Raw genomic sequence first — 64,390 nt, 5'->3', positions numbered from 1 at the left:
AGTTTGTTACCCTAAGCGACCATCGGTTATCCTCTCTTCACACTACATGTCCTGCCCATGCCCATTTCTTAGAATGTCAGAACCTAGAATGTCAGGAACTTGAGTTATTTCTCTCACTCCCCCTGCACGCTTCTTATCTCTTAGTGTTACCCCTACCATTTTTCGTTCCATAGCCCTCTGCGTTGTCCTCAACTTAAGTAGAACCCTCTTGTTTAGCCTCCATGTTTCAGCCCAATAGGTGAGTACATGTAAGATGCAGCTGTTGTATACTTTCCTCTTGAGCGATACCGGTAAGCTACTAGTCATAAGCTGCGAGTGCTTGAGAAATGCGCTCCATCCCAATAATATTATTCTTGTTATTTCTTTTTCATGGTCCGGATCTGCTGTTACTACCTGTCCTAACTAGCCATGTTCGCCTACTGCTGTTCCTTCCCGAGGCTGTTTAACATTACCTTAGTCTTCTCCATATTGATTTTCCCATATCAAGCCTAGCTTTCTACGCTTCCTGTCTACGTCATGAACCATTATATGCAGTTCATGACCCGACTTACTTAGCCAGAGGAAATCGCAGATTACTGAGGTATTCTCCATCTACCCTTATCACTAACTGCTCCCATTCCGAGTCTCTGAATACTTCCTCTAAGCAAGCTGTGAATAGTACTGGGGAGATTCTGTCTCCTTACCTAACTCTTTTCTTTATGGAAATTTTGTGACTTTCTTTATGCAGAACTATGGTTGCGATGCAGCCACTATATATATCTTCCAGCACTTTCACGTAAGGCTCGTGTACCCCCTTGATTTCGCAATGCCTGCATCACCGCCGAGGTTTCTACTGAGTCACATGCTTTTGTAATCAACGAATACTATGTATAAGGGCTGGTTAAATTCCGAGCATTTTTCTATACCTCTTTGGTGGTATGGATATGATCAATAGTAGAGTACCGTTTCCGAAAACCTGCTTGATCCTTTGCTTGATTGCAGTCTAAGGTTGTCCTGATTCTATTACCGATTACCTTAGTAAATACCTTGAACGTATCAGACAGTAAGCTGATTGGTCTAATTTTTAAGGTCCTTGGCGTCCCCTTTCTTATGAATGAGGATAATGTTTGCATTCTTCCATGGCTCCGGTATCGTCGATGACACCAGGCACTGCATATACAGGGTGGCCAGTTTTTCTAGTATGATATCCCCTCCATCCTTCAACAAATCTATAGTTATCTCATCCTCTCCAGCTGTTTTCCCCCTTTTCATAGTGTCGATTGCTTTCTTAACCTTGTCCTTCGTCACTGGTGGAACGTCTGACTGTTTTTCCCTACCGCAAATCTCGTTATGGTCCTGACTACTTTGGCTACTGTAGAGATCAGTGTAGAACTCCTGGGCTACTTTGACTATTTTGTCCATATTCGTGATGACGTTGCCGCTTTGTCCCTTAGCGCATGCACCTGGCTTCTGCCTATGCCCAATTTCTTCTTCACCGCTTTAAGGCTTGCCCCGTTCATAACAGCCTTCTCATTTTCTCCATATTATGAACTTGGGCTTCAATACCTCGGCGCTCGGTTGCAGACACTCGATAGGGGCGCTGGAGCAGAGGGGCATGGGAACCGGTGTCGATGTTGTGGGCAACAGTTGATGTGCGGCTTAAAGAAAGCTGATGAGAGTCGAATGATAGCAGAACTGAAGAAGAAGAACTGAGGCCCAGGAAGACTGGCATCGATGAAGCGGAGAAAACCATCCGCAGAAGACTGGCCCAGCGCAAGAACAGGTGGTGTGAGTGCAGCCAAGTCAGAGGGCTGCGAAGAAGGAGTTTCGTCAGCGGTGATAATAGAATCCATGAGCTGGATGATGCCCAGGCATTCACCGCGACGGAGGGATACGGGAAATGAGAACGAATTAGAAATCCAGAGCGCGGTAAGGCCAGCTGATATAGAAAGTACGGCATAAGGCAGGCGAAAACTTTTGCGGTTAGGAAAATTGGCGATGGTGTGAAAAGGACATCGGTACCGCGAGAAAAAGCACAAGTGGAGGGCACAAGAACAAACAAGCACGCAGGGAGGTCAATATTGTTACGAAGCGGCTTGCCGTATCGTAACATTTCGTTGGAGGTGCTGGTACTTCACCATCACCCCCAATCCTGGTCCGGAGCATCAGCGCCCTGCGACTTCTTGCGCCATCGGCGAAAGGTGAGGAGGCACTGCATGGCGGTTCCCCAGCCTGCTGGACCCAGCAAGACCTTGTCGTTCCTCCGCCCCGTCCCCCCCGCCCCGACCACAAGACACGACGAAGGAGAGACTGACCCAAGACGCCACACATGACCACAAGACACAAGGAGAGACCCGAATGACCTAATGTGACCCCACTGACCTGATGTGCCGACCAAGGACCCTACGACCCAAGACACCACTACACTTCAAGACATTCTCCCCTGCCTATGCCATGCAGTGCGTGCCTTGGCCTCCGCCATCGAGTCGTGGCAACGTGTGGCCCGAGAGTGTCCTGCCAAGGTTCATCGCGAATCATCGTGCCGGCAAGCCATTCTATTCTTCCTTCTTCCTCTTCTTTTTCAAGCATCTAGACACGCCCATCATCATTCCATGGAATTATCAACATCGTGCATTGCCTTGTCCACGATCGGGACGATCGCCCGGTGGCCCCGGGTCATGTTACGGACGGCATCAAGGAAGAAGAAGCGGGCAGTGGCGCGGACAGGAGCGCTCGCGCTAGGCCCGGCAACATTTTTATTAAACGTCATCTACCATCGCCATCGGCCATGTTCGGTCTCCTGTCTTCATCGGCTTACCGCTTCGTAAGAATATCTTCGGCAACGACGATTTTGGGAAAAAAACGTCGGGCGATGGTTCGTCAAGCGCAAAAATCTCCAGTTCGGCACGTGCACAGTTTATCACCGCATTATGACGCGACAGAAAATCCCAGCCCAAGATAAGATCATACGAGCAGGAAGGCAGAACAACAAACTCGATTGTGTAAGCAACTTTCTCAATGACGACTCGTGCTGTGCACACTGCTATATTTGCAGTGCACAGCGAGAATCCTGAGATTGGTGTCGTCACTTTGCGCAATGAACGGCAAAGAGTTGCAGCCATGGCAGAAACAGCAGCGCCGGTGTCGACCAGAGCTAGTACGACAACGCCCTCCACATAAACTTCAAGATTTGCGGGAGATACGTGAGGCCTTTGACAGTTCACTCGTTGCGCAGATCTCGCCTCAGGAACTGCGGCATTCAGTTTTCCTCTTGCGCAAAATTGGAACGCCGCCGCAGAGGAGTTAGAGAACGGCGACGCGGCGAGGTTGAGCGGCGAGGAGAAAAGGTGGCACGGTCATCCGCGACGGAACTTGCAGATGGATCGCCAGCCGCGTACTGATTTCGCGGCTGCTGCCAGGAAGCTGACATTTGGCGCGGTAGGAAATCATCGTGAGTGCAATTTCGGCAGTACCGGGAAATATGGCCAGCAAACCCGCAGGAATAACAGATGGGATGGTTATCAGTGGTTCGCCATGGATTGCGGCGCTGCGGACGAGTAGGAATAAAAGGCTGCGGCGCTTGACAAAATTCCTGTACAGGCGCTGGAGGCGTAGCATTGACCAAAGGGTAACTAGATGGCCGTGGTCGGGCAGCGACGGCAGCGTACGTCAGCGGTGCGACAGGAGCGGGTGTCATTGGTGAAGCAATACAAACATCGCCTTATGCGAGGGGTTCTGCAGCTGGGGCAAGCTGAGGCATGGGCGCTGGCGGAGCGACAGACGGAAGGGCCTCCGCCACGCGGTCGGCGATCACCTGCCGAAGAGGCGCCACATTTTGGGACAGCTCGCAGTTTGTGGGCAGCAGTGATATCTGGCGAGCCACCTCCTCCCGGATGAAATCTTTAAGCTGCTGCAGCAGCGTGGAGCTCCCAGATGCAGAGGAGAGACCAGAAAGTGATTCGATCGGCGGGAGAGGTGGTCGAGTGATGAGGCGCTGCTTGCGCAACTCATCCTAACTCTGACAAAGGTTGACGACTTGGGCAACAGCTGTCAAATCGCGAGATGTTAACATTTTAAATGCCGCATGTTCGATGCCGTTCAGAATATGTTTTATCTTGTCTTTCTCGGACATCTGCGCATTGACGCGACTGCACAGATGGACTACATCTTCAATGTAGCATGTATGTTTCGCCAAGGCGCTGTTGTCGCTCTTGCAGGCGTTGTTCGGCGCGGAGCTTGCGAACAGCAGGACGACCGAAGATGGCTGTAAGATTGGCTTTGAATGAGTTGCAAGTTGTGATATCGGCTTTGCGGTTACGATACGACAGGTTGGCAACGCCGGTCAAATAAACTACGACGTTGTCAACTTTGTGGGGTCATCCCACTTGTATGAGCTCACTCGCTCGTACGAAGCGAGCCAGGCAGTGTCATCAGTCCCGCTGAAGAGCGCAGGGTCTCGCTGGCGTAAGGAGCCAGAGCAGACAACCGGCGGAGCCATCAGGGGGACCGGGGAGTGTTCGTCGTCTTCCATACTAGTTACCGGGAGCGTGCGGGTGCGTCGTGAGACAAGGATCTCAGGTCACACCTCCACTAAATGTAGAAGTACGCCGAGGACGGCGGGGAAACGGGGCGATCACGACCAACACAATCTGCGCGATGGCAATTCCACAACTGCTTCCTTTTCGTCAGCGTCCAGCGAAGAGTCCCATCTTCTTCACATACTTTCTTATATCGGCCACTTTGCGCTTATTGATTAGCTTTGGTATCTCGGCCAATTCGATCTGGTCTGTTGGATTGGAAGCCTTCATACGTTGGCGTTTCTTAATCAAATCTTTCGTGTTCTTAGACAGCTTCCCGCTATCCTCTCTAATCTTAATCAAATCTTTCGTCTCCTTAGACAGCTTACAGCTATCCCTACCGCCTACTTCCACAGCGGACTCAGTAATGATATCTCTGAAATTATTGTTCATTGCTTCTAGGGTAAGGTCGCCATCCTCGGTTAGAGCTCAATATCTATTCTGTAGCGAGATCCTGAACTCTTCTGCCCTCCCCCTCACCGTTAATTCTTTGAGGGATTTCGTTCTTACTAATATGTTGCGTTCCTCCTTCAGATTTAGGCTAATCCGCGACCTCACCATCCTGTGGTCACTGCATCGCACTTTCCCGATTACCTCTACATCTTACATAATGAATGGGGTTGAACACAGTATGAAGTCAATTTCATTTTTAGTCTCCCCGTTAGGACTTTTCCATGTCCATTTCCGGTTCTTCCGCTTGCTGAAGGAGGTATTCATGATTCTTAAGTTATTACGCTCTGCCAACTCAACTAGTAACTCCCCCCCCTCCCGCCCTGCTATTCCTAGAACCAATGCCATAGGCACCTACTACCTGGTCTCCTGCCTGCCTTTTCCCTACCTTGGCATTGACGTCGCCCATTAGTGCAGTATACGGCGTCTTTACATTTCGCATTGCCGATTCTACATCTTCGTAGAAGCTTTCAACTGCCTGGTCATCATAACTACATGTGGGTGCATAGGCCTGTACAACCTTCATTTTATACCGCTTAATAAGCCTAATTATGATGCCTGCCACCCTCTCATTATTACCATAAAATTGATCTATATTACCCGCTATATACTTATCGACAAGGAAACCTACGCCTAGTTCTCGCCTCTCCGGTAAACCCCGATAACACAGTACATACCCATCCTTCAGTACAGTATATGGCTCATTCGGCCTCCTAACCTCACTAAGCCCTATGACATCCCATTTCATGCCCTCTAGTTCCTCTAACAACACTGCTAAACTAGCTTCACTAGTTAGGGTTCTAGCGTTAAACGTTGCCAAGGTCAGTTTCTAATGGCGGCCTATCCAGCGAAGCCTGAAATTCTTAGCACTCCCTGCTGCGTCACAGGTCTGACCGCCGCCTTGGTCAGTTGTTCCGCAGCCGCTGGTGACTGAGAGCCGGGGTTTTATCCGACTAATCATGGGAGGTTGCGGCCAATTACTGCACCAGGGTGGCCAACTCCTGTTCTGGTGAGGGCGTCTGCTGCCGGAGGTGTTCACCTGCATCATGCCGCACCCCAAACCTGTGTATGCAATTCCATCGACACGCGGATTGCTTTTTTTTTATTCCGGTGTAGAGTTGCGCGGCACCTGAACTCGAACCCTGGTCCTCTTGCATGCGAGGCGGATGTTCTACCGCTACTCCTGCGCTGCACTGTTTGGGCATACGATGGTCCAATATTGGAAAATACTAGCATCAAAGTCGGACCTGCATTGGCTCGTCGGGTGTACTCTTGGAGTTGGAGTTTATTTCTTTATTTTGCAAGAAAGGGGAAGCCAAGGTAAAAGGCGACTAGCCTGACTGGGCCTTGGCTCCCAAAACAGACAACAGCACACACCTCTAGTGTATATAAAATAAAAAAAAAAACATTATGCAACACTTACATACGATATATAAAAGATATCAGTACATGCAGTATTCATTGGATATTCAAATCAACAGACTACGCACTCAATAACATAAATTTCATAGCAAACAATATTTGCACAAAAAGATTGCATATGAGGAAAATACAGTTACTACCACCATTCAAATTATAGAGGATACTCATTTAAATATTGTTTTAAGTTCTTTTTAATTACCCTAGGTACCAATGAAAATTCCAAATTTCGTGTGTTGTTGATAAGGGATGACACCTGAAAGGTTAATTTCTGTTTTCCTAGTTGGTTCGAGTAATGGGTACGATTTTTTCGTGTTCGCAGATCATACGTTACTGTAGATCTATCAGGTAGAGTAGTATACAGCCTATTATGGTGAATGCACTGCAGAACACAAAAGTAGTAAACCTGATTAGCGGCTAATATTGCATATTTTTTAAACAAGGGTTCTGTACGCAAGTCCCGCGGTATACCGTAATAACCTTCCATAGCTCGAAGGGCTTTTTTTGGAGAACAAGCAACTGATTAATATTTGTAGAAGTTGTGGTTTTCCATATAAGAATACAGTATGTAAGTTTGGAATAAAAAGGGCATAATGAATTGAAATTTTAACCAAACGGGTATTAAATTAGAAATTCTGTAAAGACATCCTACAATTCTGCTCAAGTATTTTACTAAATTTAAAATGTGCATATTCCATGAAAGGTTTTCATTGAACCAAACGCCTAGAAACTTGTGATTCGTAACTTGCTTTACAACGTTGCTGTTATATTTAATTACTATACTACATTGAAGAATAGTGTTGATTGGCCTAAATATGATGTAGGTAGTGTTATTAAGATTCAAACTGAGTTTATTTGCCGTCAACCAAATCTCTAAATTGTTTAAATATTCATTGATCGTAATTTCTATTCTAGACAAGGCACAGTCGGTAAAAAAAACATTGGTATAATCCGCTTACATGACAAAATCAGGTGATTTAGGAATATTGTAGTACCATTAATATACACTATAAATAACAGTGGTCTCAAAATTGATACCTGGGGAACACCTTGTCGTATAACCATGTTAGTAGAGCAGCAGTTATCAACTCGTACAAACTGTAGCCTGTTCCACAGATAACTTCTTAATAAATCTAGTGCACACCACGGACTCCATAATCAGTCAATATACTTAATAAGATATCATGTTGTACATAATCAAATGCTTTTCGAAAATCCAGGAATACACCAAGGGTATATATCCGACATTCAATGTTATCAATTATTTTTTATTTTATGGTTATCAATGCTTGTTCAGCGCACCTTCGCTTCACAAACCCATACTGAGAGCTGGTTATAATGCTGTATTGGACGATAATTAGAAATTTCATTCTTATTTCCACCTTATGTACCGGGCATACTCTAGCTATCTTTAACTAATTAGGGAACGTTCCAGTTTGAAGCATTAGGTTAATGATATACGTCAGGACATCACATATAAGCATTGACACGCATTTTAGTGGCGATGCTTTGATATGCCGCGCTGATGCGTTATATTTCAAGTTTTTAATTAAACCATTGACTTCTTTTGTAGTTGCAGCATAAAAGTTAACAGAGTTTGGTAATGTAATAATCAAATTTGAGTACGTTTTACATCAATCACGTCTTTATTTCCTTTGAAAAGGAGGAGTATGGGAAACAGCAAACAGCAAGATGACGGCCAGTCATACATCAAATTTACAAAAATAGACAAGTAGCAAAGAGCATGGAACAATACACACTGCAAGTGGCAAACACAAAAAAAAAACAAATAAACGAAAATGCCGGCACAAATAATTTTAACAATAAAATAGAAGCTGTCGATTATAATGCGAACAAAATGGAATCCATTATTTTAGTCCTGCAAAAAAACAAGTTGGCAAAAACATTTGATGATACCCTTTTGGTGACAGGTAGGATCAAACTCCTGCCGGTTTAATAAGTTTAGCAGCGAGGGTAGCGTGTAAGATAAAGATTGTAGCATAACATGTTCTAGGTGTGGGCATAAGCCACATTTCTTTATATCTGGTCTGACGATCGCTTGCGTTCACCTGTAATTTTGCAAGACGAATTGCATAATCCCTGTGAAACTAAACAAAATCTTTAAAACGTAGCATCAACCTATAATTGTGCAAGCAAAATACAGGAAGAATATCATATTGTTACGGACGACAAGGAAGAAGAAGCGGGCAGTGGCGCGGGCAGGAGCGCTCGCGCTAGGCCCGCGAACATTCATTAAACGTCATATACCATCGTCATCGGTCATGTTCTGTCTCCTGTCTTCATCGGCTTGCCGCTTCGTAACATTTGGTTGGAGGTGCGGCGTACGACATCCCCATCCTCGCCTTGGAGCATCGAGGCCATCTTCAAGCCGGGACCATCACCGAGGGCCCAGGGACATCGCCAAGCAGCTTCGCCTCAGCCCTTCAAGCCCAGACCTGAACAACTACCACCGCCCAGCCCCCAGCCCTGACCTGAAGACAAGGAGAACAGACATACCGATCAGAACCGAGACGAAGGACCCGAAAGACCCGAATGACCCGAAGTAACCGATGGACACGAACACGCAAGCCCCGCTCAAGCTTCCCGACGTGACCTCGAGCCATCGGTCCCATGGACTCTGGTGACGGATGGTTGACAGCTCCAAGGGAGGCGGATCACCGACGCATCAGACATCGTACCGGCAAGCCGTTCTATTCTTCCTTCTTCCTCTTCTTCTTCAAGCATCGAGACATGCCCATCATCATGCCATGAAATCATTAACATCGCTAAACTTCCTCGTCCACGATCGAGACGATCGCTCGGTGGCCCGGGTCATGTTACGGACGACAAGAAAGAAGAAGCGGGCAGTGGCGCGGCAGGTGCGCTCGCGCTAGGCCCGCGAACATTCATTAAACGTCATATACCATCGTCATCGGTCATGTTCTGTCTCCTGTCTTCATCGGCTTGCCGCTTCGTAACAATATTTTGGAAAAAGAGGTTTCGTGGAGAAAGTGTAATGAACATCAGCAATATAACGCACGGCTCTTTTCTGCAGAAAATATAGCCTGCGCAAATTTGCCACATCAGTTGTGCCCCACACCATTATGCAGTATTGGATAAGCGATAACACTAAAGCATTGTAAAGAATGATTTTCACTTTGGCAGGGAGAATGCGCCGCACACGAGCAATGGCACCGGTGGTAGATGACCACTTCGATTGGAGATAGTCAATGTGTTCATTCCAGGCAAGATGCTTTGAAGAATGTACTCCAAGACTATTTACAGAGTCCACCATCTCTAACGGTTGGGAGCCAAGAAACAGACTCACCTGTTTTGTCCTCACTTTACCTCTAGGCATGTACAGAATGGCCTTTGTTTTAATGGGGCTTATTTTCAAACAATATACCTCAGCCCAGGCCTTTACGTCAGCTAGTGTCTTGTTAGCCTTACTTTCAATATGTTTGTACAAACTGCCAGTAATAAAGACTGTGGTATCATCTGCGTACGAAATAACGGAAGAATTATCTGTGCAATGTACAATGTCATTTACATAGATCAAAAATAAAAGTGGCCCTAAAATGCTTCCTTGCGGTACACCCAGAATAACCGGCTTCATTGCTAAAGTAGAATTATTATCATCTACAAATTGCATTCGAAAAGAAAAGATAAGATTTAAAAAGCGTATGGGCTGTTCCACGCCCGCCATAATTTTCTAATTTGTTGAGAAGGATAGAATGATTGAGACTGGATTATTGAAAGCTGCGTTGCCAACGTTAACAAAGAACTTTCATAGCTGTGGCTAAGTCGGTGCCACTCATTATCCCGTTACTGTTACTTCTCAGTAATCGGAGCGCGTTTTTCTATTGAGCAAATTGTTTACTTGATTGCTGGAACAGCGTTATGCCAATATTAGCTCGTCGCATAGCAAGTTTGGCACTATCAGTAAGTAATGGTGCATTTTACTCGCTTATTTAAAATAATATGTTTGGGGCTCTTGCACTCACTTAAATAGTGCATAATTATTATATAACGCGCAGTACATCGTGTGATCCTTCACCTGTCCGGAACTAACAACCCACGACTCTCCGCACTTGGTGATGTTCGCAACGCACTCATGGCTTGTGTGCGGAACGCGTCCACTCTTCCACATATATTAGGTGTTCAAATAAACTTTTTTTAAATATCCACATGGCTGGGGTGCGCTTGGACCCGTGCTTGGAGCGTTGTAGGCTCCCAGTAGGTTGTCTACATTGCTCCTGGGTTCACAGAAGAATTTGTTGGGTTACCTCGTACATGGCTGCCATTTAAAAATAGTTCCTCATATAACTGCCGAGGTAAGTTACAACAGGAGCACTTGAGGTTGTGCAGCCCCTGCTGTAACCACGTTGACTCCCTGTGGTAACGTTTTGGGCAAGCCTCAATTGGAATCTACCTTTTAAAGCCAGCATCGGGCCTACGTAGTTAGTGGAGAGGTTAACGAAGAATAAAAATGCCATTCTTCTGCGGCTGCCCAGATGTCAAAAGTAGGACCGAAGGGGGAACTGGATTTGCTAGGCACATCAAGATAAGCACACTGAATGAGGGCAGCCCAATTTTGGCTGCCTACCTTCGTCCTTAATGTAACAAAGTTCGGCATATATGGACAACCCACTGGAGGACGACTGGGGCTGCTTTGCAAGCCACACATTGGTCCCTTTGGGGAGCTGGGTTTCTTTGAGAAAACAATGAATGCAGGCTGAATGAGGGCAGTCCTACTTGAGCTAGCTGCATCGGTCCCTGCTATGACCGATTCGGGTCAATGTGGACAGTCGACTGGGGACCCCTGAAGCCCACGTTGCAAACCTCACATTGGTGCCTCTAGGAATCGCACGGCTTGCCCCCATTGGCCCAACCGGGGGTCGTGCTTCAGAGTCCACTTAGTGCAACTTCGGCACATCTTTGGGAAGCCCGTTGAAGCCTAACCGAAAGATGGAAAAAATAGCACTATAGCAGATGCCTCCAAAAACGCATCCTTGAACTCACAACACAAACCGCTGATATGCCGCTCAGCAAGCAGACACTGACTGGCCAGACAGGTGAAACACGGTTGCGCGCCAGATGTCTGGCCGCAATACGTGATGCTTATTCTACGCTCTCATCGATCCAACGCAAACGCACACGGGCACTCCAGGCCGCTAATATAGGGTCATGCGAATCTTTACAGCAACGACAACACAGTTAGCGCACACGCTCAGGACCTATTTCAGCTGTTACCAGCTTTCCTATGAGATGGTGTGGCAGGACTCTGATAGGACAGGTCCTGGTGGTGATGACGTCTACATGTAAAAGAGGTGTATCTTGTGCAGCGTGTTGTGGCCTGCTACATGAAGCTCCTCCCTTTCGCAATAGGCCGCAAATGACGCCGCCTTTTTCTTTGTAATATTGATGTTGATGATCTTTGTATTCAGTTCCGCATTGACGTTGCTTTAGGGCAATCGAAGGCAAGTTGGATCCTGCGGGAACAATGCTCCTGAGATGTGGTGGGCCTGAGCTGCGACAATACCTCGCCCCTCTAAGCTTTTCCGTAATCGATGGTTATCAAGTGCAACGGTAACAATTACGTCCGAAGGGCTTCGATATACATCGGGTTATCCTTTGCACAAGTCTTACGCAAACTATACCTGGGCGTAATAGACAAATTAAAACAGGGCAAACTTCACCGGGAAAATGTAGGAAGGGAATGTCGGTATGTGGATGAATTTCTAGTAATTGTGGTGTGATCACCAGACATTCCGGCGATCTTGCACCTTCCAGCTGGTGGTGAGATTTCATTTTGATGTCAAATATGTCGCCTCCATTTTCTTAGTTGAATTTATTAGTAATATTGTAGCATATGCGCTCACGACGAAGACACGCTGAGGTTTGAGAGAATGAAGAAGAAAGGTGCGAACGCGAACGGTTGGTGCTGCGAGTGCTGACGTGCAGAAGATATCCTATCCTGTGGTTCACTCAAGGTGTTCGGTGCCTGGTGCTTCTTCGTGGTGAGGCCTTTCCACGTTCAGCGGGGTTTTGGTCAGGTTTCAGGCTAGCTTTCTAGGATTTGGTAATGTAATGGTTTCATTACCTTGCGCACAGGCATGCCTTTTACCTCCCCGGGAGGGGGCTCGGAAGATTGATTCGGCAGCCTGCCGATTGAAAGCTTGCCTCTGGATTCATTTGCTAAAAATGGTGTCGACGTGATTCCGGTCGCACTCATACCGATAGGCGATCGAATGCTGAAAATGAAAAATCCGAAAACTATTCAGCAGCATCTCAAGAGTCTCACGAACCACTATTTTGACATCTCTGAGGTGCGACCTTTCGGGAGACGAGGTATAGTTTGCAAATCTGCAAACATTATTTGTGTGTCAGATTTGCTAAGCAGAAGTTCTTTTACCGAGATTCCTGTCAAAGCCTTTATTCCTGAACAGCTGGCTTACACTAAGGGTATTGCGCGTAGAGTGGATCCTGCATCTACTGCTCAAGAAATTTTGGAGGAATTTCAGGACGCAGGAGCTGGTGTTCTTTCAGTGTATCGCTGCTCTCGCATGGTGGCCGGGGTGCGTGTTGCTACAGAGTCAGTTATAACAACTTTTGCCGGCCTCATGTGTCCATCTGAGTTGAAAATTTGGCCAATTGTCTGTCGCATTGACCCGCTATGTCCTAGCCCCTTCAATGTACCAGCTGTTGGCGATTTGGACACAGTGGAAGAGCGTATAAGTCTGCGACTACATGCAGGCTGTGTGGGGAAGGACGCTCTTCTGATAGCTGTACCGCTGAAAAACCTAGCTGTTGCCTATGTAGTAACGAGCCCTCGGCTGATGACGCCAGTTGTGTGAAACGTTCTTAGGAGCAGTCGTTGCTAGAATTAATTCAAGAGAATCGTTGCTCTCGAGCAGATGCTTATGCCCTTCTTGATTGGAAAAGGTACACTTATGCCAACTGTTTGCGCCCTTTTACTCCAGACTTTGAGGCCACGTTGTCTACCGGAATTGTAACAACGGTTGAAAAAGCACTTTCTGTCGTGGTTGACCGTATGCTTACCAGCTTTACTGAAGCCTTGTCTGGTATTGTTGGTAGCCAGTCATCTTGCTCATCTCAACCTGTGCTGACCAGCTTTACTGAAGCCTTGTCTGGTATTGTTGGTAGCCAGTCATCTTGCTCATCTCAACCTGTGCTGACTCCAGCATCTATTTCATCTGAAACCTGTGCTGAAAGTTTAAACGAAGCTTCTCCTAGTGCTGGCTCAAGTGCAGCCCATCGACAGTGTCCCTGTAAGCATTTCTCGCAAAGGTGTTTGCTCTAATGACGTTAAAATAGCATGCCCTACAAAGAACCTCCGCGCTTCTACCTAACCCTCTGAGTCATCAATTTCCCGGACCAAAACTAAAAAAGGGCTTTCCAAAGTTTTACCGCAATCCGATGTGTTAAAAGAGGCTGTTGCGGCCTCAATTTCAGGCACGTAATCATGGCATGTGTACAAGTTCTTCAGTGGAATTGTCGTTCTATTGTATCTTCACTTCCAGATTTATGTCTTCTCCTTTCAACACATAAGCCAGACATAGTGCTTTTGCAAGAAACTTGGCTCTCCCCCGCGAAGTCACTTACCTTAAAGAAATTTCGTGTTTTCCGCGCCGATCGTGTAAACGGTAGGGGCGGTGGCTTATTAACTTTGATATCGTCAAAATTATGTCACCAGGCAAAAATAAGCAAAACAAATGAATCCTGAGTCGCGGGATTGCCTGTCTCGTGCTCCTGTGCAACCAGCTTCAGACGCAAGTGGTGATGACGACGCATTTCTAAATGCAATCAGTTCTGCCAAATTTGCCGGTAGTCAACGCAACTATTCCGACTTTCTTCAAGATGCCGGCAGCATGATCCCTGAATCTTTTTGTTGCACTTTGTCCTTTCTGTGTTTACGTGACGGCGTTCTCGTCAAAAACAATTTACCGCCAAGAGTCACCAATACCTAATTTTTGTACCAGCAAGCTTACAGGACGAAATTTTTCAAGCCTGTCACGATGAACCCACATCCGGCCGCCTGGGAGTCACTCGGACGCTATTCAGAATCAAAGCACGGTATTATTGGCCTTGTTTGTCAAGCGATGTGACACATTATGTTCGAACTTACCGTGACTACCAGCGCCGAAAGGTTCCGCCTCTGAAGCCAGCCGGTATTTTAAATTTAAACCCCATTAAACCACCCCACAGACCATTCGAGCTAATAGGGATGGACTTGCTTGGACCGTTCCCTACTTCCACCTGTGGCAAAAGGTACATTATAGTAGTTACTGACTACCTGACCCGCTACGCGGAAACCACTACTCATCCTTGTGCAACCGCCTTTGAAGTTGCGAAATCTTTTTGTTCTTCAAACTATACTGAGACATGGCGCCCCAGAGGTCCTGATTACAGACATGAGCAGCAGTTTCTGGAGAGCTCATCCAGCCCATTCGTATTCTTAGTGGCACCAACCATCGCCGGACAACTGCATGCCATCCCCAAACAAACGGCCTGAACAAGACCATTGCCGACATGTCGATGTATGTGGACGTCCATCACAAGACGTGGGACGAAGTATAAGCTTACGTAACATTTTTATATAATACCGCCGTTCAAGAAACGACCAACATGACGCCGTTCAGCCTAGTTTACGGACGAAAAGTGACGACCAGGCTGGACGCTTTGCTGCCTCGTATAGATGAAATTCAAAATGACGATGTCGCTTCTTCTCTACTGCGTGCCGAAGAGGCCCGCCCACTTGCCCAAGTGCGAATCCAGCAGCAGCAAGACCGATATGCAGAACGCTATAACCTGCAGCGGCGCACTGAAGATTATCTTCCAGGTGACCCTGTCTTGGTTTGGTACCCTATACGACGACGCGGACTCAGTGAAAAACTCTTGCGCCGTTATTTCGGTCCCTACCGGGTTCTTCGACGCGTTGGTGATCTGGACTATGAAGTCATTCCTCATGAAGAACCAGAACTCCGACATCCCAAGCATTCTGAAGTGGCCCACGTGGTCCGGCTGAAGTCTTGTCATGCCAGACAACAGTGACTATACTATTCTGCCCCACTTCAATTTAGTATCGGGCTGATGCTTCTGAAACGGGGGGGGGGGATAATTTAGCATGCGCTGACGACGAAGACGCGCAGAGGTGTGAGAGAACGAAGACGTGCGCTAGCTCCAAGAGTGAGCTCTAACGCTGTTTCTGGACTCTGCGTCTGCCCCGAGGGCAACTGTGAGGGGCCTCGTTTACGCGACAATATATGTGCATTGTTACGGCGTGAAACCTTCACTCAGTACGGAGTCGCGCCAGACGAGCGAAGTCAGACCTTGATCACGTTCAGCAGCGCCACTTCCACTTCTTTCACCGTTAAGCCCCCATCCTTCCACTAGTTCGTCTTCGCTCCTGTTAGATTTTTCCCCTTGTGGAGCCGAAGCCCACTGGGTGAGTTGTGCTGTGTGCCGAGAGTGGATGACTTCAGGCGAGCGACGTACGACAGTTGTCTTCGCAGAAGGGCACCCAGTTGAAGTAGCACGGGCAATCTCGTACGTGATGTCACTAATTCTGGCCACGACCACATAAGGGCCATCGTAGTGGGCCAGTAGCTTTTGACGTAAGCCGCGGCACCGGACTGGACGCCAAAGCTAGACCATACCGCCCGGAGCGTAGATAACATGCCGGCGGTGGCCATCGTAGTAGTCCTTGAAACGCTCTTGTGATGCAATGTAACGCACGTGGACGATCCGGTGAGCTTCTTGAATCTATGGGTAGGATCTCGGCGGCATCAAAATTTGCACTGGTAAAAAAATGGATTGTATCGAGGGTGTAGCGCGGCGGACAAGCATGTAGGCGGTGGAATCGATGGTATACAGTAGTTTTACTGCTAAAGCACTACTACGTCAGCCAAAGCGAGGCCTCAGGTGGCCGCAGCTACGCCGTGAAGAGGAAGCTACGCCACGAAAAGGCGGTCTTCTCATAAAACATCAGCCTGCCAGATATTTAAATTGACGTTACCCTTATGTCACGGGCAGGAGCTGCCAATTTGAGTCGCTTCTTTTATATGGAAGGGTAATATCATGATCAGCCTGCCAGAACTGTTTGCAGTCTCGTGTACCTTACGATATGCAGGCACGTCCATATGGCTCGGTTGAAGCGTGAATTTATATGTGGGCTGTTAGCTTACGCTTTCCCGTCATACCCTTAAAGGATGAGCTTAAGTGTCTCCAATAATGTAGCACCTTACACTGATAGGGCGTGATCGGGGAATAAAGTTTCAGGCAAAACAAACTTCCGCCGTTGCTTTCGCAATTGAATTAGGGTTACCCAGAGCTATACGACAACTAATTTCATAAGTAGTGGCATTGAAAACTTAGGTGACGTAAGGCAGTATGGTGTCCTAGATATTATCAGAGTCCATATTCACGGCAAGCATCTTGTCAGTCTCGTGCTCAGGCGATCCTTCAGATGGTTTGTCTGTGATGATATTGTGTTGAGTGTCTGTAGGTGACTATCACTGATTACTACTCGCAGTGGTCCATAACAGGCTGCATCGGCGTGTCGGTGCCCGCTCTTGTATACAGCATTGAAGTTATACCCCTGTAGACTGAGGGTCTATCGCGAGGCGGCCGCGTGCATCTCGAAGATTGACGAGCCAACATAGGGAGTTGTGGTCAATCAAAATTTTGAATGGTTAACCGTACAAGTACGATCGAAACATCTGCCCAGCAAATATCACAGCAAGACACTCTTGTTTGTTGAAAGTGTTTTTGCGCTCTGGCTCGCTGACAAAGCGGCTCGCAAAAGAAATTAACAGCGCTGATGCAAATATCACTAGCATCGGTATGAACTTGTATTGGTGTGGATGATGATGAATCAACATTTATTGGGCCCGAAATAAATTTCCGGTGCACGCAGACACTAGACGAGGTGGTTCCATAGTTGCGGCACCCATACGCTCCCAGCAGCTCCTGGCCCCTGTCTGTAAATGCGAGCTGAAGCGACAGGGCGGGGCTGGATAACAAGGTCTTCCATCACTCAAAGGGTTGGGGATCCGGGGGATTGTCGGGAAAAGGAGGAGGGGAGCCTAGAGTTCTGTGCATTCTGCCAAAACGCGCAGCAGGGTGCCCTTTTTCTCTTTTGCAAAAAGGACAAGACATAACGTGTTCCGCAAGGTACACGCGATTCATCAGTACGGGATGCGCAAGCCATATACATGCGCTCGATGAAGGATCGTCTGTTGTTGCCTGGTGAATTTGCGGTGCGGTTCTAGAAGTCGGCACATTTCCTCTCGGTGCATCCAGTAATGTCCTGAAAGCTGGTAACCGGGTGCGGTAGCTATTCCGGCTCGTGCTCAGCCCGGATTGATATTTCTTGGGCATGGTAGTCGACAATGATGTTGCCTGCTACCTGCGAGTGAGCCGCGGCCCAAACGAGCTCTATGGCTCTTCCCGGAGGCTCGCACTGGGATGGAATAGCTCAGACCATGGAGGAGATGACCGCGCTACGGAAGCTTCCGTAGGCTCTCTTTGAGTCGGTGATCACAATGTCCACGCTCGGCTGTGAGAGTGCGAGGGCCACGGCCGCTTCTTCGGGGAACTGCGGGGCCTGTTGTCTTCATGGACGCGCTGGCGATCAGCGCGGAGGAGTAGAAATGCCATAGAACAGGATGTGAGCTCCATGGGATTTCAGCTAGCGGAATGAGGCACCACACTCGGCAGTCCATTCAAACGAAGGCACGTCAGCGTGTATGCGATGTCGGCAAAGCGTTGAATAAAATTCCCCAAATAGGAGCATAACCCCCAAAACTGTGCACCTCTGACTGCCAATGGTGCTTGAAATGACTCCACAGCTGCCATTTTTTGAGGTTCTCGTCTCACGCCCTGTTCATCAACGAGATGAATGGGCTCCGACGCTCGATGCTCCCCAAAGCGGCACTTCTTAGAATTTAGGACTAATCCAGCGTTATGAAAGCAGTTTAATATAGGCGCTAAAGCGGTCATTATGCTCGTCGAACGTTTTAGCAAAAATGACGTCATCAAGATAGCATATCTATATGTCCCTTTTCATGTCGCGCATTACAGTTTCCATAAATTTTTCAAACGTCTCAGGCACTTTCGAAGTCCAAACGGCATCACATTAAATTCAAAAAATCCATCCGACTTTACAAACGCCGTTTTTTTTTTTTTTTTCCGCTGGATGCACCAGGATTTTCCAGTAACCTGATCGCAGACCTACGCATGAAAAATAAGATGCGCCAGAGAGTCAGTCTATGCTGTCGTCAATGCGAGGCAAAGGGTATACATTTTTTTAGTTGTAGCATTTAACCGGCGGTAGTCGAAGCAAAACCGCCACTTTCTCATTTACTCCTGAAAGTAGGTTGTGCTTTGCGTCACATCTTCAGATGCTTTCGAGTAGAAGCAGGTGCTAGAGGTCCTTAATAAATATCTGCTTCTGAAAACCAATTTGACCACGACATAAATAAGTTGAATTTTCCCCTGCAGTATTTGTTCTTTTTTTAGGTTCCCTTATGCGATACTACTTAAACGTTTTAGGTTAGTGCATGTAACGTTGACGTATCGGAAACAGGTGATTCATAGGTAGTGTTGCCTATGGATAAAATTGTATTTTATTCTTTATATCACACAGTGGCAACAATAAGAAATAATAATAATAACAAAGCTGTGAATATGATGTCTTCGTTACACTGGTCGACACAAATACTTCCCAATGTAGTAAAATGTTTTGTTTTGCTTGTGCGTCAATAGTAATGAACTCGAGAATAACATGCAGCGCCAGCCAACGATCGTAAATGACCTCCTTGACTCCAACCTGGCGCTATTCTACACCACACTTGTTTCTTTCAAAATATGTCGAGGTGGCTGCAAACAAAATTGGCAATGGAAGCCTGAAACCAGCCGCCTGCCACCGACAGTGACCCCATTGTATCTACAAAGCTGACATCGTCAAAACAAGCTCCAAACCTCATAACATAAAAAAAAACACAAGCTGCTAATTCGCGCTACGGGGAGGTCGTCGATCACTGGTGGCAGCGCTGCTTCCTCTCGGTCGCGATTTCGTAGAAGCCAGGAGGAGGAAGAGGAGGAAAAAACTTTATTAAACGAGCGAGTTTGGACCCTTCAAGGGCCCAGGGCCACCGCACGGCCCTCACATTACGCGCATGTGTCCAGGTCACGTAGGGCCAGGGCAATGGCACCCCGGTCTACACAGTGAAGAGGTATGTCCAGGTCCTGCGACGTAAGGAGGGCCTCCCATTCCTCCCATGATCCGATGGCGGGCTGTCCCTGCGGGGGAGAATCGGCAGGGCAGCCGAAAAGAATGTGGTCCAAGGTGGCGTGCAACTCTCCACGGAGAGTGCACTCAGGGGAAACGGGTCGGTAGTAGGATAGGCGTTGAGGGGTGAGAAGCGTTCGGGTTTGAAGACGCCTCCAGAGGATTTTTTGGGAGTGAGACAACTGGGAGTGGGGAGGGGGGTAGAGTCGACAGGCAAGGCGTAGGAGTATCCTAGTTTTAAGAATAAGCGCGTCGTAGAAGCCAATTTTCAAAATCTGGGAGTTGGGTTATGCAAGTTTTTTGGAGCCTGTGGTCGTCACAAGGTCACCACCAGGCAGCTGTAGAAGTCGTCGCGGTATACAGAGTTTAGAATGATTATGTAATGTTTTATTTATTAGATATAAAAATATGCAATTATTAGTAGTAACGGCAATGTTGGTCAGCGTCAAAAGTCACGAAACTTTCTTCTAATGAAATGCCTCACTTGTCATTATCTAACGGAACACTAATAATGAAATTTACAACACAAGCTAACGCATCCTGTTTTCTTTTTTTTTTCAAGGGGGAGGGGGGGATAAGAAATGGTAAGGGTATAACTCTTTTTGCATATTTTATTTCACTGTCAATGAATAATCACCATAACTGTAGCACCTTCACCTTAACCTTTTTCTTTGTGTTGTGGGGCCCCACAGCCGCTTTTAGTGTTTCAAGCTGCGCGCGCTTTTTTCTGTTTGTGTTGGTGTCCGCCCGCGCCGCGCGAGTACGCACGAGCGAGCTGCCCGGAGCGGGGGCGGCATGTTATCGGCGCGAGACCAAAGGTAGATAAGCGCGTCGGAAGCATGGCTCGGGGCTTTTTTTAGGCTGGGCGGCCGGCCAGTGAAGGGCGGCGACGCAGCGTCCCAGGCCGGCGGGATGTACCGGCACAACCGAGATCTTGACGAGGCCTGCGCACCCCAGCAGTCTACGTCACGACAGGCGGATGGCGAAAAGTACCAGCAAATGAAGGTGCGAGCGCGAATCTGAGTCTAGTCACATGGTGTCATCTCGCCCCTTTACCCAAGCCTGTACGCGCAGATTCAGTGCCTGACACCTTATCGCTCATCCGCTTGTCGTGACGTTCGCTGATGGGAGAGAAGGTGATGCAAAAGCCTTGTTAGAAGCTCGGTGGTGACGGATGTACACAGACAACAGAGCGGAGTTCTGCGAGACGAAGACGGAAGCGGCGCCTACAAGAATGCCTTAGGAGTGTTAGCGTGAGTGCTGCCACGCGAGTAGCAATGCTTTTGTACCGTCATCAACGCTTTGGCCCTGTTACTCCCCTATCCGCGCCGCAGTGTGTTTTGTGTTGCCGCGGTCATGCCCTGACCCATGTTCCATTTTATTCTGCATAGTCCATTGTCGCGCACTTCGACGGCATGTTTCCAGTACAGTTTTGACCAATGCTGTTTCTTTTCTTTTCCATACTTTTCTGTTCATCCGGAATAAACCGGTGTTTTTAGGAAAGACTTGGTTTTTCACTCGTCGGGCGAGACCATCGCTCGCGGACCCGCATTCTAGAAGGCGGAGCCTTCAGCGTGCAGATAATGATGCACAGCCTTGGCACTGGCGAAGTAAGGATTGAAAAAAGACTTTCGTGACTTTATACCCATCGTCTTCCCTATTGCCACTCCACGACGCTCGCTGCTATTGCGTGATGTGCCTTCGGGCGGTACAGGTATACTGCTGCTGCTGTGATTTCACTTGATGAGAACTAAGCTCGTGATGATGATGAATGCAATGAGGCAAAGCTGAGAGCCAGTAGGTTTGAGAGGGTTCTAGGAGAAAACACGCTGGCAAATTCTTTACACAATTTCAGTGTAATGCACTCTATAAAACAGCTTTGCGTTATTTCAAAAACAATACCGCAGGGACGTCACCGTTGAATCAATCTTCGGTAAACCTTCAACGAATGAATTAATATTGCAAAGTTAATGACTTGGTACTCCATCCTGATGTCACCTTAGTGTCGCACAGTGCCACATTATTAAATCATAAATAAAGAGGCTTATAGAAGGGCCGAGCCTGGCATCATTCATTCAAATTCAGATACTTCCCTAAACCTTTCATTTAACAAATTTCCGATACCTGGGAAAGAATGCTGAATAAAGAGGACTACAACACTGTTTTTGTTAGTGCTGCAGCCTCCTAACATTCGCCTGCAAATACGTCAAAGTGTAATTTTCAACACTTTGTATGTGTCCAACGTGATTCTACCTTATAGTGTCTTCTGCTTTTAATTACTTCTTAGCACTAGAACACGTCGACAGCTCGAGCTAGATTTGACTCTTATCTCGAGCGTTTATCAATCATTCGTTAAATTGTTTAGAGAAGCTTAATTTGTTTCCAGGTACTTTATCGCCTATTGGCGTTAATAACAAAGAAAGAAACGCATATTACGGAAACATTGCCGAATGAACAATCTCAGAATCGATTCATAAGAAAAAAGGTAAACGGATATTACATATGTTAAACGCCCCAGATCTCTTCGTTTCTGTATCTGCGCAGTGCAAGCGCAAATAATTTTAGATCCTTTTCTTCGCTCGCAGCATCCTACGAAGTGCGACTTGGCATACTTGGTCTGTCAGGAATGCCCGCGCCTAGTGTGCCCTGAAGGCATTCTAGTCGACGCCACATGAGCCTGAGTCGGTTTCAGCCTTGCCCGGCATTCTGTTCCTGAACGGACGCGGACAACAACTGCTTACATACATATATCCTTTAGCTCACTCATGATGTGATGCAATGCCAGAGTGCGAGAGACAGGGCCGAAAATTCAGCTTAACTTGTTCCCAGATACCCATCGTACAGAATTCAGGAAACAAACACGAAACAAGAAAAATGAAGGCAGACCAACATAACAGCAAGAGCGCAAAGCGACGAATGACAATACAGCAATGTCTTGCTTACAATGGTGAGATCAACGTATTCTAGAAATAAGAGCAAAAATCTATCTGAACTACATGAGACATCGGTTAAAATCAAAATACACACTGAGAAAGCCTAAAGATAAAAAAAACGCTACATTAGCTAAAGGAAGTGGCGGAAGAAATCAAATGCAGTAACACGGAAATTTGAGATAGTTGGTTCACCTTCATCCCTTTTACATCGCAGCGACAGGAGACTGAGTGAAGCTTATTGTATTCATAAAATTAGCGACACGTGCGTAAGCACACCGTCAGTGATCATCCATGATTGTGAGGTTTCATATTCAGATTCATAGCAGTATGTTTTGTTGTTTTGGCGGGAAGGAGTAGCCCATGCGCTTCTGGTGGTAATATTAGAGTATATTACCCATGTATGTTTCAATAAAGTTTCAGTTGTTCGCCTTTCCTTTCGTCTCTTCTAGTTCACTGTCTCCTGTCGCTGCGCTGGCAAATGGGATGAGGAAATCAAATGCGCATATTGTGATATGAGCAGAAGAGTATTGCTAAATAAAAACGCACAGAAATAGAAAGCAGGGAATACACCAATATATGAAAAGATTTTTGAAAAAAAAAAAAAAGAATTTCAATGCTTCTTGCGAAATTGTTTCGGAAGTAATACCGTTAGTGTACCAGAAGTTAAACAAGTGCGGAAACATTGTTTATCATTCGTTGTCCATAACAGGCCGTGAATGTTTTCTTAACCAACGCTTTGTGATTCTACATTCATACGTTTCTGCCATTTTACAAAGGGATACCAACCATAATAGTTCCCTATTACGTAGTTTTTTATTTAAACTTATAAAGTGAACACACGCAGTGAGAGTACAGGTTATCTGTTTTCTTTATACAATACTTCTAGAAAAGAAGATGGGAAGGGTGAGACCTAGGGGCATTTTCAATATTCCTTAGCATTTTCTTGTGCAATATCGAGATTGACTTTTCTAAGTTAGTTTTCGTTGTATTACCCCAAACCAGTTGACAATAATTTATATGTGAGTGAAATAATGCATTGTGAAGTAAAACTTGAACCTTTAAAGGTAGAATATATGTTTACGCGTGTCAACCCTACGATGCAAGGCAGTTCTTATATAACGTGGTCCACGTGGATCTCCCACGTCATATTTTCACTGAAATATACTCCAAGTATTTGAACGCGTTTACGAACCCACTTTTTTTAGTTATTGAACTTAATGTCTGTGTTATGGCTAATATTGTGAGGCAGAAGGACGCACCAGCAAATTCCCCTTCCTATTTCGGATAGGCCGAAGCAGCAGCTACCGACCAGCCGGTGCTCACCAACACTTCATCGATGATCGTTACGCTCAGATGAAGATGAAGCTCACTCACAAAGCTTACAACATTCCCCCTCCCGAACGAAAGCGACCATTCTGGTTGCAAACTAAATTTCAAGGTCGGCGGTTAAAGTGTTTCAAACGCGACACGTGCACAATCTCGATGCCGCCAAAACGAAGATCGCGAACAGGCGATGCAGGTGTGATGAGATAGTTTACAGAGGAAGTTTGTTCTAGAACCGTGTACGGGCCAATAAAACGGCTCAGAAACTTTTCACACAGGCCTGAGATGTGAGTAGGTGTCCAGAGTAGCACTTCGTCTTTAGGGCGGAAAGACACCGAGCGATGCGTCGTATTATACATGCTTTTTCTGGAGGCTTGAGTGGCTTCAGTTTGAAGGCGGGCACGATCACGGCAGTTGGCGATACAAGACACAAACTGTCGTGGGAAGGCGCAGCAGAAGGAGTGGAAGCTGAGAAGAAAGATAATTCGAGGGAGAAGAAAAAACGGAGAGTAGGTGGTGGTTCGTTGAACGGCAGTGTTGTAGGCGAAGGTGACAAAGGGGAGTAGAGTCCCAGTTGTTTTGCTGAGGGTGAATGTAGATGAATAGCATATCAGAAGGGGTGCAATGAAAGCGTTCTGTGAGGTTATTGGTCTGAGGGTGTTAAGGAGATGTAGTTTCGTGTCCCGTGCCTGAAGCATGAAGCACTGCGTCGAGTGCGGTGGAGAGGAGCGACTTGCCACGATCGCTAAGGAGGAGGCGAGGGGCGCCGTGGCGAAGAAGTATGGTGTGAGAAAGGCGTTTGCGATTTCGGAAGTGGAGTCGGAAGGAACTGCTGCGGTTCCAGCGTATCGGGTGAGGTGGTCAACGAAAGTAGCGACCCAGCGGTTTTCAGCTGGATTCAAGGGCAGGGGTCCATACAAGTCGATTCTGACGACTTCGAAAGGCGTGAAAGGTCATGGGAGAGGTTGCGAGAGACCGGCAGAAGGTGACGTAGACCGCTTACGTCGTTGCCAAGAGATGCAAGAAGCTACACTTTTCAATACTGAGGTTGAAAGGCCAGGCTAGAAGAAACGACTTTAGATACGGTCGTAGGTTTTTGTGGTATCCAAGGTGACATGCGATGGGGTCTTCATTTGAGGACGCAGAATTTGAGGACGCAGGGAAGAAGGAATTACGGGATCCCATGTGCGACTCAGAGGGCTGTAGTTGTGCCAAAATAATGTGCCATCCTGTAACTTGAAAATGTTGAGCCGACACCGGAGACGGGTATTTGGATGTCTAATAACACCGTTGAGACTATCAATCAACTTTCGACAGTAAGGGTCAGGACTCTGGTGGTGAGCAAGATTGCAGTCTATATCTGGCGTGGGAGCAATAGAGGCAGCGCTCAAAGACTGGATAACTGTGTGGTTAATTGGCGCGACTCCGTTAGAAAAGGAGACGAATGCGAGGACATGTGTTGCGACGGCAAAGCAATAGGGCAACAAGAGAGAACGTCGGCGTCCTTGTGCTTCTTGCCCGATTTGTAAGTGATAGTGAAGTCGTACTCTTGAAGGCGGAGGATCCACCGCCCGAGACGACCGGACAAATTTTTCAAAGAGGATAGCCGGCATAGGGCGTGATGGTCAGTGATGACCGCGAAGGGACGGTCGAACAGGTAAGGACGAAACTTCTGAACAGCGCAGATGACGGCGAGACATTCTTGCTCGGTAATTGTGTATTTTTGTTCCGCAGGAGCCAGAGTTCGGCTTGCATAGGCAACAACTATTTCGGTAGAGGTGTCTTGGCGTTGCAGAAAGACAGCGCCAATGCCATGGCTACTGGCGTTGGTGTGCAAAATTTCCGGAGCTTTGTCATTAAAATGGCAGAGGATGGGACCCGAAGTCAAAGCACGCTTCAGAGTTTCAAATGCTTTTTTGCAAGCAGGACACCAGACGAAAGGCATGTCGTTGTAAAGAAGCGCATGTAAAGGTGAGGCAATAGAGGCGAAATTGCGGATGAATCTGCGGAAGTATGATGCCAAGCCGAGGCAACTGCGCAGATCTTTGACCCGAGTCAGAGGGGAAAGTGCAGCGCAGCAGCGATTTTTTCAGGATCAGGCTTAATTCATTCGCTTCTTGCGAGATGGCCAAGAACTTTAATAGATTACAATGCAAAACGGCGATTCTTCGTATTTAGCTGTAGGCCAGCACTGGAAAGTGCTGTGAAATCTTTATCGAGACGAGTAAGATGATCAGAAAATGACGAAGAAAAAATCACGATGTCATCTAAGTGACAGAAACATGTTTTCATTTGAGGCCGCGGAGAACTGTGTTAGTCATGCGCGTGAATGTAGCAGGAGCGTTGCATAGTCCAAATGGGATTACATTCAATTCCTATAAATTGTCCGGTATTGCGAAAGCAATCTTCTCTTTATCATCTTCAAGCATGGGGATCTGCCAGTAGCCTAGGCTGGAGAAAAATTGGGCGCCTTGTAAACAATCGAGTGCGACGTAAATTCGAGGGAGGAGATACACATCCTTGCGAGTGATTCTATTTAGAGCACGGTAATCTACACAAAAACTAATCGAACCGTCTTTTTTTGCACTAGCACAACAGGCGATGACCAGGAATTGGACGATGGGCGTATGATGTTGCGTGCAAGTATGTCAGCAACATTTTCCTGAATACCCTTGCGCTCCGGTGAAGACACGATATGGACTGGTTTTTAACTATGCCTGATCCTTTGGTGTGGATGCGATGCGTTGCTGCAGTGGTTTGGCCCAGTGCGCCGGAATTGACATCGACCGAGTCTGCGTGCTGGTTCAATACAGCGAGCAATGCGTTTTGCTTGGTCTGCTTGCTGATCGTGTGGCGAAGCGCTGCACTGAGTGAGGCAGGGGATGAATCAGAGCGATCGGAGGCGGAAATGGGAAGAAGAGTGACAGGCTGGGCGGAAGCAACTGATGCAACAGTAGAGCCGCTTCGCAGAAGAATGGGCTCTGTTGTGGCGCTGAAGGCGGCGAGAAGAGAAGAACCACTGGAGAAGCGAAGAAGGGACACGATGATGATAATACCTTTTAAGAGGAGACTAAGGCTGGGTGTAATCAGGACGCCGCCATGTCACAGATAGAATACCTTCGTTTCCCAGATAGAGGACGTGATCGGCAAGCATAACTAAGTGGGAGGAAGGTGATTTTCTATCTGCAAAAATGTTGCATTCAGTGACCTCGATAGTGGGAGGGGCACACGTAATAACTGCTGAGGCGTTTTCAAGAAACTCTCAGCCGAAGATAAGTTGATGGACACAGGAGGGTAGGACAGCAAACTCAATAAAGAGCAAGATGCCATAAATGGTGACTCGGGCTGTGCAAGCTCCACAAGGGTGAATATTCTGTCCATTTGCAGCACGTAAAGAAGGACAAGTGCGAGATGCGCGCATTTTTTGCAGTTTTAAACACAAGTCAAGCTTCATGATAGAAACAGCTGCGCCTGCATCAATTAAAGCTTCCAGTGCATTTCCTTCCACAAATACAGTCAACATGTTGGATGGGAGCAGAGGAGGAATTGGAGGGACGGCAGGCGGTGCGGTTTTACTACGGAAACTGCACAGGTTAGTTTTCCGTGTGGCGGGCAGAAGCTGAAGATGGAGGGCGAAGAGGCGACGACGTAGCGGCCGTGCTGTCGTAGACCGGTAAGGGGACGTCGACGGAGAGGAAAAGCGACGGAGGTCATTATCGGTGTACTACTGTCCAGGAGGAAGCTGGTAAGCGTCGTCACATCGAACGTACCTGTAGCTCGTACGCTCATATCGTAATCGCCGGCGACAGACGCGTGTAACATGACCGCGGATGTCGCAGTAGAAACATACTGGACGAGGTGGGAGAAGTCGCTAATTACCATAAACCGCTGTCGTGGGGATAGAGCGGCTAGGCTGCGTGCCACAGGCGCGTGATGGGCAGGAGGGCAAGGAGAAGGTGCCGCAGTGACTTCTGCATACGTTGGAACGTATGGAGAGGCTGGTGGTTCTGTAGCCATGGGAAGATAAAATGAAGCAAGCTCTTCCTTGATAATGCCACGTAACTCAGGAGATTACACATGTGGCTGTAAGAAAGCAGGCATTGACGAAATATTATTGTGTAGCTCTTCGCGTATAATAGAGCGGATCATGGTGCGCAGATCAGCTTCGGGAGTTTGGCTCGATCCCAGGTAATAGCTGAGCCGGCTCAAGTGTAGGTAGTCAAGTCGCTGGCAAGCGGCACGAATGTCTTCCACCGTGACGCAATTCTGGACAGCTAGAGCTGCGTAGGCAAAAGAGCCAATTCCTTTTAAAATATGGCCAGCACGTTCAGCTTAGACCATAGCATTGTTGACTCGCCGGCAAAGGGCGAGTACGTCCTCAATACAGGATGTGTATGTTTTTCCTGGAAGCTGCACACCGGTCTCTAGCTTCTTTTGGAAAGAGGCCGTACCAGCACCAACAGTTCTGAAGATCTCGCGGATGTGCCTCGCGAACTGAAGCCAGTCAGGAATGACGTCTTTATGGTTGAGGGCCCCATCTTAGCAACGTCACTAAGGTAAAATCAGACGTTGAGTAACTTCATAGAAGCATCCCAGCAGTAAAAAGCGCTCACCCGATGGAATTGTAGCAAGTCTTCGACATCGTCACCGCGGAGACCGGCGAAAACAGGAAGGTCGCGTTAACGTGAGGTAACTCACCATGTGGCTGGGTCGAATGGCGACGAGGAAGTTCACCATGAGACGTCAGCTGTGCAGACGAGGCATGGGCAGCCGTCGGATGCACATCGGTAGCGACAGGCGCCGGAACGGTAACAGAGCAGGCGGATGTGACTGCGCCATGACGGTTGATGTGCCGCCAAGAGCTCGACCGGAACGGAGCTCCGGGAGGTGCCGCGTTGAGGACGCTGGGAAGAAGGACGCACCAGCAAATTCACTTTTCTATTTCGGATAGGCCGAAGCAGCAGCTACCGACCAGCCGATGCTCATCAAAACTTCGTCTTCTTCCCACGATACGATAACCGATGATGATTACGCTAAGATGCAGGTGGCGTTCACTCACAGTACTTACAATATTTTTGTTTATAGCATGATATAGAACAGCCTACTTTTCCCTGCAGCTCGTTCACGTTTTGATGTACATATTAACAGGCAATAAGAAGTTTAGACGTGATATTCCGTGCGCGTATGAAACACAATAATGGCAGTTAAGAGTTGATTGCCGTGATTCTTTTTCGGCCACACGACAAATGGCGCAATAACAAATCCCTGCAGCTCGTTCACGTTTTTGTTCATATACTACCAGGCCATAAGAAGTTCAGAGGTGATATTCCGTGCGCGTGTGAAAAACAATCACGGCAATTAAAGTTGATTGCCGCGATTGTTTTTCGGCCACACGACGAATGGCGCCATAACCAATCCCTGCAGCTCGTCCATGTTTGGTGTATATACTACCAGGCCATAAGAAGTTTAAACGTGATATTCCGTGCGCGTATGAAAAACAATCACGGCTATTAAGAGTTGGTAAGACGCCCGACTACGGTCCGGAGTGCCCGGATTCGAACCCGACCTCGGAGGCTGCGTTTCGATGGAGGCGATACGAAGGTGGTGATGGTAGAAAACATTTATATAAGACAAATACAGGAGGTTATGCGTGAGCTGACCCTGAAGGGGCCTACCCTCACAAACACTAGGTGGAGGTCCCTAGTTCGGGACCCCAGTGGCGTCTGCCGCCGCTCGGGCTCGCCCGACTAAGGCCCGTTGGGCCTTCAGGTCGGAGCAGCCGAGCAGGGTCGCCTCCCAGTCCTCCCGGGTTGAGTTGGGGTGAGGGGGGATAGCCGGATTTGAGGGGCAGGCCCACACCATGTGGTAGATGTCCGAAGACACCACCCCACAGTGCGGGCAGCTGCCAGAGAAAGCAGGGCCGAAGTGTTTTAGAGCTGCCGGGCACAGCAGTGTGTTTGTATAGAGGCGGAGTAGAAGCCGCTCTTCCGCCTTTGAAAGGCCTTTACATGGGCGGGGGTAAAGGCTGTGGCTAGATTGGTAGTAATTTACGATATCTTTGAATGTATAAGCCGGATTAGGATCAGCGTCCTGGTCGGAGGGGGAGGAGGAGGAAACTTCCCGGATAGCATAGGATAGGAAATACGTTAGTTTCTCTACGAGGGTCTTGTGCTAGTAGCGGAAGAGTTCCATCTTCCGTCTTCTCACAGGGTCGGTGCCCCTATTCCAGGGCTCCGCTGAGCTTCGCTGCTCGCTGGCCGTGCTGGATTAAACCTAGTTGGCAATCCAAATCGCCGCTGGAGAGCCGGCTCTCCCACTGTTCCGCACTCGGGTCTTTACGAAAGCTGTCGTTATTTTTACATTGCCACGTGATGTGGTATAGCGAAGGTTTGCTACCACACCATGGGCAGGTGTCTCGATATTGTGACGGGTAAATTTTGCTCAGGGTATGCAGGTTAGGGAATGTTCCTGTCTGCAGTCTTCGCCAGTACACGGCCTCTTGTTGTTTTAGATCCCGATGAGGCGGCGGATAGCGGATCCGTACCCCCTTATAGTAGTTAAGAATGTCGGAGTACGTAGGGCCGACTCGCTCGGGTAGATCGTCCGATTGGGAGGAAGCTCGGCTCGTGTACCCTCGAGCTACCTGATCGGCGCGTTCGTTCCCCGCTATGCCGGTGTGTCCTGGCACCCAGTAGATGTTGTGTTTGACTTTTGATGGGGTCGTGCTATGGAGGAGCCTGAGGGCGGCGCGACCTATGCGGCCGTTCATGTAGTTACGGCACGCTTCTCTAGAATCTGTAAGAATGGTAAGGGACGTGTTGCATCGATACCCGGCTACCACCGCAAGAGCAACGGCCAGCTCCTCCCCTTCGGTTACCGTGCATTCCCTGACTGAGGCGCTAGCTAGTTCCTTTAGGTTGGAATCAATAGCTACCGCCACGGCGCTATTATGTGAGCTTCCTGTATACGAAGCCGCGTCCGTGTATACCGTGGTGGATCTTGTAGCTAAATTTAGTTGTGCATACTTCGCCCGGGCTGCTCTACGGGCCACATGCAAGTTGGGGTCCATGTTCCGGGGAAGGGAGCTAACCTTTAGCGTCTGGCGAATTGCGTCCGGTATGCTCGCAGTACGGTTCTCGATTTCCGCAGTTGCACCTAGCCCCAGTCGCCTAAGAAGCGAGCGCCCCGTAGGAGTCTGCTGGAGCCTGGCTATCTGCGTGACCAGTTGGGCTTCTTTGATCTCTTCGAAGGTGTTGTGAATGCCAAGAGCTAGCAGTTTTGCGTTAGAGGTGTTCATTGGTAGGTGCAGGGCTGTCTTGTAAGCTTTGCGGATGATGACATCTGCACTTTCCACTTCTCCTTTGTTGAGGTTGAAATACGGGAGGGCGTAGCCTACGCGACTGAGTACCAGGCTCTGAACCAGGCGCAGGGTATCCCCCTCTCGCATACCGCTCCGCTTCTGCGACACACGCGTGATCATCCTGGCGACCTGAGTGGTCGATTGCTTGAGAAGGCCGAGCGTATGGCTGCATCGCTGATTGTTCTGAAGCCACATTCCTAAGACTCGTATCTTGTCTCGTTCGGGAAGTAGCTTTCCTTCGAGGGAGACATTGAGGGTCCCTTCTTTGAGTTTCCCTTTGTGAACTCGCAAGAGTTCGGATTTTTCTGTGGAGCAGGCGAGACCTCGTGCATGGACATATTCTTCTACGCAGGTAGCCGCTGCTTGCAGCCGTTCTTCTTTCTGGCCGAGCGATCCGGAGGTAACCCAAACCGTGAAGTCGTCAGCGTACATGGCGTGCTGTATGCCTTCGATCTTCTCAAGTTGTCTAGCGAGTCCGATCATAGCCACATTAAAAAGTAGTGGCGAGATGACGGACCCTTGAGGTGTGCCTTTGTTGGGGGTCGAGAATTTATCGCTGCGAAGGTCTCCGAGCCCAACCGTTGCAGTTCGGTTGGAAAGAAAGGCCTTCACGTAGCTGTGAATCTTCTCGCCACAGTGGAGGTTGTCGAGTCCTTCCATTACAGCCGCATGGCTAACGTTGTCAAAGGCCCCTTTAATATCAAGGGCCATGACCGCGTTCTCGCCAGCGCTGGGGACATTGGTGAGGACTTCCTCTTTGAGTTGTATGAGGACGTCCTGCGTGGAGAGGTGAGCTCGGAAGCCGAACATGCTGTGGGGGTACAGGTCTTCATCCTCCATGTAATTTTGGAGCCTCCGAGTAACGACACGCTCGTAGAGCTTGCCTAGGCAGGAGGTGAGTGAGATAGGTTGGAGGTTTTCGATCTGGAGTTTCTTACCCGGTTTTGGGATCATTACGACCTCTGCATGCTTCCACTCTTCAGGAACCGTTCCTGCGGCCCAGTGCCCGTTGAGGAAGGTTGTCAATTGGTCGACTGCCCCGTCGCTGAGGTTGTGTATGAGTGCATTATGGATCTTGTCTGCACCCGCCGCCGTGTTGCGCGTGCATACCTTTATGGCAGCGAACACTTCTTCCCTGGTGATCGGTCTGTCCAGGTGGGTGTTCGGTCTTCCCAAGTATGGTTTCGGGTATGCTGCAGGCAAGGTCGTGCCGTAGCATTTCTCTTTTACTTTATCTAACAGTTCCTTCTCCGTACCCTCGAAGGTGTGGATGAGTCTGCGGATAGCTTTCCCGCTTTCGGCCCTGGTTTGGATAGGGTCGAGAAGGGTCTTGAGTATACGCCACGTTTTGGCCGTGCTGAGGGTGCCGTCCAGCGAGCTACTGAACTGCTGCCAGCTCTGCCTGGCCAGTTGAGCTGCGTACTCCTCCGCTATCTTGGTGACTTCTGCAATCTTCAGCTTGAGTTTCCTGTTAAAGCGCTGCTTCTTCCAGCGCTTGGTGAGCCCTCGGCGTGCCTCCCATAGCCTGAGGAGCCGAGGGTCCACCTCTGGTGTTTGCTCGGTGCGATCCACTTCTTGAGTGTACTGCTTCTGGATGTCTTTGAGTTGTTGACACCAATCATCTATGGAAGTAATCCTCCCTTCCAGGTCCGCGCATGCCTTGCGGAAGGCCGGCCAGTTGTTGGTGATCTTGGCCGTGCCGAGCTTGCGCTTGATGTTGGTGGCTGTTATTGTGATCTTCAAGATATAATGGTCACTGCCTAGATTCTCCAGCAGATTCTCCCACGTTGCATGTTTCGCCCCCCTGGCAAAAGTTAAGTCCGGACACGTATCCTGGCAGACAGAATTGCCAAGGCGCGTGGGTTGAGTTTCGTCTGTTAAGAGGGTACATTGGATCGCTTCCGCCGCATCCTCGACCTCTATACCTTTCTGATTATTTGTGGGGTATCCCCACTGCTGTCCGCGAGCGTTAAAGTCACCTACAATTAGCAGCGTGTTGCTTTTAGCAAGTTTGCTGGCCCCTAGAAAGAGTTTATGAAAATTCGCGTCCCGCTGGCGAGGCGGGCTATAGAGGTTTACGAGAAAGACACTCTTTTCCTTGTGCTTCTTTTTGGGAATAATTTCCGTCACTAAGTGCTCAATTTTCGTGTTGGGAATCGGGTCATGGGCTATGGTTACCAACTTTTTGCTCACCAGGGTTGCCGTGCGTCCGGTATCGTAGCACGTATATCCCCTGAGTGTCGGTGTCGTGTTAGTTTCCTGTAAAGCTATTATATCGGGTGTGGAGTCTTGCGTGAGTAGAAACTGCATTAGGAGTCCCTGTTTTTGGCGGTACCCCCTGCAGTTCCATTGCCAGATTTCTAGTGGTGTTTGTTTAGCCATGGCTTTGGGCGTTGTTCGAATTGGAGCCTTCAGTGACGAAACGGCGCTCTTGTATGAGCCTGTCCCGGGCCTCTTTGTTATTCGTCGCGTATTTTGGCTTTTGACGTGGTCCTGCCACGCAACGTTTTGCTCTATTAACGTGACTTTCTGTTCTAATAGGTTGGTTTTGACATACATAGCATCTAATCTTGCATGAGTTTGGCGAAACTCTTCTTTGATGCGAACCGTGAAATTCTCCACGTGCTGCATCAAAGCTCTTAATTCCTCGGGGCTCAAGTCTAAGGCGGACGGGGGTCGTTGCACTTCTGCCGGCGGGATCGGGGTCCACGGTACCTGCCCTGTTCTTTGAGCCTGCATCTCTTTAATGAGGTCATTGACTTTTTTACGGAGATATGCATTCTCCTCTCTCAGAGCTTTAACCTCTTCCGAGTTACGCGTAATATTATTTTGATCCGAGTGCGTAAACAGTGAGTTTGGAGGGCCCGCTCCCCAGCTCACCTTAACGCCGCCCTTCTGTTGTTGCTTCTGCGACTGCTGCTGTCGCTGCTCCAGCTTGGCCGTTGACCGGTTTAGCGGCGGGAAAGAGTCCTCCCTGGATCGGCTCTGGCTGCGATCTTGCACTATGCTACGGCCTTGGCTCGAGGAGCGGCCATGGTCCCGCTCCGAGCTCAGCCACCTGGTTCGGCGCTCTTGACTCAGGTTCCGGTTCCGCTGCTGCTGCTGCTGCAGCTGCAATTGTTGCAATTGCTGCTGGGGCTCCCACTGCAGCTGCTGCAGTTGTTGTTGCTGCTGCTGCTGCCGCTGCCAGTGTTGTTGCCTGGACTGCCGGACGCCGCTCGTGCTGCCCCGGAGCTCGTCAGTAGTTTTGAGGCGTCGACGGCACTCTCTGGTGACGTGGTCGCCTTGGCACACCATGCATTTCGCCTTGCACTGGTGCCCTTCTGGTGGGTCGTGTGTGCCGCACGTCCTACAGAGCTTGGTGTTCGGCGTTGGACAGACGTCCGAACGGTGGCCTCGCTTTCCGCATACGTAGCAGATCTGCCTCGTAGGACGATATGGGTAGGTCTTGAATTCTCCAGAACGGTAAATGACCCACTGCGGGATATACGGGCCGTCGAAAGTGATGAGCGCCGTTTCCGACCTGCCCAGCATTCTCGCTTCGCGAATCTCCACTCCTTGGGATCGAAGCCGGAGCCTAGATTTCAGTAGGGCCGGTGATTGCCCCGGCATAACACCGTGGATGACGGCACGCTTGAGGTCATCCGGTAGGGCTGGATAGGTGTTGGTTTCATAGATTTGGTCATTTATAGTGAGCTTTTCGATCTTCCTGAGCACGTCGGCGATGTCCAGGTCGGGCGTGCTCGCAATCATGATGTTCGAACCGGGCCGGAGTCTCATGATGAAGTCTTGTTCCTTGATCTTTCCTCCGCTGGCCGCGACGAGGGCTTGCGTTGCCTGGTCGACACGGATTTCGCTGATTTTTATACCTCCCTTGGGACGGTAGATGATCTTGATATCATCCTTCGGCAGCGGCGGCGGACGTGGCCGTATTTGCCGCTTCCCGGAGAGAGAGCGCGCGGGCGGCGGCGTCGGCAGCCTCGTTTCCAGCCAGCCCCTGATGAGCAGGAGCCCAAATAATATATCGGGTAGCGGGGTCCCCAATGTAGGAGCTATTTTGAAGTATTCGGTAGGCTAGATAAGGGGTCCAGCCCTGTTCGACATTCCGACAGGCCCCTCGCGAGTCGGAAATTATATATTTCGAGTCAGAGTGGAAAGCAGCCAATGCTATGGCGACCTCCTCCGCATGAGTTATGTTGCGGGCCCTGAAGCTAAGACCGTTGACTGTTTTCGCCTCGTGGACGACTGCGGCCGTGTACCACCCCCCATGGTGCGGGCCAGAGGCGTCCACATAAAAAACGCCGGGCTTAGAACCATAATGGCGTGCCAGGGCTTCCGCCCGCGCCAGGCGTCTGCCATCATGGTCTTCGTGTGCCATTTTGGCGGGAAGAGGGCGTACGCGGAGGGCGCATCTCCACGGCACTGGAATGCGTGCCCGTTCTTCCATAAGTGTCGTATGTTTGATGTGGAGCCGGGCAAGACGGCGGCGGCCCGACTGCGTCTGCGACAAACGCGTATATTGATTTGTGAGGTGCGCTTCCCTCAATTCCCTGAAGGTGTTCACCATTCCCAGTGCCATGAGGCGCTGGTTTGAGGTAGTCACCGGAATATCGAGGGCCCGCTTATAGATTTTGCGGAGAATGACCTCGAGGGCATCCTCATCTTGCTTCCGCAGGAGGAGATATGGAGTCGAATAAAGGATTCGACTGGTTACGAAGGCGTTTGCCAGCCGCAAGGCATCCTTGCTTCGTAACCCCCCGCGTTTATTGGAAACCCGGCGGACCAAGCGGCCCACCTGGTCCCCCACCTTGCAGAGTTTAGCCAATGTGGTGTCTGGCTTGCGGTGTTGGTGAATGAAGAGTCCCAGTACTCGGACTTCTTGTGTTTCTGGAATTGGACCTGATTGAAGAGTAAGTTGAATTTTAGTAGTGCATTTTGGAGAGGGGCGGATGTGCACAAATTCCGATTTCTGTGGGGAGCATTGAAGGCCGCAGCGACTAGCATAGCGGTCTACTATAGTCGCCGCCTGCTGCAGGCTGGCCTCAATGTCTCCAAGTGAGCCCTGTGTAGCCCACAGTGTGATGTCGTCGGCGTACAGAGCATGCTGCACGCCCTCGACAGCACCCAGCTGGGCCGGCAGGCGCATCATGGCCAAATTGAATAGCAGGGGAGAAAGCACTGCGCCTTGCGGCTTTCCCCTGGTACCTAGGGGGAAGGGGCCGTGTTCGTTATCCTGAATGCGGATGTAAGATTGGCGGTCTGTGAGGAATTGGCGGATATATTGGAAGGCACGGTGGCCACAGTTGGTTTGACTTAAATGAGTGAGACTAATATCATGCGTTACATTGTCGAAAGCCCCCTTAAGGTCCAGGGCAAGTACGACCCTGTCGTTATGAGGGCACTCGAGGGGGTCAAGGACTTCCCGATGTAGTTGAAGCAAGACATCCTGTGCGGATCTATGTGGGCGAAATGCGTACATGATGTCCGCGAAGACATGTTGTGTCTCAAGGTACTCAGACAACCGGTCCTGCACCATCGTCTCCATAAGTTTGCCCACACAAGGGGTAAGAGAGATGGGGCGAAGGTTGTCCGTGTTTATTGCTTTGCCGGCCTTTGGTATGAATGTGACCACAGCGGTTTTCCAATCAATGGGGAGTGGCGCATCTTCTCGCCATATTGCATTGATGTAGTCCAATAAAGTGGTATAAGCTGAGTCGGGAAGGTTAGCTAGTAATTTAACAGTGATTTTGTCCCGGCCAGGTGCAGTGCCACGTTTCATTTTGCCCAGGGCTGCCCGTAAGTCGTGGAGCTTAAACGGCTGATCAAGCTCAGCGTTCTCAGAGCCTGCATAAGAGTACGCCTGCCCACGGGTGTCCTGTATGTTGCACAAATATCGGTCGCTGAGTTTGCGCGCGAGTTGTGTAGTATTACCAGAGAAGGTGTGGACTACACGCTGAAGATGTTTTTGTGTTTCTCTACGGGTCTGAGTTGGATCAATGAGGGCGCGAAAGAGGCGCCATGTGTTTCGGCTGGACATTTGACGCGCTGCCGTGATGCACCTATCCACCCAGTTAGAGTCGGCGAGCTGGGCCGCATACTCAGCCGCTCGCTGGGTGAGCTCGGCAATTCGAGCTTTAAGGTTTCTGTTATGTTTCTGCCGGCGCCATCGGCGGACGAGGGAGTGCCGAGCTTCCCAGAGGTGGAGTAGGTGGTTGCCCACATCCGATACCACCTCTGAAAGCTGAATCTGAGTTTCGGTGGAGCGAAGGTGTGAAACCAAATGCTAGGACCATGAGGTATACCCTTGCTCTCTAATGGATGTTGTGTTGTCGAAATTTTGTCTGAATTTCGTCCAATCTGGGAGACGGGCTTGTGTTGTGGGTTTAGAGAGTGGACGAGTTCTGATTGTGGTATTGATAATGCAGTGGTCGCTGCCGAGGGTTTCCTCGGTGTTGACCCAGTCTGCATGTTGGATGTTATAAGTAAAGGTGAGGTCCGGACAGGTGTCCCTTGTCACGGAGTTACCAAGTCGGGTTGGGTGGACGGGGTCAGTGTGAAGAGTGAGGCCCAGCGTGGACGCAAGCTCCGCCAACCTGCGCCCTCGCTTTTCTTCACGGTGGTAGCCCCAAAGCCGACTGGGGGCGTTAAAGTCGCCTACAATCAGGAGGGGTCTCGACCCGCGACTCTCAGCGCTCGGCTGAAGAGGTCTGAAAAAGAAATGTGTTGCAGTTTAGGAGGACAGTATACATTGAGAATGTGAAGTGGTGGGTCCTGCTTGCGGAGAGGGAGGAGAGTCACCATCACATAAGAATATACAATTTGGAGGTCGAGGTCGACAAGATTAGCTGTATAATTTTTGTGGACACAAAGACAAGTCGAGGGGTCTTGTTGGAATGTCGTATAGCTTGTGAGTGCGGCGCCCATCCCTGGCTCTTGGAGGGCTACCACGGCTGGTAAGCATTCAAAAGTTGCGAGGTAAAGACGAAAGTTGGTCCGCTTACAGCGGGCACGGAAACCTCTGCAGTTCCACTGTGTTATTGTAAATGGGGAAGCCGAGTTTGAAGGTTGAAAGCGCCTACTTTTAGGGGGCCCCGCCATCATTACGATTAAATATAAATTTGGAGGGAGCGACTACCTCAGAGCCAGCACCCAAAGGCTGGGCATGGAGCTCAGTCCCCGGGTGAGGGGCAGCTTCCTCGGAGTCCGAGTCTATGACTTGACGGCTTGTTTTGGGAAGTCGAGAGGACACAACCCGAAGGGGTCCCGATCGTCGGAGAAGGCGGGCATTTTCACTGACATGTTTTGAAATCTTAGCCGGAACAGTCTCCATGACCTTGGTCAGGACCTGCTCCATTGCTGCTCTGATCATTGAGGTAAGTTTCATAGTCAGGCGGGCCTCCATCTCAGCAAGGACCGCCGGGAAGGCTGGTGATGATGCCACCGGCTCGCTCTCCATGTTCTCCGGGCTAGGAGGGCAGGGAGGATTAGAAGCCAATCTGCTTTCTAAAGCTTGAATTTTGGTAAGCAGCATCTCATTTTGGGCCCGGATTGCTGCCATCTGTTTTTGGAGCTCGATATCAACGTGAGAATGGGAGGGAGGGGGAGGAGAGGAGGCAACCCCACCCATGCCACTCACCTGTTTGTCATTTTTCACGGCACGGGCCCAAGCATCAGCTGTGCCATCCGTCTTGTTATTATGGGCTTTGTGGCCTTTTTCCCCATTCGGTGGTGGCGGAGGCGTCTGTCCCTTGGCGCCACCTCCGTCAGGGGACTCTTGCTGCTTTTTCGCTGTGATGTTGGTCTGACGTTTTGCGATGTCTTTGGTTGTGGCGCCGGAGTGTTTTGGCTTCCCGTCAGAATGCCGTGTTGCTGCAGGCCCCGAGCGCTTGGCCGTAGAGGGCGAGCGGAATTTCCTCGAGCACTCAGGAGAGTTTGTTGGGTGCCCGAACCCACATGTCGCACATTTCGGCTGACAGTCGTGAGGAGCCCGCACCCCCTCCACTGCCGGCCCTTTTTGGCCACACAGGCCGCAGCTTTCACCATTCGGGTTGGGACATGTGTCCGCCCGGTGTCCAACTGTGCCGCACTTCACACATGCCGGAATTGTTCTTTTGTATGCCCGGACCAGGACAATTTCTGAGTTGTAATGCACATACCGAGGCACAGTCTTCCCGGCGACGAAGAGACGTCCATGTGCTGTGCGATGTCAGCGCACGTTAAAGATCCCCAGTTGGTCGAAATTACTCCGTAGCCCTCCACTACGGCTCCTCTTTCTCCCTTTCCACTTTCATTCCCACCTTCTTTCCCCTACGACGCGGTTCAGGTTTCCACAGAAACAAGCGTGACAGATACCGCGCCTTTTCCTTCCTGTGAACCAACTATATATACAATTAAGAGTTGCAAACGAAGTGATCACGTTTCAGAGCAGAAGTGCAACGCACGCTAGCTGCCAGGGCAATCCGTCACCGAAGGGTCTACAATTGTCGCGCTCAATGCCTCTGTCATTCGCTCTCATCTTCATCCGACCGCAAGAAACAAGTAAAAACAGGTACCACTTTCTTTTTTGTGCCTTGTGGCGCAACCAACCACACCACACATTGCAGGAATATTAGGAATAATGCTTAAAAACGCAGCAAGCGCCGCGCATCCAATGCAGAAAGCCCACGCTTTTTCCTACACCGCGAAAATCACTGCTATCGCCAGCGCCGCCGCATCTCCACTAACGCCACGGTCTAACGCTCGTCTATACCCACTTCAGGGCGAAGGCTTCTCCCATATCCCTCTAGTTAACCCCTGCATCCCCTTGACCCCTCCTTTTGCATATCCCAGTTGTCAACTGCCCCTGTGTTGCTTAGACGCTGAGCTGTGGTTATTATTAGTAACCACTTCAAGCCACTATTTGAAGTGCCAATGATACTTTAAATGCGGCTAGTTGGTTGTTCATAATAATCACAGGAGCGCGCTAACTTGCAGAACAGAAAAACGGGATCACAAAATACACAACACGACACAAATAGCGCAGACTTTCAACTCTGAGTTGCAAGTATGCGGTTTTTGTCTCGTTTCATGTATCTTTTATCACGTTTGTCTGTTTTCTCACGTTAGCATGCTCCTATAATTATCAGAAGTGCACCTTGTATTAATTACATATGTGAGTGGCACGTCAATGGAACCAGCATTACCGGTTTGTGACTTCGTTATCACATGGCGCTATTCGCTGCTATCCGCGACAGCGCAGAAGCACACATTTGATTATAAGGACGTTTCCTCCCAATCTGTACTTTTTTGATGCCTATAGAACACGCGTCAGTACGCATGCATTCCTTTGGTGGAATAATATAGATGTAACACGAATTAGACCATCTATTTTTTTTTAGAAAAGACAAAGGACAACTGTCGATTTATAGGCTATTTGAAAAGGGGGTTTGGACGTATATGAAGTTGCTGTAACAAATACCGCGCTGAAATAAAAGTCTCTGGTTCCACTTATAGCGATTAACGTACAAAGGCAACTCAGGCTATCATGAACGCCACACTAGAGTGCTCCAGAGATTTTGACAACGTTTCAACGTGAACTGACGTTCCACAGTACGCAATCGCCTTCCTTTTCGTCTCTACAGAAAATCTGCCGCCCCTTCCAAGATCAAACCTTCGTTATTTGACTGCACACTGGTGATGGCTACAAACTCGAACTGCACATGCCCCATAATGCTCAACGCCCGATACCCAGACCAGTTCTCCTCCTCATGCAGACTTTATGGCGAATCAGTGGTCGAAATTACTCCGTAGCCCTCCACTACGGCTCCCCTTTCTCTCTTCCCACTTTCAATCCCACCTTTCTCCCTTCCCTTACGGCGCGGTTCAGGTAAGCGTGACAGTTACTGCGCCTTTCCTTTCCTGTGAACCAATTATTATTATTATTATTATTCCTAAACGCCCTCCACCTTCCTTCATCCCCCATCAGAGAATGTCGCAAAGCTTACTGGAAGACTTATGGCCAGCATTTCCACTCAATACCAGTTCCGTATCATCTCTAGTGACATAAGAAGGATTGCAGCCAAAGGACTTCTTTTGCCTTGTACTTCATAAACTTCCTTTTGTTTCCTCGCAGTAAGGAGCATCCGAGCGCTATGCAGGGGGCTTCGCCCCCCCAACGTTTGTATATTAGGCCAAAAACATTTCTTCCCCAAGCATCACACTCTGCAAACGTTCCCGCATTTAACTGCGCCCTCTCCCCTCCTTTTTGACGGTGCCTGCTGCGCTAGTGTATGTGTTCAGTTCGAATCTCTGTCGCAAAGTATCCTCTCCAATTGTCACTAAAACACGCTTGGCACCAACGACAGTTCGTGGCCTGACTGCCAGGCACACACGCAGGCCACGAACTGTTGTTGGTGCCGAGCGTGTTTTAGTGACCTCTAGTGAACTTGTTGTAGCGCTTATCGACTTCCGTGTGTTGTCGCGTGTACTTATTTTTACAATATTATTGTAAATAAAGTTTCTTTAAAATCACTTAATGAAAAAGTCGTCGTAAAGGAGCTATAGCGTCTACTCTTAAGGCGAAGCTCGAGAGACCTACTGATTATTGACAGAAGCTGTAAGTAAACCTTACCAGATTTAATTGCCAGCAAAAATCTGCAAGTAGTGAAGAGCAATGAACGAAATTGAAGATGTTGATTTTACTAAAATCTAGAGAAGGGTGGTAAATTATCTACAAAACTAGAAAAGAGAAACACCTTGCACGCGCTCACATTTGAGGCGAAACGTTTCTCGTCATCATGCATGGGAAATAATGCAAGCTATATATAGCGATTACAAAACTGATAAGAACGTTTTGCGAAACACAAGACAAGTGACACTGGTCGCAATATTGTGCATCAACTCTAATGCATGATTTGTACTGCCTTTAAGTGATTGGTGCTCTGAGAAATCTTACTCTCGGCAGTTTTCAGACAACAGGTTCGAGCTATGAATTGAAACACTGGTATTCTAAAGTTCAATTGTCTGCCCAAAAGATCTGCTTGTTACCAAGGTAAAAATGTGACGCAAGCCTCGCCTAATTGACCCTAATTTGCAGATTAAGTAAGCAAAACATCGCTGTGACGTACCAGACGAGTGCAGTGGAGGATAAATATTTTGGACATTAAAAAACCAATATTTCATTGACAAATGGGTAATTTAAAAACAAACTGAGAGAAAACTTTGAGCAGCAATAGCAAAGAGAGGTTTCGATAGCAACGCTAAGACATTTGGATCAATTAGGAAGTGCAATTGTTAGATATGGAGCTTTCTTTTCCAAAACGCTTTTGCGACGTTTTCTAGTCTAATTTAAACTTTATATACGGCGAAAATTTGCTGGCAGGAGTACCTAAATTTTTATTGCACAACTAGCATATGCATTTAAGAATGTGCAGCTGGGGTTTGTTTATTCAGTGCAAAATCTTCACGTACTAAAACAATTCCACTTCAAATGCTTTCTTCTCTTTCCGTGAGATACAGACACAGTCATTTCTGTAACGGCATGTGCGGTGTGTCCATCAGTAAATTAAAAACAGTCGAGCTTGTAGGTCTGATCATGCCTCGAATCAGTAAATCAAGAACAGCTGGGAGTTGAACTTGTCGCTCTGATATCAAGTTTTGAAACCAAAGCGCAGACAGGAGCCAGAACAACAGGCTGTCGCTGAGTGACACATTAGCTACGTATTCTAAAGGCTTTGTTACTTCGGTATTTTAAAGCAAGGTTTTGCGAAACACAAGACAAGTGACACTGGTCGCAATATTGTGCATCAACTCTAATGCATGATTTGTACTGCCTTTAAGTGATTGGTGCTCTGAGAAATCTTACTCTCGGCAGTTTTCAGACAACAGGTTCGAGCTATGAATTGAAACACTGGTATTCTAAAGTTCAATTGTGTGCCCAAAAGATCTGCTTGTTACCAAGGTAAAAATGTGACGCAAGCCTCGCCTAATTGACCCTAATTTGCAGATTAAGTAAGCAAAACATCGCTGTGACGTACCAGACGAGTGCAGTGGAGGATAAATATTTTGGACATTAAAAAACCAATATTTCATTGACAAATGGGTAATTTAAAAACAAACTGAGAGAAAACTTTGAGCAGCAATAGCAAAGAGAGGTTTCGATAGCAACGCTAAGACATTTGGATCAATTAGGAAGTGCAATTGTTAGATATGGAGCTTTCTTTTCCAAAACGCTTTTGCGACGTTTTCTAGTCTAATTTAAACTTTATATACGGCGAAAATTTGCTGGCAGGAGTACCTAAATTTTTATTGCACAACTAGCATATGCATTTAAGAATGTGCAGCTGGGGTTTGTTTATTCAGTGCAAAATCTTCACGTACTAAAACAATTCCACTTCAAATGCTTTCTTCTCTTTCCGTGAGATACAGACACAGTCATTTCTGTAACGGCATGTGCGGTGTGTCCATCAGTAAATTAAAAACAGTCGAGCTTGTAGGTCTGATCATGCCTCGAATCAGTAAATCAAGAACAGCTGGGAGTTGAACTTGTCGCTCTGATATCAAGTTTTGAAACCAAAGCGCAGACAGGAGCCAGAACAACAGGCTGTCGCTGAGTGACACATTAGCTACGTATTCTAAAGGCTTTGTTACTTCGGTATTTTAAAGCAGTAAGTTTTGTTACTTCCAGCCACAAGGCAGGCCGCGCTGAACTCGGCGCTCGCCTCCTCTCTGGCTGCACACATCTACAATCTTTCGTAATCTGGGATAGAATAACAGCACAAAAAGCATAGAACAGAACGGCAGAAGTCCGTGATGAACTGTGGCTGGCCATTTTAATTAAAGTTCTCGTTTCTGTGCAAAAAGAACAAGTTACCCTTATATTTTTCGCTATGTCATAGTACCTTAGCAGCGCATTTGTCCTCATCGGTAATGGTACTTTGGAATTTTTGAAATAATTGAAGGCAGCAGACGTGATGTATGTCACTTATCAAGCTACGCTGCGGTTGAACAACCAGAAACTGGACGTTCTTTCCCGAATAAATGACTGCGGTGTTCTAAAACGTGCATGACATACCGCGCACTCACAGTTCAACATGACTGCGTTCGTGCCAAAGACATGGGTGTTCTTATTGGCCCTATGGAGCCCTGCCATAGCTTCTAAGCACCCGCACGAACCCATCGATGGCTTCAAGGCAAGCTGCTTTCCTCTTACATGGAAGGAGGGTGGTTTCTTTTGCTTTCTTGTCACATTACGCGTCAGCTGTTCATTTGTATATCTGAGGGCTTAGCGATGCAGAATTTAACTGCCTTCTTACTTTCACATTATGACAAGCGCTTGCTTCTTTTGTGATGGTGCAGGTTGATAGTTATGCTCAATTCTTCCCACGAAATTTCGTGTAGATTTAGGAGAAAAAAACATCTTTGTGGAACTTACCAGATAGGCGCTTTAACGGAAGCATATTTTTTTGCTCCGCTCTATAGCAGCGTTTCCAATACTAAGCTGTTACACTTCTTATTCACACCATTCGAAATCCGTTTCCTCCAGTGCTTTATTATAAGGCACATTCAGGTATTTTACTGTCGCGATTTCTTTTTACAGTCACCGTTATTTCGTGGCTGTGATGTTAACTTGTGAAGCTTTTCCATGACTGCCAAATTTGTTGTGTTCTGTTTATGTTTCACATTTTTCAGTGGTTTTATGTACTTTCCCACTCCCCTCTGTAATGCTTTGCCCGTAGGGTGTAATAAATAAATAAATAATAAATAAATAAATTCATTAGCGTCTTTATACTAAGAGAAAGCCGCAATTTATTAAGCTACATTGAATAATTTATTACGTATCCTAAATTATACAATGCAAGCTCTATGAAAGAAACTTCCCTAGAACGCGCATCTCGATCAATAGGTAAATCGACCTTTAAGATATCTCGAAAGGAACTTGAGACGTGATTCTGGGCATGCGTCATGCAATAAATGTTTTCGCTTTCTCTAGTGCAGAATCAGGTTCTTCAACTATTCAAGCAAGATACCATGTTTGAAAGCCTTCACGTTTCACTTCAGGCGAAAGCAATTACGCTGGGCGCCTAAGGTTACTTAAAGGCTGTGAAGCCGAAAACATTGGCTACATTTATACAGCCGCAATTCCCTAGAATCCCCATTACCTAATAGAAAGTACCATACACCATATTAATATACAGCAATCTCCCATAATTGAAATAAAATTAATTGAATGCACTATTAGCATACCGCATTCCAGCATAATTAACCAATAATGAATCGCAGTAAATATAATTCATCGTGATCTATGAACGTTCCATGTAAACCAATGTAATGTGCGCTTAGTCCACCGCTAGTCTCTACAAACGACGACTATCCAGCCTCAATCTAGTTTAATCCACCTTTTTCGACCTAAATTCATTCCACTCTACCCTAATACCCTAATCCACCTCATTATTATCGGCTGGTCTGTACACACTGCAAAGCGAAGGTCTCTAACGTATTCCTCCAATTAACCGGAACCTGTGCTAGTAACTACGACTTCACCCCTGCGAACTTCTTCCCCTCATCCACCCACCTGGCTTTCTGCTACCTTCTGCTACGCTTTCCTTCGCTTGATATCCGTATGTTACCATTTTCGGCCAGGGGTTTTCTTTTATTAGCCCTACATAAGATGCACATTTTCATTTATTTTTGTTTATTTCCGCTGAGATGTCATTAACTTGAGTTATTTCTCTGAACATTCTGCAAGCTTCCTGTATATTAACGGCACACCTACTATTTTCCGTTCCATAGCTATCTCCGTTCTCTTCAAGATAAGAAGAACCCTTTTTGCTATCTTGCACAATTTATGCCCCATACAGGTAGATGCAATTGTTATATACTGTCCTCTTATGAAATACCAGTAAGCTGCTAGTCATGATCTAATCAGTACTTGCCAAATGTTCCCCAATTGCCGAAAAATAATCGCCCTTTATTGATTTGCATTTTATCGTTTCGAAAGTAAGGAATACGCGTGCGAGGCGCCGCCTTAGCTATATACCACGCTTTCGCTTCTTTCCTTAGTCTCCGTTTATCCCCCTCTGCACGTGTACGGTAGCCTGGGCTTCGCTTAATTAACATTCTCGTTTTTTCATTCTTGTTTCTTGCTCTTTCTCGGGCATCTTGTGTGTTTCGCAGGAGCTTTTCGCATGCCAGCGCATGAAACTTTAACCGACTAGGTGTAATTCCCAGCTTATGCCTTCCACTTCACGCGCGGGTGCGTGCGTGCGTGTGTGTGTGTGTGTGTGTGTGTGTGCGTGCGTGTCTGCATGTATGTGCGCGTGTGTGAGTGACTGCGTGTGTGCGTGTGTGTGTGTGTGCGCGCGCGTGTGCGCGTGTGTGTGCGTGTTGGTTGGTTGGTTTGTGGGGTTTAACGCCCCAGAGTGACTCAGGCTATGAGAGACGCCGTAGTGGAGGACTCCGGTTATTTCGACCACCTGGGGTTCTTTAACCTGCACTGACATCGCACAGCACACGGGCGCCTTGCCTTTCGCCTCCATCGAAAAGCTGCCGCCGAGGCCGGGATTCGATCCCGCGTCTTTGGGAACAGTAGTCGAGCGCCATAACCACTGCGCCACCCCGGCGGGGTTGTGTGTGTGTGTGTGTGTGTGTGTGTGTGTGTGTGTGTGTGTGTGTGTGTGTGTGTGTGTGTGTGTGTGTGTGTGTGTGTGTGTGTGTGTGTGTGTGTGTGTGTGTGTGTGTGTGTGTGTGTGTGTGTGTGTGTGTGTGTGTGTGTGTGTGTGTGTGTGTGTGTGTGTGTGTGTGTGTGTGTGTGTGTGTGTGTGTGTGTGTGTGTGTGTGTGTGTGTGTGTGTGTGTGTGTGTGTGTGTGTGTGTGTGTGTGTGTGTGTGTGTGTGTGTGTGTGTGTGTGTGTGTGTGTGTGTGTGTGTGTGTGTGTGTGTGTGTGTGTGTGTGTGTGTGTGTGTGTGTGTGTGTGTGTGTGGGGGGAAGGTTGTTGGGTGGGTGGGTGGAAGACACACACACTCTCTCTCCATCTCTCTCTCTGCGCTGCTTACCACGCTCTAAACATCTCAAGCCGTCGCAATATGTTCAAAATTTAAGTAGACTTTTTGACCTGACGGTAGCTGGTCATTACGCGGCTTTTTAAAAACGGTGGGCAGCATTGCCAGTACCAAACAGTAATTGATACTTTGAGACTGCGAGCGTTGTCCTCAGACATGGACCGTGCCAGCTGCGCCGGCGCCTCTACGTCAGTGCTGGAGCTACTTTAGAAATGTCTCATTTCCCTCTGTTTGCGACGAGGTCCTTAAACGTTCTAGCTCTTGCATTGAAAAGCCGCTGATAAGTGAACGTGAGTGGTTATCGGTGGTTGTGAGGAGCGATGCTACTTTCCGGGCCCATTCTGCGCCAACCCACTGCGCATTTTCCGTTGGCTTTCTTGCCCTTCAGCTAAACCTGCGCCGCCTCTCCTTGCATAGCTGCTCTCGCATGTTTGACCGCAAGTATGTCATGACACACTGATACCTAAACGCCACAACATACTTCACTCGCCCTAACTGCAACCCGAGGCTTCCGAATCACGGAATGCACCGCAGTGGCTCAGTTCCTGCAGGATCATCGTCGTTGTTGATACTTGGCGCCAATATATTGTAGCAGAGAACAGCGTGCTTTTTCTGTCACATTATTTCTCTTTTTCTTCAGAATGCGTAACCCGATTGTGTGCTTACGTAATCTGGCACCGTCCAACTGCACACGTCACGCATACATCACAATTTTAACAAAATGGCGAATTGTCAAAAATAGGGCCACAGATGTGCTGGCTGAAGCCGGACTACGTACACATTTTCAGGACGCGGGGAAATGCGCTATAATGGTCGACGTCTGGTCGGTAGGACCTGATAGTTAAGCACCGATGAGACAAATAAATCTGTGCGGTTCCAAAACACGTTTTAGAGGTTTTTCTGACATACCTCAAAGGCGAACTGGTGCCCACATCCAGACTTAGTTCCCAGGTCTGAAATACAAGTTACGCCTCCAGAGATTGTAGTGACGAGTGTCGGTACGCTGTTAATGCTTTATGTGAATTCACGCCAGTAGCCGACCCAGCTCCGCTCGCTTGCATACTATCTGGGCACCATCGACTACGCCGTCCGGCGTCTCATGCGGGAGCATGGCGTGACTTGTCTGCCGTGAACCAACTGGAACGGTGCAAACGTGACATCAGGTTGTACTTCATCCCTTTCCACAGTCCAAGTACATACATGGCGCTCATATTAGCCATCTTGTTGAGCCTATCCTTCAGCACACTGGTCGGCGGATGGTACACGCAGTAGTTCGGCAGTGGCTCGCGACGCTTAAACGAAGGGTCTCGATAGTAGAAGTCGTGACAGGAATGTGGTATCCCGGTCAATGATAAAAAACTCCCTTGCACCATACTGGAGGACAATGCATTCAGTTATACATTTGACTGTCTTCGCAGCTGTCCCAGGTGGAAGTGCACCGAACTCTGCCTCAGGTGTACGGTAGTCAGTCGCCATGACGGTGTACTTATTGCCGGACTGCGAGGATGAAAATGGGCTCTGAAAATTCATTGGACTTTGTGGAACAGTGTACTCGGGGGTGACTGGCTGGATAAGGCCCGCTGGAGCTATGGGCGGTGCCTTCTGCCGTTGGCACTGCCAAGACGTTCTTGTGGGTTGATGCCCATACTTAGCGACCTTCCGCCAATAATACTGTTCTCGAATACACTCTAAGTGAACAGCTGTATGCTCGTCGAATAATTTCTGTGCTCAATGCACAAGTCTTCCGGCACAACAAAGATCCGCGGTCTCTGGCTGCCGTGGAAGTTATTGTACATTACCCGGCTCCTAACCCTAAAAGTGGGTATAATGTGCAGAAACAATGGGGTACCACATCGTCGCTTTCGAGGTGCGCCATCACCTGAAGAAGCTTCTTACGCTCATAGCTTGGCCCTGAATAAATTTGAAGCAGATCTTAGGCATTATGAAGCTGATGCTGGTTGGTTAAGGTGCGTACCAGTTAGTAGATTCGTTGAAAGCGTAGTTCTCAAACCAGTATCTCACAGGTGCTCCAGACTGACGTAGATGAAATGCAGTCGTTTATAGGGAGTTTGTCTGTTGTGGCAAGCAACGCGTTCGTAATGCTGGATCCAGCTTCAACTTCGTTTATGCCTCTGCCATGGATTGGGACGGCAATCCTTAGAGTCACACTCACGTAGATGATCCACAGCACAGTCAAGTTGTTGTGACTGCAAAGCCATGGTGACGTTAGCACTACGCATGTTCCCCTGGGGGAGGAGTTGGACATCCGCCGCTTGGTGTTGCTGACGTTGCCTTGCGTGGCTGTGAGCTGCCGCCGCGCTCTCCAGTAAAATCCAGCGGACAGGACTTGAAACTATATCCGACTTACGCGTTGTGGTGTGCTGCGTGATATTCAATCCCAGCACCTCCACCAATGTCACCACTTAACGTAGGGACAGGGTCAACAGAGATACCAGGCGCAAGGCAACTGGGAGAACCTGCCCAGCACTAGGGAATACGAAACACAAGTAGGACTCTCATCGGCAGTGTCTTCTTTGTTAAAGCGATCGCGCTTCGCGTTCTTCGAGCACTACAATAATTTTCTCAGTGTGCAAGTGTGGCTTAAGCTAAGAGGCGATTCCCGGCCTGTCAGACCATAACGGCTTCGTATTCCACTCCGCATACAGCAGTTAAACAACATCATCGATAGTCTGGTCTCACTGCGTCCTCCTGTGAATCAATGAATAATATCCGAAAATTCCTATATATTTACCTCGTTAAGTAAAGCGTTGATGCTAAATGCTATTCTGCGAGACCATGAAAAGCTCGAAAATGAATGATAATAACCGATACTTTCAACGTGGACATTTCAAATACATGAAGGCAGTCATTCCCTCATTACATAAAGTAGGCTTTAGAGTGAGAAGGAATACAGCCAACAACATGATACGGTGGTGTAATCATCAGCGTCGTCAAAATGAGACTTCGCTTTAGGCGAGTCAATCTTCTCAACCCCAGAGTATAGAAGTAAGAGAACAAAGGAATATAGACTAGATAAATAAAGGTTTCCCTAAATCCCTACCTTCTATTGTACGTCTTATTCAGCTGCGTCGTATGGTTCCCACTGCTTTGCCTCTTCGTGAGTACTTAGCGTAGTAGCTTTGGAAACCAGTACATTCCCAGATTGTGTTCGTTACCTTAAAAATGGTCTTGTAAAGAAAGCTGCACTCCGATTTCATTTGTGCTCTGCTCGCTGTGGTAATTGTCAAGATATGTCTTACATTATATGCTTCTATGAAGGAGCACTGAACAAAGCTAAAAGGGCGTACCCCCTTTACCCTTGTTGAGTAGTGATGATGATGGTGATGTTGACCTCAGACAAAATGGCACATACCTACGGCGGGAAATTGGCCAGGGTGCATTGTAGATTGTAAATATATATGTTCAAGTACTGGAGTATTCAGATAACTATGGATGTTTAACCAGAGTTTGGAAAACAATAAAATGAAAAGAAAGAGTAATTAATTCATACTCTGCATAGGAATCTACCTGTTGAAATCATGTAATCATGAAGAGAATCACACACTGGTTTTAAGGCATATCCCTTGATGCTTGCCCCGAAGGAGAGGAGAACTGGAATGGTTTGTGGAAGGCCTAATCTCGAAAAGGGAGTCGCTAAGTAAATTTTGCGGAGAGATGCGAACCTCCGGCAGAAGAGAAAAATAGGATCTATGGATTCAATTTCTTTCCAAGACTCACAGAGATTAGTAGCGGATAGCCCCGAACGACATAAATACAGATTTAGTTTCGGTAATCTGCAACGCAAGAGAGTCATAGACACTTGAAACACACATGCTGCCAGGCCAAGGCCATCTGAGCTGTTTGTAATCTGGTGAAAGGAGAGGCTCGTTACTGAGGTGATGGAGATGTTGGAAATTTTGAAATCGTGCTAAAGATAAGTAAACGGTATGAGGTATTAGGTATGCATGGAACAAGAGGTCCACTAAGAGCGGGTTTTGCTAAAACATCTGCCCTTTCATTATATGTAATACCACAGTGGCCAGGGACCCATTGAAAACGCAAATTTGAAATGTGAGGAGGAAGAAAAAAATAAAGGGAACGGCAAAGCAGAGTGTCCCTCGAATTTTTGTGCGATTACAACATGGATAGGATGTCAGAAAGAAATATAACCTTAGAAATATTACTAGGGATTTTAGTTAGCCTTAGGCTGTTTAGCCAGACCTCCAGGGCATTTAGATAATCTTGCGACAAATGATATAGGATGTGAATATTTCTCTTAGGAGCAAAAAAAGGAATATCGTCTGCATACACATACCCTTTGACGGCCGGGTGAATAAGAATGTCACGTATTAGTATATTGAACAATAACGACGAGAGGACTGCTCTTTGGGGTACACCTCTTCACTGGGTGTGTTAGAATTTAATGTATTTTTTGTGCAGAAGAATTATCTATCCCTTAAAACTTCCCTAGTCCACGCAAATATATATAACGGAGAATGTAAACCAGCTAGTTTATGAAGCAAAATTCTGTATTCTACGCTGTCGCACGCCTTTGCAATATCTAAAGTAACTAGAGCTGAAACCTCTTTTTGCCTCATGGCAACCCTAATACGACTCTCCAAGTATACGTGTGCGTTCCAAATCGAACATCCCTGTCGGAATTCAATATGAGCCTCGCTAAAGCTTTGAAAGGATAGAACATGATCAGTGAGACGAGAGTAGACTATCCGTTCTATAAGCTTAACTAAATTTGAAGTGATAGCAATCGGCCGAATGTTGCCGAGATCAAACCCTTTCCCCTGGTCTTTCAGTAGTAAAATTATTTTCGATGTTTTTCAAGCTTGTGGAATCCAAGCTTTTTCCAAAGACCAATTCACAATCTGCAATACATCCGAGGCATAGTCTTTGAATAGTATTTTCAGCATGGCAACAGATATTCTGTCAACTGCAGGGGCAACCGATTGCAGGCAAAAAACTACAGACATTAATTCAGATATAGTTACCTCAGTGAAGTTTCTACCAAACTGCAATCAGGCTGAATAAAAGGTAGTGCTAGCTTGAAAGCGCGCCGCAAGGTCTCGGGCATATAATTACAATTGATCTAATTCATCTTTTTTAGACAAAACAGTGGACTGGGTGGCATGAAAGGAGGGCAAAACTTTTGTACGTTCCATGTATCTATAGTGAGATTTCCGGTTTACTGGGTTAGACAAATAGGTGTTCAGATTCGCATTATATTCCTCCTTAGCATTGGACATTGTTCTTTTAAACAAAGCTGCAAAGAATTTTTAATTAATCCAGTTGTTTGGGCACAGATTATGGGCTAGGTGCTTCCATGCGGCTTTCCTCAGACGGTATGCTTCTTCGCATTCTTCATTCCACCAGCTCGAAGGAGTCTTGTTTTTAAATGCAAACTGAACAACAATCTCTGATCGCCGAGTTGCGTCTAAAACTGAAGACAGTACTTCAGGACCGCGATTCGATTTATCAGAAAGGGCAGATGACCTGAAGGCCGCTCCCCGACATTTCTTGAATAGCGTAATGTTGACAAATTTACATGATGTACCAGTTGACCTAATCGGATTACATGCAGTGTTGAAAGTGATAGAGTAGTGGTCGCTTGACGTACCGAAATCTATTGTAGACCATGATGATCCTCCATTACCATTTGTAGCTAATGTTAAACGAATTAGAATTTACTCTCATATACGTATAGACGCGACTATTATAACATTTAACATCATTTCTAGACAACCAAGACAAAAGTAACTGCCCACAATAGTCTGTTTTGAAACCCCATAAGACATGATGGGAATTGAAGTCCCCAGCCAAAACTACATTTGAATGGTCAGCAAAGCTTCTAAATAATCTATCCTACAGACGCCTGTGGGAAAGTAGATATTTGCAATTATGACCGGGACACACTGCGAGACAATTAACTCAGCGGCAAGTATCTCACAATCAGGCCCAATAAATTAATGAACCACTTTAGCACGATGAACTAGATTTGTTGAAATCAATGTTAGCAAGCATCCGCCCCTGCCATGTGGGCGATCAGCTCTAAAAACATGGTATTTTATGCCTCTGAAAGGACGATTAGGAGAGAGCCAAGTTTCTTGCAGTAAGATAATATCAGGGGTATTTTAAGAATAAGGTGCTGCAGGTCGTCGAAAGATGATAAGATAGAGCGACAATTCCACTGAAGCACAGAGATTCCCGCCATGATTATTGCTTTAAATATGAAGCAGCAACAGCCTCTTTCGACACAGCCGTTTTCTTTGCAATTCCTTGAGTACCTTTCTTAGGATTGACATGCGGATGGTCTGATTTATTAGAAGAAGAAGCACGACGGTTGAGATAGGCAGGCTATCTCAACATCTGGCTGACATGCGGTAGAAATAGGGATTGGGTCAGTATCATTTGCATCCACAGGCATGGACGCAGAAGAGGAGGCAGGTTGAATGTTATCTATTGTTTTATAGGAAATAGAGCAGGTAGACGGGGTTAGAGTATCTAAGAACGACGATGCAGCCTGCGCGGAAATTACTTGCTGCAAAGCATCGCTGAATGTATTAATCAAGCGATCAAGTACCCCAGCAATAACCTTCTCTACTACAGCAACAACCGACTTTGTTAAGCTTGCTTTAACATCCGGAGGTGAGGTGCGGACAACATTTGCGTATGCACTGTGTTTTTGCTAATAGGACCTAAGCTTCTGCGCGCGAGCCCCTATCGCGTTGACTAATTTCTAGGACACTCTGCTCATCGGCCCTCTTTGGACAAGTGGAATTATCAGGTGTGTGACTGCATTGGTAAAGGCAGCAGTGAATAGACTTAGAAGTGCAGTGATCTGAGCCATGATCACCGCTGCAAACGCGACTGCGCGTTACCGACTTGCAAGCTTTGGCACTGTGCCCAAAACGCCAGCAATTTTTTTCATTGAAGTGGTCGAGGATGCAAAGGGTCAGCACGGTAAATGATTGGCCAAACTTTAATTTAACTTCTGTAAGAGGACCCTGCAAATGGGGTAATTACTGACCTCGTTGGTACGCGTGAGCCTCCAGCCCCTCTGCTACATCGGTACACTGACATGATACCAACACCGGCCTCATGAAGGTCTCCAAGAATCTCTGCTGGCGTAGCGGAGGAATCGACCCCGCGGATTATTCCCTTCACGCATGCAAGCTGTTCTGGAAGAAATGCCTTCACAGGCAATGAGGCAAATGAAGTGCAATGCAGTAAGTCCGCAATTACGCAGTCCAAGTCATCAGATTTGCATAATAAACCTCTTCTACCAAATGCTCGCACCTCCGAAATGTGCATATATCAACTGGTTGCGGCTTTCAGTTGTTCTTGGATCAGACGAGGATTTTTTATTTTAATTATTCCATCTCGAACAGAAGTAAGTATCACAGGGATATGCTTGACACCATTGGCAGAAAAGCATTTGAAAGGTAGGTTATCTGCCGGCAAACTGGCAAACCAATTTTCCGGACCTGAGCCCGGGTAAGTCAATGTCATGGTCGTAGCTCTAGCTCGGCATGAAACCTAAACCATAAAGTGGAAACCTGGCAAAATCCCCCACTCGCTGAACGGCCTCACCAGTTCACAATCAGAAGAGTCCTAGACAGGCAGAGGACCAAGCCGCAGTGGGGCAGGCAGCAGGAAAACAGTCGCAGAATCCGATCCGATCCGATCGTCCCCGGGCAGCTCCTTCGATGCCACTGACGTCTTCTTTCTCTTCTTCCATCTTCCTTTCGTTCTACCTGGATTATACGCTCATGGCATGCTAGTGGGTTTCTAAGTGTTCTTTTGTTCAATGCAGATGATTGGTTCGCTCCCACACGTAGTCGCCATGTACACGTCGAACGACGATCCATCGTTCAAGTGCCTTTCTGCCACTCGAACTCTCTACGATCTCAACAAAATGAAGGCCACCTACGTATGGCATATAAGAGGACCGAATGAAAACCGGTAAGTCATTTTTATTTCCCTCGGAAAGCAGCGAACATGATAATTTAATCCTGCGTAAAGCAGTCATAATTTCTCCGTATATTTATTAAATAATGAAACATAATAGCACCTCAAGAAATCAGAAACAAATATTGCGTTATGTATTTAATGATGCCTTCTTGCAAAGCGATGCGAGTTAGTTTCGTTTTCGGTTGGATTTGGCTGAAATTCAAATTTATATTGTGATACCTGGTACCCTCTTTATTATCTGTTCAAAGAAATAGGGGCCATTAGTAAATACTTTAGCTTTTCAAAACCTGAATGATGTTTAACGGCGCACAGGCATGCTAACCAACTGCAAGACACTACGCAAACATACCTTCAACGTGATTCCAGCCCTCTCATTTTAATACACGCACAAGCAAAACTGTCAGACAAGCGCCATCGAATTTTTGGGCGAGAAGACTTTGCTTGCATCTCATTGCCTAGACAGAATGCATGCATATATCGGTTGCTTCTTTTTTTTTTTTAATTTCTGCGTTCACAATTTTGCTTTTTCTCGGAGCAGGAAAGAGACAGCTTTTCACATAACCCCTGGTAATACCATTGACCAGGTTTTCTTTACACTTGATGGTAAGTACAGCTTGACCCTTCTTGATTACCTTTCATTTGCAATCATTGACCGTTGTTGGATTTTTTGGACAAGCGCTTTTATTGACGAAGGAAAGCATGCGACTAGCGCTAGCTTACTGCGAAGTTTACGAATGTGTTATGATCTCTGTCATGCATCGCTCCTAACTATAGAACACGCCTGCTCTAACAAGACACCTGTTTAGGTTTCCGTAAACTTTATGTCAGCTGAGACCTAATTTTTTTATTTTTTTAAGTTTTCAGAAGGCAAGTTTTACAAGAACGCTCGAGAAAATAGGATTAAAACCTTTGTATCGTGTGCAAAACCTTGAAAGCTCAGAACCTCAAAATACTTCCAGTTTCTAGAACAGATTTAAGAGGTGAATAATAATGGGCTGCCCCGTGATCTTGTCAAGAATCAGGACGGCACATGGCGTTTTTTTCGTTGACTACTGTCGTCTAAATGCGGTCACTGAGAAATAAGTGCGTCCTTTGCCCCTATATACGATGCCATTGACTTTTTTCTGCCTCCTATATTTCCACCGTTGACTTCAAAATTGGGCTATCGGCAAATACCTGTCCATCCGGCCGACACGGAGAAAACTGCATTTATTACACCCGATTGACGTTACGAATAGAATGTGATGCCACTCGGCCTCTGTAATGCACCCACCACCTTCGGACGATTCATGGACACGATACTCCGCGTATTAAAATGGGAGGTGTGTATGTGCTGTCTGGACCACGTCGTGATTTTCGGGGAGACGTTCAGCGAGCACAATGACCGTTAAGATCTTGTGCTGGACTGTATGCGCAAAGCTGGCCTTGTGTTAAACTCGATGAAGTGCCGCTTTGGAGCACGCCAAGCGCTAGTTCTCTAGTACGATACTCCCCCCCGTCCTTCAACAAATCTATAGTTACCTGATCCCCTCCAGCTGCTTTTCCCCTTCTCATAGTTTATTATGCTTTTTTAACTTTGTCCTTCGTCACTGGCGGAACGTCTGACTGCATTTCCTTACCGCCAATCTCATTGTTGTGACTTCGTTGGCTACTGTAGAGATCAGTATAGAACACCTCGGCTACTTTGACTATCTAGTCCATATCGAGTTATGATATTTCGCGCCTTGTCTCTTAGCGCATACATCTGATTTTTGCCTATACACAATTTCTTCTTCATCGCTTTAAGGCTTCCCCCGTTCTTTACAACATGCTCAGTTTCCTCCATGTTATACATCCTTATATCGGCCAGTTTGCGCTTATTGATTAGCTTTGATATCTCTGCATTTGCTCAAGTGACTAACATTCTAGTGGAAATGAAGAAAACGAAATGGGCATGGGCAAGATATATAACGCGAAGAAAGAATAACCGATGGTTGCTTATGGCAACAAACTGGATTCCAAGACAAGAAAAGCTTAACAGGGGGTGGCAGAAAATTAGATGGGCGGATGAGGTTAAGACGTTCGCAGAGGTCAAGTGGATGCAGCTCGCACAGAACCGGGTTAATTGGAGACATATGAGAGAGGCCTTCGCCCTGCAGTGGGTATAGTCAGGCTGAGAATGATGATGATGACGAAGCGCTAGCTCTCGGATATCTCGTCGATAAAGACGGCGCCACACCTGGTCCCGCAAAGATAGAAGTGGTCGCCTCTTTCAAGCCACCCCAGTCCGCCAAAGAACTACGAAGTTTCCTGGGTTTGTGTTCGTAATTTCGCCGTTTTATGCATCGCTTTGCTGATATCGCACAACCCCTGACAAGCCTCCTTCACAAAGATGTAGCTTTCGAGTGGATACCTGAGTGCTACTCCGCCTTCTACCACCTAAAATTTCTTACGTCGCAACCTGCGCTCCGTCACCTCGATCCTTCAGCGCCGATTGCAAGTGCATACCCAATTGGAATTGTCCCTGTGAGAGGAAGGAGCACGTCGTGGCGCACGCGAGTCGCTCCCTCAGTAAGCCGAAGCGGAATTATACCGTCACGGAACAGGAATGCCTCGCTGTTGTTTTCGCCACGCAACACTTTCGCTTGTATCTTTTATGAATGCCCGTTTACCGTTGTCACAGATCACCGTGCTCTCTGCTGGTTAGTTAATCTCAGGTATACGTGTGGCCGCTTTGCATGGTGGGCCCTGCGGTTACAAGAGTAAGATTTCACAGTAACATACAAAACTGGCCGTAAGCGCGCTAACTCAGGCTGTATTTCGGGCCTTCCTCTTCCTAAGAGAAAGTGTAACACCGATGATTTCGGCAACTGCTTCGTGTCGGTATCACCGGCTTTTCCTGACATCCCCACGTTTCTAGAACAGCAAAAAGATCTCACCTTAGAACCTCGGTTCGCAGCGGTTCAAGCCCGGTCAGCTGAACACCAATTTTGTGTGCGTGATCGCCTGCTCCGGAAAAAAAAAATCTATTCCTCTACGGGCCCCTGCTTCCTCCTGGTTGTTCTGAAGAACCTACACCACCCTATTTTACAGACCATGCGCGACGACCCTAGTTCCGGGCATCTTGGAACTGCGAGAACGCTTCACCTCGGCCAGGAGCGCTTCTGTTGACTAACAATGCGAACAACTGAGCGGTGCGTCGCCAGCTGCACCCAGTGTCAGCGCTGCAAACGTCCCACAAGCGTGGCAGCGGGGAACCTTCATCCCATCACATCACACCGTGCACCATTTGAGCAAGTGGGCGTTGATCTCCTTGACCCCCTTCCGCTATTCCAAAATGGGAACTATTGGATTATTGTTTGTGGGGACTACCTCACTCGATATTGTGAACGGCAGCCATACCCACGGCCAACGCGTATCAAGTCTCCTGCTTTATGTGGCGGGAGATAGTTCTTCGCCACGGACCACCGCGAGTAATTGTTAGTGACCGTGGTCACCAATTAACTTCCCATGTAAAGGAGGAGTTTATATGCCTGTCATTTTCGCCATTCATCTTCTTATTATGCACAAACCGACGGTCTAACTGAATGCACCAACGGTACGATCTCTATACGTCGTCCATGTATATCTAGTGAGGAAGGACGAGGTCAAAAAAGCATTAGAAACTATGAAAAGGAGGAAATGAGCTGGAGAGGGTCAGATAACCACAGATTTGTTGAAGGACGGGGGGAATATCGTGCTAGAAAAACTGGCCATCCTGTATACGCAGTGCCTGGTGTCATCGACGGTACCGGCACCATGGAAGAATGCAAACATTATCCTCATTCATAAGAAAGGGGACGCTAAGGATCTTAAAAATTACAGACCAATCAGCTTACTGTCTGTTACGTATAAGGTATTTACTAAGGTAATCGCTAATAGAATCAGGACAACCTTAGGCTGCAATCAAGCAAAGGATCAAGCAAGGTTTCGGAAACGGTACTCTACTATCGATCATATCCATAACATCAACCAGGTGATAGAAAAATGCTCGGAATATAACCAGCCCTTATAGATAGCATTCATTGATTACGAAAACGTATTTGACTCTGTAGAAACCTCGACGGTGATGCAGGCATTGCGAAATCAAGAGGTAGACGAGCCGTACGTTCAAGTGCTGGAGGATATATATAGTGGCTGCACAGTAACTATAGTTCTGCATAATGAAAGTAACGAAATTTCCATAAAGAAAGCTGTTAGGCAAATAGGCACGATCTCCCCAGTACTATTCACAGCTTGCTTAGAGAAAGTATTCAGAGACTTGGAATGGGAGCAGTTAGGGATAAGGGTAGATGGAGAATACCTCAGTAATCTGCGATTTTCTGATCACTATGCTTTGCTTAGTAACTCGGGGGATTAACTGCAAATAATGATTGATGACCTAGACAGGAAAAGTAGAAAGGTAGGCTTGAAGCTCAATGTGCCGAAGACTAAGGTAATATTCAGCAGCCTCGGGAAGGAGCAGCAGTTTACGTTAGGTAGCGAAGCACTGGAAGCAGTAGGCGATATATGTCTACTTAGGACAGGTAGCAACCGCGGATCCGGACCATGAAAACGAAATAGCAAGAAGAATAAAATTGGGATGGAGTGCATTTTGCAAGCATTCGCAGGTTACGACTAGGAGCTTAGCGGTACCTTTTGAAGAGGAAAGTCTAGAATAGTTGCATCTTACCTGTACTCACCTATGGGGCTGAAACGTGGAGGCTAACCAAGAGGGTTCTACTTAAGGTGAGGACAACGCAGAGGGCTATGGAACGAAAAATGGCATGGGTAACATTCGGAAATAGGAAGCGCGCAGATTGGGTCAGAGAAATAACTCCAGTTACTGACATTCTAGTGGAAATCAAGAAGAAGAAATGGACATGGGCAGGACATGTAGTGTGAAGAGAGGATAACCGACGGTCGCTTACGGTAACAAACTGGATTCCAAGGGAAGGAAAGCGTAGCAGGGGACGGCAGAAAGTTAGGTGGCCGGATGAGGTTAAGACGTTCGCAGGGGTCAAGTGGATGCAGCTAGCACAGAACCGGGTTGCTTGGAGAAATATGGGAGAGTCCTTCGCCCTGCAGTGGGTATAGTCAGGCTGATGATGATCCATATGTACTTCTCAAATCATCCGAAATGGGACAGTATCCTGCCGTTTATTACCTACGCTTTCAATACCGCCCGTCACGAGAGCACTGATTTTAGCCCAATCTTCCTGCTCTAGCTCGCCACCCACGATATACGTTGGACAAAATCCCCCTGTTTTCTGCCAGTAGTGAAGAAGATATCTCGGTAGAAGATATCTCGGTAGACGAGACAATCAAATTTGCTGAAGAAGCCCGTCTGCTTGCCCGCCTTCGCATCTTAGCTGCTCAAGATCGCTCAAAAGCGCGGTACGATGCCCACCACTGTCACGTTATTTACCAGCCTGAAGATTTACCAGCCTTGCTGTGGCGGTCTGTCCGGAAGCGGGGTCTGTCTTAAAAGCTGCTGTGCCACTACGATGGACCATTTGTCGTTCCTGCCCAACTTAGCGAGCTCAATTATAACACCACTCGCCAAACCAAAAGCGACCCTTGCTCTACGAAAAGTGAAGCCGCGCACGTTGTTCGTTTAAAGCCTTACCGAACACGCGACGCTGTTTAAGTCGCCCAGCGGGCTTAGGCTCCGTCGGGAAAAGTGTGACGCCCAGAAATAGACAAGAGCAGATGAGGTTGATGCTGAAGCGGCTCGTGCAGGGACTCAAAAGTCAACAAAGCTGGGTCTTCGACGTCTGCCCTATGGCAAATAAAACCACGCTCGTATTAATATTTGACGTGTCCGGCCAGCACATGAAGAAACGGCATAGTGTTGTTGTTGTTGTGCTCTCAGATAATGGCACATACCCTCGAGGGGGATAAGCTTGCAAATAGTTAGGCTTCGTCTTCACCACAATAACGGCTTCTCAGTGTCTATACAACTCAGCCTGCTAGCACTATACCCAGATTGACTACTGACAAATTCTCTCCCGAAGATAGTAATTCTATCCCGTTCCAAATCCATCGAAGGGTATAAACTATTCTCAGCTTTCCTTTACATGCTATATTGCAGCACACAACGCAGCTTTTAAAATGGTCGTAATATTTCTCTCGGTCTGTCAATAAATCTTCTATTGTGGTTCTTTTTTTTTTTTATCCTTCCTCTTCATATTTGCACGATTTATTCTATCCCATCTATCACACCTTAACAGTGCGAATAGTGTGGAGCATCAGGATATCTTTCATTCTTCTTTCTCACTCTCAATACTATTTGCAGCAGCTGTAGTGGTTAAATTTTGCAGGGATACTGACATCGATACTTTTCACCAGAGTCTACAGTGTAGCCATCAGCATATATTATGTATAATTAGCCTTGCGCTCGCAGTTACGTGAAAGCTAACGTCAGAAAATTCAGCCTTAGCCCCCACAGTTCGCAGGTAGGAATCCCTGTTATTAAAACAAAAGTCTGTGAGTGGGAGGAGATAGGGGGCACTACAACTTAGCTTCCATATCTATTACTGCACATACTGCTCAGCGCACAGGATTTAGCATCCACCTTACGAAAGACCACCCTCCATAGTTACCACGCCTCGCTTAACCGAGCTATACAAACGTACCTGCGTGGGCTAGGCTAAGGACATTGTCTAACTCGGGATCCAAAAACACTGAGAGTTGCATTTTGATATCACCCTCCCATCTCAACTGCAAAGCCGGAGTTGGCAGGTCTAGCGAGTGGGGCCATGCAATGCGTTTGCATGGTGTCAACAGCCCTACGACCGGTCAGTGCCTGGCCGCTACCAGCTACCACTCCACAAGAGTCATGGCCACCATTTTGCCTCCCGTTTTAATCACAATAATAAACTCTTAGGTACGCGTTCCATGCATGCCTCCACCACAATGTGTGCATACAAAAGTGAGGGGCTTGAAATGTTTGACAGTATGTTTTTAATTCTTGAGGTTCTTTTAACGCAAAAACGTTATCTCATATGGCGAACACCCGGGCGTCAGTTCTGCCTTTTTTAGGTGCGAGTTTGCAAATTGCACTGAGTGATCGGTGTGCTGCGTGACTTCACAAGGTCTCGTGCTATGAACAACTTGACTGATGCTGGCAATACGGTTTGCTCCCGTACCATAGGAGCATCACGGGAATCGAACCTATGACAGCCCGATGCAAAGTACGACGCGCACCTCCTGGGCCACATATGCATGGCTTGGTTAAATTTATCATAGTATGTAATACCACGGACGACGAAGAAGAAGGGAGCAGTGGCAGGAGCGTTCACTCTGGGCCCGCCAGCATGTTATTTTCAAAACCATCCTATCGCCATCAGCCTTCCTGCCTGATCACTGGCTTTACGCCTCTAACATTTTGGTGGAGCTTCCGAGGTACCTGCTTCCTCCTCATCGTGGAAATAGAGCTTCGGTGCCTTGAATCTGCGTCCATCGTCGGCAGCGGGTTTCTGGTGCACCATCTTGCTGTCTCATCCCTGGCCTAAATTGCTGGCCAGTAATTATATATTTATCGGGTGTTTTTTTCCTCATACTGTGGCAGCTTAGTATTGTATATTAATGAGAACGCCTGATACTACTGAAGCATAAAGAAAGATTTGGAAATTACGCGAGTGCCGAAGTGCATGTATCCAAATCAGAGTAATAGACTGGAAACATTAATTCTGTCGCGTCATATTTTTAAAGGTGAAGCTTAGGCGTTCCTATATTTTCTTTATGATGGGAAGCTTTCGGTTCGATTTTTTTTAAGAAAATAGTATCCGGTTCTCAGCGCCTATTTTCTAAGCTCTGAGAAACTGCGAATATACGACAAACAACAGGCCGACAGTCGCAATACAGCATGTCAGGAAATTTTCACCTAGCTGTTCAGGTTTTTACTTTGCGATATCGAGGTAAGAAATTGAAGAAATGCACGTGACTACATTCGTGGAAAGCTTTGTGTGCGTCAACAGCTTTGTCTATAGGCAGTAAATAGAAGGAGATGGGCTTTTGTCACTTCATTGGAGTGTATTATTCAGACCATGGGTGCAGTGGGGCGAAGTGGTAAGCCGGAAAGGCGGCGCTGGAGCCGCTAAGCTGAAGTAGCCCAATTCTGGCGGTACGGCCGCAAATACCTGTCTCCTTTTTCAGTCAATAGCCTTTGCTGCAGAGCTAGCGAAAGTTATACTCTATATTTGTGCTATCAGGATCTACACAATTTTTGTCTCGAATACGCACCCTTGAGCTGACATTTCAGAAGTTTCCAGTGCTTGATAGTTTTAGGGACGGGGGTGGCATCACATCTGTAGCCACAACAGCCATTATTTCTTGATCTTACCTCGATTGATAGCTGGGCTACAAAGGCGCATTTCTCTTCTTTTACACAGCATATCTTCCTGAGCAAATTTTGTGGAATATTTCACCTCTTTTTTTTTAAGGACTCCAAGCGACCACGTTAGTGGCTCCCGTCTGCGTCTCTCCAGTTTGTATGCACGTACGCGTGTATGCACCTTGCTGGTCACTCAATCAATGCTCCCTTTATTTTTGCCTCCATAATATCCAACATCCTCAAGTATATATTCTTACGGATGGAATGCGTTTATACACAGATGAACGCTGATGATGGGGGTGGACTCGAGGCAGAACCGGCAGCCAGGCCAACGTCCCTCGCACTTCGTCAGCCTCCTCTTCTCACCACCGTCACTTTCACTCATTTTCCATCAGTCGCTGCGAGCACGGGACAAATTCCCCCGGAGCAGACGAAGCTCGTCCTCGAGTTAGTCACGTTGTACAACGCACACAGCGCTTAAGATGAGCCACATGGGCCACTTGCGTGATGCAGGAACGGCAATTGTGGGCAGTAACTTTGACATTTACATAGATTACTTCGCCTAACCGAGTAACCACGACGAAGGATCCAGTGTACCTAACCGGGGTGGCGCAGTGGTTACGGCGTTCGACTACTGTTCCCAAGGATGCGGGATCGAATCCCGGCCTCGGCGGCCGCT

General features: G+C 47.6%; 1 protein-coding gene across 1 annotated transcript; it reads right to left on the bottom strand.

Moving 5' to 3' along the window:
- Window positions 1-3,700: 3,700 nt before the first annotated feature.
- LOC146177744 (uncharacterized) lies at window positions 3,701-40,132 on the bottom strand. Its single transcript, XM_084581629.1, has 3 exons — window positions 40,110-40,132; window positions 34,237-35,353; window positions 3,701-3,889 (listed from the first exon to the last, which is right to left on the bottom strand). The coding sequence occupies exons 1-3, from the start codon at window positions 40,130-40,132 to the stop codon at window positions 3,701-3,703; spliced, it is 1,329 nt and encodes a 442-aa protein (XP_084437755.1).
- Between the last annotated feature and the right edge of the window lie 24,258 nt (window positions 40,133-64,390).

The sequence above is a fragment of the Amblyomma maculatum genome, chromosome 10, assembly GCF_055883805.1.
Source record: "Amblyomma maculatum isolate TAMU_Amacu chromosome 10, ASM5588380v1, whole genome shotgun sequence".
Taxonomy (NCBI): domain Eukaryota; kingdom Metazoa; phylum Arthropoda; class Arachnida; order Ixodida; family Ixodidae; genus Amblyomma; species Amblyomma maculatum.
The sequence above is the reverse complement of the archived record's forward strand: the minus strand, read 5'-3'. Positions and strand labels throughout refer to the sequence as shown.

Coding starts and splice junctions, on each gene's coding strand:
- LOC146177744 (XM_084581629.1), bottom strand. CDS start 40,132: ATGGGAGAAGCCTTCGCCCTGAA. Junction 35,354..40,109: donor GGAGAAGCCTTCGCCCTGAA/GTGGGTATAGAC, acceptor CCTGCTCATCAG/GGGCTGGCTGGAAACGAGGC. Junction 3,890..34,236: donor AACAGAAGGGCGGCGTTAAG/GTGAGCTGGGGA, acceptor ACGCTGCTGCAG/CAGCTTAAAGATTTCATCCG.